At 34.2% G+C, this 72,089-nt stretch overlaps 1 protein-coding gene and 2 long non-coding RNA genes across 3 annotated transcripts; all 3 read right to left on the reverse strand.

Moving 5' to 3' along the window:
- Positions 1-21,999: 21,999 nt before the first annotated feature.
- On the reverse strand, positions 22,000-25,464 carry LOC113719629 (uncharacterized). Its single transcript, XR_003454942.2, has 3 exons — positions 25,218-25,464; positions 23,348-23,426; positions 22,000-22,201 (listed from the first exon to the last, which is right to left on the reverse strand). It is a non-coding gene; the product is annotated as an uncharacterized lncRNA (long non-coding RNA).
- A 2,891-nt stretch (positions 25,465-28,355) lies between these two features.
- On the reverse strand, positions 28,356-31,820 carry LOC113719588 (uncharacterized). The gene is made up of 3 exons (XR_003454927.2): positions 31,574-31,820; positions 29,704-29,782; positions 28,356-28,557 (listed from the first exon to the last, which is right to left on the reverse strand). It is a non-coding gene; the product is annotated as an uncharacterized lncRNA (long non-coding RNA).
- Positions 31,821-43,565: 11,745 nt separating this feature from the next.
- Positions 43,566-55,781, reverse strand: LOC113719600 (mitochondrial succinate-fumarate transporter 1). Its single transcript, XM_027244838.2, has 3 exons — positions 55,600-55,781; positions 46,257-46,765; positions 43,566-44,701 (listed from the first exon to the last, which is right to left on the reverse strand). The coding sequence occupies exons 2-3, from the start codon at positions 46,650-46,652 to the stop codon at positions 44,165-44,167; spliced, it is 933 nt and encodes a 310-aa protein (XP_027100639.1). The 5' UTR covers positions 46,653-46,765; positions 55,600-55,781; the 3' UTR covers positions 43,566-44,164.
- Positions 55,782-72,089: the final 16,308 nt, after the last annotated feature.

The following is a 72,089-nucleotide window of genomic DNA, read 5'->3' on the forward strand; positions in this document are numbered from 1 at the left end:
ATTTTCGAAGATAACTTTCTGTTACTCGAGGCCAGGATTCCATTCATTAACATCCTTTAACAGATTCCAGTCTTTTATCATTAAACCTACTAATTGAGCCTTTTGACTTAGGGCATCCGTCACTACGTTGGCCTTTTCAGGATGGTAATTGATGGCACATTCGTAATCTTCTAAAAACTCCATCTATCGACCCTACGTCAAGTTTAATTCTCTTTGAGAGAACAGATATTTAAGACTTTTATGGTCCATATACATCTCAAAAATCACCCCATACAAGTAATGGCGCCATTTTTTCAAAGCAAACAAAATAATTGCGAGTTCTAAATCATTGGTCAGATAATTTTGTTCATGGGGTTTTAACTTCCGAGATGTATAAGTAATTACGTTCCTATTTTGCATTAAAACACACCTCAAATCTTTTCTCAAAACATCTGTATATACCGTATAACTAACCTTCCCATTCGACAAAGCTAATACTAGCATTATCATGGTTAATCGCTTCTTAAACTCTTGAAAACTGATTTCACACCTAGTGTCCCAAATAAATTTACCCTATTTCTTCATCAAATTCATTAGAGGCTCTACAATTTTTTAGAAATCCTTTATAAATCGATGGTAATACCCCACTAGACCTAAGAAACTATGAATCTCAGTGGGATTTTTCGATTGTTTCCACTTGGCAATAACTTCTACTTTGGCGGGATCCATAGTGAGTCCATCTTTTGAAATTATATGACCTAGAAACGATACTTTCTCTAACCAAAACTCACACTAAATTTGGTGAACAATTGATACTCTCTTAGGATTTGCAATACTATTCTCAAATGTCGCTCATGTTCCTCCTTAATCTTTGAATAAATTAAGATATTATGACAAATTGGTCCAAGTAGGGTATAAACACCCGATGCATTAAATCCATGAATACTATCAGAGTATTAGTTAATCCATAAGACATCACTGCAAATTCATAATACCTATATCGAGTATTAAAAGTGGTCTTTGGCAAATCCTCTTTTTTAATTCTTAATTGATAATATCCTTATGTAAGATCCGATTTAGAGAATACCATAACCCCTTACAATTGAGCAAATAACTCGTCAATGTGGGACAAAGGATATTTGTTCTTAACGGTCACTGCATTTAAACCTCAATAGTCAATGTGCAATCACAAACTCTTGTTCTTCTTTTTAACAAACAGCACTGGAGCGCCACAAGGTGGTTTATTTTTCTGCATAAATTCTCGCTCTAACAGATCCTGCAACTAGAACTTCAATTCCTTAAATTTGACAGGTGCCATCCGATAAGGAGTTTTCAAAATAGGTGTAATTCCAGATACTAAATCAATCTTAAATTCTATCTCTCTTTAGGAAGACAATGACACTAGTTCATCAGAAAAAATATCGAGATACTCATTTATCATCGGCACATCCTCTAATTTAATTTTATCTCTCAGGGTGTTAACTAGAAAGGTTAAATATCCCTATGCCCCCTTACTCAATGATTTCCTAACCTAAATTTCCAAAATAAGGGCAGGCAGATAAGACTAAGGTACCTCTTACGTCTAGTTTTAAGGTCGCTTCACCTGGTATGCAAAACTCAATCACCTCTGTTCTGCAATCTAACAGAACATGACACCGAGCATCCATTCCTATAATGACATCACATCCCTTGATAGCTAGACTTATGAGATCTACTACCAATTTTCGCTTGCCAATCCAAATCTCATAATTTCTATACATTTTATTAGCAAGCAAATATTGATCACTCGTGGGTGTCCTTACTTCTAAGTCATATGGTAGCTTCTCGAATTTCATATCAATCCCACACATCAAATTAGGATTCACAAAAGAATGACTTACACTAGGGTCTATCAAAATTTTAGCCAGACGGTGGAAGACAGGAATCATACCTTCTACCATTTCAAACGAATTAGGCACTTGGTGTTGATCTAAAGCATATACCCTGACTAACACTTTCGGCCTATTCCCTTCTACATTTGTCTGCCTAGGGTTCAATCTATCCGATCGCGAGGCATCATCTTCGTCCAAGCGTGGACAGCTATGAATTCAATGCTCAGCACTCCCACAGTGCAAGCATTTCTGTGTCTTTTGCCAACACTCGTTCTCGGAGCTTCCCACAGTATCCACAGGTTATACGAGAAGCCGATGTTTGGCCTCCTTGTGAGGTGCTCACTTGTCATTCTCTCCAAACTGTAGCTCCTCTTGGAGAAACTTCACTACGTGTTGTCGAAAATCTCACACCACCGGCTCCTTGTACCACTTTAAGAGTAGGTAAGTTAACAGGGGTTTGACCCTATTTCTCTACCAACCGTGCTAGGAGATTGATCATTTGGTGTATAGCCGTCACTACTTGATCCCCTATTTCAGCTCTTGGTTTACATTGTTGCTCGGCCGCCGCTTCTCTTTCATCCCTCGATTTCGGTGGTTATCTAATCCCATGTTCATGACTAGTCCCACATCCTTGACTTCGTCTACCCTCCACACCCTTTTTAAAATAAACTACATATACATAAGCAAAAATAAATCGGCTATAGAGTTAAACAACAGGCATTTCCAAACCATGAAAGCAAAATAATAAAACATACTTAAAATAAAACACACTATATATAGAGATGCCATAACAAATTTAAATATCAGGTCATAAAATATTGTACATGTCAACCTAATAAAGTCAAGTACATATAGCAAAACCAAAGTACACAAAATAAAAACAAGTGCTATATATATCAGTCTTAACACGTTAATAACAAAAGTAAAATAAGAAAAGTGACGTGTTGTCCCAGATATCCTATAACACATCCTAACTGTCTTGGACAAAACCACAAAACCTAGATCTCTCACTTAGTTCATCACTGAACCAGCCGATCCCATCTCTCCTTCAGGCTCAGTTTAACCTTCCTCAGATTCAAGGTCAGATTCATTAGAGGCCACATTCCCTTGACCTTTCTCGGCTAAGTTCACTTGTACCACCTCATCAACGAGCACCTCACACTCAGTTAAGATGTTTTCTATTTGGTCCCTCACTTCTCTCACCATTCGAACGAGATGACCATTGACCTCCTGTACTTGCTCTCAAAAGGCATTAGATTGCTCTTGTTCCTCAAGAATAGAAGTCTCAAACTCTTGAATTTTATCCCTTTGCATCCTTAGCATTGCCCTCAAGTGCTCGATCTCCGTCTGAGCCCTACGATTGACATTAGCTAACCTTTTTCTCTCGTCCGCTATGGGGTGTACCCCTGGGTTTAGCGGTTAATCTGTCTGTAAGGCCCAAAGACAACCTAAGAGGGGGGTGAATTAGGTTGATTAAAATCTTAATCAAATTTATGCAATTTTTGCTTAATAAAAATTTACCTTCTTTTCTAGTAATGATCAATCAAATAGATTAGAAGAAGAGAGCAATATTGATTCGAAAAACAAGTATAGATAAGCAATGAGAATTTTATTAAACAAAAAAAGAATAAGATAGAATATCAAACCGATTGTCTACCAAGCTTTCCTCAAACTTGAAGACCAATCACTAGGTTGAGCAACTTCTCTTTGATGAAAGATGATCAACTAGATGTACAATGGAGGGAGCACTTCCTCCTTGCCCTAAGCCTCACTTAGTCAAGCTAAGAAGTTTTACAATCACTCAGATAACCCTCAACAAAGCTACACTAATGAAACTTTCAACCACAAGAGAAATGCTCACAAGAAATTCATACCACTTGGAGAACAAATCTAGCTTTGGAGACTATTTCTAGCTAAAATATCTCTTGAGATCTTGTAAACAAAGTGTGCAAAAGTCCCATCTGATTTAGAATCGTTTGTATTTAAAGGGAACCAAAAATGGGCTTCATTAATACTTCCAACGGATAGAAGGCAGATGAAGAGTCAGCTAGCCGTTGGAGCTGTCGGACGTCCGACGGCTTAGTCATCGTCCGATCCCATCGTCCGAAAACCAGTCAAGTTGTTGTTCGGACGTCCGATGGGATTTTATCGTCTGAGCTTCTGTGTCCGAACGTCGTCCAGCGAGTTATCAAATCTTCGTGGAATTTTTAGGACGTCCGATGAGATTGATGTGAGTCCGAAGCATGCGTCCGATCCTTCAGGACGTCCGATGCTTCCTTACGAGCGTCCGACAAAGTCTTGGCAGAGAGTCATCAACACTTTGTGGAATTTTTAGGACGTCCGACCCGATCGATGTGCGTCCGAAGAGTACGTCCGATCCATCCGGACGTCCGATGCTTCCTCACGAGCGTCCGATAGAATTTCCTTCTTGATGTTCTTCATCCTTTCGGACGTCCGACCGATTCCTTCGGACGTCCGACATGAGTGTCCTGTTTTTGCTTCTTCTTTTGGTTGATTTTCATTTCTTGACATATTCGTACCTGATTCTTTGATAGGCAAAAAGCACTTATATTTGAAGAGAGTTAGATAAACATTTCAAAGTCCTTTGTGATCATCAAAACCAAGAATAACATTCTCCCCCTTTTTGATGATGACAAAACAAAGGTTTGAAATGAGATTTGATGATTGCAATAAAAACTCCCCTTTTCTCAATAGACAAGAACTCCCCCTTACTTCGTGAAAAAATTTTGAAAAACTCCCCCTCACTTGGCTACCCAACCAAATTAAACAATTATCCAAAATATGACAATTAAGCAGCCACATTCAACATTTTACCAATTCAATCCATCAGCCAATCCAAATTTAATCAAATCATCAATCAATCAAGCAATCCAACATCATCAATCATCAATCAATCCAGTCCTCTCCCCCTTTTTGTCATCACAAAAGGGCAGTCAATCACATCCATCTTATCCACAACCACATTCATCAATGCAAACCAAAAAATTCATTACATCCATACAATCATCATTCAAAATACTTAAACATCTATCAAACAGTACCAAAAGAAACATAAACATAATCATAACCAAATGTTGAATTCATCTACATATCCATTGTTGAACACCACAAACACATGAAATAGACAAACAAAATGCAAATGTCCTAAATGGTGAACTATGTGGATCCAGGTGTTCTTCGAGAGAGCTGATATTGGGAGAGGTCCTCCTCTTCAGTTTCTTCATCAGCTTCAACAGCCTCTTCAACTGGTGCCTTGCCTTTATCTGATGTGGAAGGGCCATGAGGAGTCACAGGAGTTGATGAACCAGGGTCTGGAATTGATGAGCTTGGATCAGTGGGGTGTGGCTCTTTGTCATGAGAAACTTTCTCAACCACATGTGGGGGAAAAAGAAGGTTCTTTTTGTCTAGGAAGGCTGTTTGTTGCTCAGAGGACATGGTGAGCATTAGACCATGTTCTAGAAGAAGAACATGCTGTTTGAGTTCACGAAGGAGCTCAATCACTTCATCATTGGAGGAGGAAGCTGCTTTAGTGGCAGACTTCCTGGGATGAATGGGAGTGAGTGAAACAGATGAAGGATCATGTGCAGTCTTAGACCTCTGTTCACTAGATGATGCCCCCTTATAAGCCCACAGATTATCTTTAAAAACAAGATTTTTCCTTTCAAAATATCCTTTGGTAAAGGCATAAGAAGATGCTTCTTTGGAACAAACACCTAGAATTGGAACTTTGTAAAACTCAAAAATCTTTTGAAGAAACTTTCCATAAGATAATTTTCTGCGAGAATCAGTGGCATAGCGAAGTAAAAACTTGCACATGACAAAACCAAAATCAATACGAATTTTTTCTCGAAAACAGTAAAAGAGATACAACTCCATTTTGTTTGCATCAGTTCTATGGCCATCAGTGGGTACAAGCAGGTTTGAAATGATTGAAAAGGCAATTAGATTCACAGGAGCAAGATCATTCAGTTTAGCATCAGCAGGGGAGGAAAAACTTCTTTTAAAATAAGTTAACATTTTAGCCCCATCAAAATGATTATCAGCAGTAGGGTGCTCTTCATAGGAAAAGAAATTTACAATTTTATCCTTGCATCCAGGTTCAATAGTAGTTTTTAAAATATCATTCACAATTTCAGAATCAAAGACTAAGTCTACCCCATTAACCCTGGACATAATCTCAGTCTGATCAGTGCCTTTCCTAAGATTAGCAAAGAATTGATACAGCATTTCAGGGTAATAAACATTGGGCATAGAAACGAGATGTGACCATTTCTGGAAAGTAAATAGACTCAGAATGGATTCTAAACCTATGTGGCGAAATTCAGAAGTGTTTACAGTTCGTTGAGGGATGACACCTTTCTGGGATATCCAGGAGTGTTTGTCTTTTGCAGCATCATCAAAGAATGTAGGGAGTGTGGCTGATTTTGGAGGCGGTTGAGAAGAGGTTCCCTGTCCAGATTCAGGCTGAGAGGTGGGTTGTGGAGTAGGCCGTGACATTTGACCTTTTACGGCTCCTCTCTTGAAGCGTTTGGATGAACGTTTGACCGTAGGAAGATCCTCCTCCTCATCCCTGAGTGGATGCTTGCGTCCGGCAGTAACCTTTCCTCCTCTTAGATTCACCATTGTGCGAAATGTGTGGAATGAAGGATGCAAATGATGCACACAGTAGTAGGGAAGTGAATCGCACAGAAATTTTGGGACAAAAAGGCCTTGAACAAGATTTGACAGAGCGGTTATGAGAAAGTAGGGTTTTGAGGAAAATTTGGGAATTTACGAATTGTTAAGCGATTCGGTGAAATGATCAGGAGAAATGAATCGCAATCAACCAGGAAAAGTTTTGTTTGAGTCAATTTGGGAATGAGAGCTTCAGAATGGTATGAATTTGAGAGTGAGAAATGAGAGAGTTGTCGTCCGAGAGGAAATAGAAGAAAAAGAGTTTGAAGCAAATGAGGGAGAAAGTTATTTTAAAAAGTGAGCCGTTGCACTGTCGGACGGCCGAACGAAGTCGTGTGTCCGACAGCTTCGTCCGAACAGGTGTTTTCTGGAAAAAAATAGCTGAAGAACATTATCGGACGTCCGTTCATCTTCTTTCGGACGTCCGAAGACTTTGAGAAATTTTAAGATGATTTTTCGATTATTCCTAATTTTGATCTTAGATGAATGAACTGATCTAATGGCAAAGCTTTGGTAAAAATATCAGCAAATTGATCTTTAGAACAAACATAATTTACACAAATTTCACCTTTTTGAACAAGATCTCGAATAAAGTGGTGCTTTATATCTATATGCTTTGTCCTAGAATGTTGAATTGGATTTTTGGTCAAATTAATAGCACTAGTATTATCACAGAATATAGGCATGCAGTCATATAACAATCCAAAATCATTCAAGGTATGCTTCATCCATAAAAGTTGAGCACAACATGCACTAGCAGCAATATATTCCGCTTCGGTTGTAGACAGAGATATTGCATTTTGCTTTTTGCTAAACCAAGAAACTAAGCAATTACCAAGAAAGTGACAAGTTCCACTAGTACTTTTTCTGTCCACACGACAACCACCAAAATCCGCATCCGAATATCCATATAAAGCAAATTCACAAGATCTAGCATACCAAAGACCATAGTCCAATGTACCTTTCAAATACCTAAAAATTCTTTTAACAGCATTTAAATGTGATTCTTTTGGACAAGATTGAAATCTAGCACACAAGCAAACAGCAAACATAATATCAGGTCTGCTTGCGGTTAAATAGAGTAAGCTTCCGATCATACCTCTATAGTGCTTTTCATCCACATGATTACCTTCTTCATCTTTGTCAAGTTTTGTAGAAGTGCACATTGGAGTTCCAACTTGCTTTGAGTCCTCCATGCCAAACCTTTTCAGCAATTCCTTGGTATATTTTGCTTGATTTATAAAAATTCCCTCAAGGGCTTGATGTATTTGAAGACCAAGGAAGAAATTTAATTCTCCCATCATACTCATTTCAAATTCACTTTGCATAGTGGTGAAAAAATCCTTGCATAGATACTCATTAGTAGCACCAAAAATAATATCATCAACATATATTTGCACAATAAGAAGGTCATTTAACACTTGCTTAGTAAAAAGTGTGGTGTCCACAATACCTCTTTTGAAACCATTTTCAATCAAGAAACCACTTAATCTTTCATACCAAGCTCTTGGAGCCTGTTTTAAACCATATAATGCTTTAGATAGTTTAAACACATGACTTGGAAATTTTGTATTTTCAAAACCGGGGGGTTGATCCACATATACTTCTTGATCAATAAAACCATTTAAAAAGGCACTTTTCACATCCATTTGAAACAATTTGAAACCTTTGAAACAAGCAAAAGCAAGAAGCATTCTAATAGATTCTAATCTCGCTACGGGAGCAAATGTTTCATCAAAATCAATTCCTTCTTCTTGTGCATATCCTTTAGCAACTAATCTGGCTTTATTTCTTACAACAACACCTTTATCATCCAATTTATTTCTGAATATCCACTTTGTGCCAATGATAGGTTGATTTTGAGGTCTATCAACAAGTGTCCAAACCTTATTTCTCTCAAATTGATTAAGTTCCTTTTGCATAGCCAAGATCCAGTTATCATCCTTTAAAGCATCATTGATATTTTTGGGTTCAAAAAGAGAAACTAAAGCAAAATTGTCTATCAATTTTCTAGATGAAGAACGAGTCTTTACCTTTTCGGATGGATCACCAATTATAAGCTCTCTTGGATGATTTTGGCTAAATTTCCAAGCATTGGGAAGGTCTTTGACTGAATCATCATTCTCATCTTCATCACCCTTTTCTTGATCATTATGAGCTTCATCCATCATTTCCATTGCTGCTGGTTTAGATATTCCTTCATCACCAATTTTCAGCTTTTCCATTCCTTCACGAACACCTACATCATCATCCTCACACGAACTTTTGGAATTATCATCATTAGTTTCATCAAATGTTATGTGAATGGCTTCTTCTATCACAAGAGTCCTTCTATTAAAGACTCTATATCCTCTTTTGTTCTCACAATAACCCAAAAATATTCCTTCATCAGATTTTTTCTCAAACTTACCAAGATGTTCCTTTAAATTTAAAATAAAACATTTACAACCAAAGACTTTGAAATATCCAACCGTAGGTTTTTTATCAAAAATCAGTTCATAAGATGTCTTATTCAAAATGGGTCTCAAAAGGATTCTGTTCATCACATAACATGCAGTGTTTACCGCTTCAGCCCAAAGGTATTTTGGCAAGCTACATTCACTTAACATAGTTCTAGCAGCCTCTTGTAGTGTCCTATTTTTCCTTTCTACAACACCATTTTGTTGTGGAGTTCTTGCAATAGAAAACTCATGTGTTATGCCATTATGATCACAGAAATCTGGAAAACCACAATACTTGAATTCCGTTCCATTATCACTTCTAATCCTAACAATTTTTAAGCCAAGCAGATTTTGCACTTTAGCAAACAATGAAGTGAAATTCTTGAAGGCATCATCCTTATGAGCAAGAAATATCACCCAAGTATATCTAGAATAATCATCCACAATCACAAAGCAGTATTTCTTACCTCCCAAGCTAGTGATTTGAGTAGGACCAAATAAGTCAAGATGCAAGAGTTCTAAAGGTTTAGAAGTTGAAACACACTTCTTTGGTTTAAAAGAAACTTTTGTTTGCTTTCCAAATTGACATGCATCACAAATTTTATCCTTTTCAAAACATATTTTTGGCAAACCTCTAACCAGCTCCTTTTTCGAAATTTCCTTTAGTAAATCCATGTTAAAATGACAAAGTCTCCTATGCCACAACCAAGGATTTTCATTTGAAGCTTTAAGACATTTGAGGCTAGAAGAATCAATTTTATCAAGAACCACAATATATATGTCGTTAAACCTCTTACCTTTGAACACAACATTATATTTGGAATCAAGCACAGTGCATTCATGCTTTTTAAACAACACATTCAAGTCTTTGTCACACAATTGACTAACACTAAGCAAGTTATAACCTAAATTATCAACTAAGAGCACATTGTGAACAAAAGTTTCACCATCCTTACCAACATCACCTATTCCAATTGTCTTAGCTTTCACATCATCACCGAATGTCACCTTTCCACTTGATTTTGATTTTAGCTTTATGAACAAAGAGGGATCACCGGCCATATGCCTTGAGCAGCCGCTATCAATAAACCATTTGGACTTGTTTGAGCCTTTTTCCTGAAAAGAGAAAATGCTTGGTACCCTTTTTAATTTTTGGGTCCACAATAGTTAGCATTGTATCTCACTAACCACATGCATTTCATCCCTCTGTTCAGATTTCTTTTCACATAGCAATCTCCTTTCAAATGTCCTTTTTGACAACAAAAATCACACATAATGGAAGAGTCCTTAACATGTACTGGTTTGACATATCTCAATCCATTTCTTCTATATGTAGTGAAACCATGTACATTTTTGTTGCGTGCTAATGTTCTTTGATGAGCAGTAAGAAAGGTAGATGACATGTTCTTTTTGAGAAAATCTTGTTTTCTTGCTTTCAAAGTGTCATCCAAGTTGTCCATTCTTTTTTTCAAATCACCATGTCTTTCCTTCAGCATTCTACAAATATTTGTCTTTCTATCCGGCTCTTACAAGACAATCATTGTCAGTCTTTAGTTGCTTTTGTTGAAGAAGACTTGTATTTTCATGAATGAGAAAAGTAATTTTCTATTTTAGCTGCTTGTTTTTATCATAAGATTCCTTCAAGGCATTATGCAGTTTTTCAACAAAGGATTCAAGATCATCATCTTCTTCATCATCACTTTCAGATTGAGAGTGTATGGAAGTTACCTCATTATCTCCAATAGCCATGAAGGCCATTTGAGCTGATTCTTCCTCTTCTTCAACTTCCCCTTCAGAGTTGCATTCATTCCAAGTAATCTGGAAGTTGTTGAATCTTGGCTTTCGATCAGCTTTCCCATCTTTCATTTTCTTCATGGGGCATTCGTTTGCATAGTGTCCAGGCTGTCCACATTCATAGGATTTGTCCACTAGCTTCTTGTTGAATTCTTGTTTTCCTTTGTTCCTTGCATTTGATGAATAATTTTGAAATTGATTGCTAGGTCCTCCCCTTCTAAACTTCCTTTTATTCAGGATTCTCTTGAAGCCCCTTGTGATGAGAGCAAGATCATTATCATCACCATCCGAGTCTTCATCATCCAAGTGAGCTGGATCATCTTCACCTTGAGTAGTCTTTAGAGCAATGTTTCTCTTTGCTCTAGCATCCTCTTCCTCCTGCACTTTAGATTTCAACTTCAACTCATAAGAGGTTAGTGAGTTAATGAGAGATTCAATAGGCACTGAATTTAAATCCTTAGCCTCCTCTATTGCAGTCACTTTATTTTCCCATTCTTTGCCCAATGCATTGAGAATTTTCCTGTTCTTCTCTCCCAAGGTGTACTTTTTGCCCAACACCTCGAGATCTTTGATCAAGTCATTGAACCTGCAATACATTTTGTCAATATCCTCAAGAGGTTCAATTTTAAATGATTCATACTTTGTGACCAAGATAGCCTTTTTCTGTTCTCTCACATTGTCACCACCCTCATGGATTTCTCTTAGCTTATCCCACATTTCTTTAGCCGATTTACAGCCTTTTACTCTAATTGATTCATTTGAATCTAAGGCACTATACAGAACATTCATGGCTTTGGCATTCAGTGTGAGATTAGTCCTATCTTGAGCATTCATTTCAGTTCTTCTTTTTGGCCGAAGCAACCCTGTATCTGCATCAAGAAAGTTAGCTTCATGCGGTCCTTCACTCACAATAAACCATAACTCAATATCAATAGATTGTAAAAAGATAATCATCATTTCTTTCCAGCTAACATAATTGGAGCCACTGAACATGGGAGGCCTAGTAACAGATTGTCCCTCAACAAACATAGCATGACTGGTTGTCATCTTTACTCCAAGCCGTTTGAGCTTAATCTCTAGGAGACCAAGCTCTGATACCAATTGTAAGGCCCAAAGACAACCTAAGAGGGGGGTGAATTAGGTTGATTAAAATCTTAATCAAATTTATGCAATTTTTGCTTAATAAAAATTTACCTTCTTTTCTAGTAATGATCAATCAAATAGATTAGAAGAAGAGAGCAATATTGATTCGAAAAACAAGTATAGATAAGCAATGAGAATTTTATTAAACAAAAAAAGAATAAGATAGAATATCAAACCGATTGTCTACCAAGTTTTCCTCAAACTTGAAGACCAATCACTAGGTTGAGCAACTTCTCTTTGATGAAAGATGATCAACTAGATGTACAATGGAGGGAGCACTTCCTCCTTGCCCTAAGCCTCACTTAGTCAAGCTAAGAAGTTTTACAATCACTCAGATAACCCTCAACAAAGCTACACTAATGAAACTTTCAACCACAAGAGAAATGCTCACAAGAAATTCACACCACTTGGAGAACAAATCTAGCTTTAGAGACTATTTTCTGGCTAAAATATCTCTTGAGATCTTGTAAACAAAGTGTGCAAAAGTCCCATCTGATTCAGAATCGTTTGTATTTAAAGGGAACCAAAAATGGGCTTCATTAATACTTCCAACGGATAGAAGGCAGATGAAGAGTCAGCTAGCCGTTGGAGCTGTCGGACGTCCGACGGCTTAGTCATCGTCCGATCCCATCGTCCGAAAACCAGTCAAGTTGTTATTCGGACGTCCGATGGGATTTTATCGTCCGAGCTTCTGTGTCCGAACGTCGTCCAGAGAGTTATCAAATCTTCGTGGAATTTTTAGGACATCCGATGAGATTGATGTGCGTCCGAAGCATGCGTCCGATCCTTCAGGACGTCCGATGCTTCCTTACGAGCGTCCGACAGAGTCTTGGCAGAGAGTCATCAACACTTTGTGGAATTTTTAGGACGTCCGACCCGATCGATGTGCGTCCGAAGAGTACGTCCGATCTATCTGGACGTCCGATGCTTCCTCACGAGCGTCCGATAGAATTTCCTTCTTGATGTTCTTCATCCTTTCGGACGTCCGACCGATTCCTTCGGACGTCCGACATGAGTGTCCTGTTTTTGCTTCTTCTTTTGGTTGATTTTCATTTCTTGACATATTTGTACCTGATTCTTTGATAGGCAAAAAGCACTTATATTTGAAGAGTGTTAGATAAACATTTCAAAGTCCTTTGTGATCATCAAAACCAAGAATAATACTGTCTAATTCTCATTAGGACTCACTTACAATCCTTAGAAACACAAATCATAACTTCAAGAGCAAAAGGAGCAATAATAGTCAAACTTGACATATATACATTCGATTACTGCACATATTCATACAGACCCAAAATATAACAAAGCATTTAATCTCAAACTGAGATACTAACTCTGGAAGAACACTAGTACTACTACAAATGTGAAGGGGTCTAGACAAAATCTCTGCCTTCTCTCAATCAGACACCCTTACTCTAGCACCCCCTGTAAGGAAAACAAACTAATGGGGTGAGTCAAAAGTCAGTGAGGTTTCAAGAAACATGTAAGCAAAGTAGCAATCTAAAAGGAAATAAGAAAATAGTAACTAGGCAAATTAATAGCAGGCAACTAAGGAACAAGTAGCACTTTCAAGTGGAAGGATACAGTTTCTCTCACATTGGCCACTTATCTTGCAACCGGTGACACTCCATCAACCTCGAAATATAATATCTAGCTCCAGTAGAACACCACTTCATGCCAGTCTCTGTCCACGAATCATCCTTCTTACCAGGCCTGCACTCCAAAAAAGTAACAAGTAGGACAATACTCGAATATACCAGAGCCAGTAGTAAGATACATGACCCATGGTTTATCAATCACCTCGACCAAGTCTTTACTGGCTCAATTTGACCAACTAATCGATGAGGTTTGTTATCCCAAGTACAACATATAGCTGGTCGAAAACATGCCCAATCGATAATCAAGTCAAGCACACATATATCATTTTACATGTAAATAGTGTCAAATTTGGGACAAGTGTGATAAAGTATACACTCACCTTTCTAATAGCAAGTCAAGATCATTCAACCATTCATTCAAGACAAAAGAATATAAACAAGCAAGTATACACTACAATCAAGGAACAAGTCACAACATGCAGGTGAAACACTCACCACCAATGGTTCACTATTTATCAATGTCGAGTTCAGACCCAACTCCTTGGCCACTCTCTGTTAGGTTTGAAGACAACCTAAGAGGGGGGTGAATAAGATTGATTAAAAAAACTAATCAGGTTATGGGCATTTTTTCCTCAATATGAAATTTACCCTATTTTCTAAATGATCACACAATAAATTAATCAATAAAGGGGCAATATCACTTGAGAAAAGTATAAGAGATATGCAATTTAAAGATCACAACATGATAAATAAATAAAAAGAGAAGAATTGCAAACCAATTGACTACCAAGCTCCTTTTAAGCTCGAAGATCAATTTACAAAATAAGCTTCTTCAAATTGATGAAATACAACCAATCTTGTGTACAAAGGAAGGCTCACTTCCTCTTTGTCCCAAACTTCACTCGGTCAAGTTAAAAAGTTTTACAATCCCTCAGGATAACCCTCATAAAGCTACACTATTGAAGTATTCGCTCACAAATGAAAAGTTTACAAAGAATCTTACACTACAAAGAGTACAAATGTTCCTTGGAGAGTATTTTCTTACTAAAACTACTCTTGATCTTTTATATTTTCAGTGTGCAAAAAGTTGCTTTGAAGTTTCTAACTATGCACTATTTATGTGAGACTAAGAAAGTGCTTCATTAAGACTTCCAACCGATAGAAGGTAGCTGAAAAGTCAACTAGCCGTTGGGAGTATCGGAGGTCCGCTACTTTCGATACTTGCGTCCGAAAGTGGACAAACAGTTTGAAAAGTCATTTCAATTCTTTCGGACGTCCGGTGATGATGTTCTTCGTCCGATACGATCGTCTGGTATCTGCCCTGTCTATCGGACGTCTGGTATTGCCATTGTGAGCGTCCGACAGCTTTCGACTTCCTTTTTCTTCTTTCATTTGCTTTTTGAATCAAATTTCTTCAAACCTGAAAAGCTTTCTCATTGAAAAAATATTAGTATTATCCAATTGTTTTATAAACATCAAAAAAATCGGGATCAAGATCATCATTTTCCCCCTTTTTGATGATGACAAAACAATAGATGATTTGAAAAAATTTGAGCAAAAAACTCCCCTTTACACATAGCAACCATAACCAATTCAAAGTCATTCAGTACCAACATGAGTAAAGCCATGAACAAAGTAATTTCCATCATAATATCATCAAAAACTTCCTCTTATACATAGCATCTATAATGAATTCAAAATCATTCACTAATTTCTCTCCTTTTTTGTCATCAGAAAATCAGAAAGTAGCCAATATCAACAGAAAAATAATAGCAACGGATATTAATAAACATCAATGATATCAACATTCATATCAGTCAAAAGTCATTAATGGTAACATTCAAAAAGTCAAAGGAAACACAGTCCAGAACATCAAAAAATAAAAAACATTACAAAAGAAAACTGAAAATGCATCCTAATATGAAGTGGAAATGACCCTAGAGTGCCTAAATGTGATCTTGGACGATCTGGGCCTTCTCCTTGCAAGACAAAACGGAGAGGGATCCAATTTGTCTTTAGTCTCTTCATCATCTGCTTCACTTCTTTTAGTGACTGGAGCCTTGCCTTTTTCTGAAGTTGGGGGATCATTAGGAGTAGGTTGAAAGCTCGAGACATCTACTTCAACAGTGGGAGGAATGAACTCTATTCGTGGCTTTTTTTCATGTGTAAGTTCTTCCTCTTGTAGGACAGGAGGCATAAATAAATTTCTTTTATCCAAGAATGCAGCCTGTTGCTCAGGTGACATGGTCATCATTAGACTATCTTCAAGAAATGATTCTTGAGATCCTCAAGTAGCTTAATGACTTTGTTAGTGGATGAAGTGGGTTGAGAAGAGAATTTGCGAGAATGAATGGAAAAGTGTGAGTAAGATGAAGACGTTTGGAAGGTCTAGGAGTAACAGAGGTTTCATGACGACTTTTGTTTCGAAACTCCAAGATAGCTTCCTTATAACACCAGTGGCCATCAAAAAATCTAATATTTTTTCTCTCAAAATATGCTTCGGTGAAAATAGAAGAGGAAGTTTCTTTTGGAGATACTCTAGTGAAAGGAATTTTGAAATGAGCAAAAATTGGAGTTAAAAACTTTTCATAAGAAAGTTTCCTACGGCTATCAGTACTGAGTTTGAGCAAAAAATTACACATGACGAAACTAAAATCAATTCGAATTTTCTCAACAAAACAATAAAACAAGTAAAGTTTCATTTTATTTGCATCAGTCCTGTGACCATCAGTAGGAACTGTGAGAACCCTGAAAATAGATACATAAGCCAGTGCATATTTCATTTGCATTTTTTTTTATTCCTTAATAATTTCTAGCATTACCTTTACTTGTTTGCAATTAAGTACGTAAAAATAGGTTTATGAGAAAAATAATATAATTTTCCTAAGTTATGAAATTTCTTGGTTTTGTTAGACTAAATTAAAATCTTTAGGGTTAGATTAATTTTTTCGCCTTAACATAAAATGTTAGTATACTTAATTCCTTTATGCTAAATTAATGATACTTGAGTCGATAGCTTTACTATCTTAAAATAAATTATTTAATTTCCTATGATTAATTCCAATTAGTTGCTAATGTTAAATGTTAATAAGAATTTCCGCGTTAAGATGAAAACCAATGAATTTTAGATAAATATGATTCTAATATACTAAACATACTTAAGGCGTGAAAATTCGATAAATATATCCTTATCTTTCTTTGTTTTCACAATAAGTGCGTAAAAATAATTTTTATGTGCAAATTGACACCCTTGGATTTAATTATTATTTCACTTGACTTTATATTACTAAATCGATAAATTTCGAGTTAGACTAACTCCACTTCTTGAGAAATAATAATTGGAAATTCTAATAACTAATTTAATCGCTAAATAATATAAGAATTACTAGGAACCTTAATATTCAAGTTTAATTGATAATTATTCGATAAAAATGGTTTAGGTATATTAGGATATAATTAGGCGTTTAAATTACGCTTGGGGATAATTTTTAGAAGTAAGTTAGAATTGAGAAATTAAGTTGAGGTTAGGGAGCAAAGTGAAAAGACCAAAACGCCCTTACATTTCCATGCAAACCAAACGAAACTTCTGACCACAAGTCCAATCACCGCAGCTATTACCAATTCGATACGCAACCAATTCTTATACGCAAACCATTCTCACAAACCACGGCACCACAATACCATTCATTCTATTTCACAAACACAAACCGCAATTTCCAAATTCCTTCTCTGCACAACTCCACCGAACCCACTGCAATCCCTCTCCACAACCGCACCTCACCTCTTCCTTTACCTTAGACTGAGAGCAAGAGAGAGTGAGAGCTGTAGTCTCGGTTCCATCGACAAGAGTGAGCAGGAGGGAGCCGAGCTTCTTGTTTCTTTTCTTTCTGTCCGTAACTTAGAGAGGGAAGAGAGTGACTTGCGAACCATTCTGCCTTCCATCCGTGAGCTGGTGAAGAGCTTGAGACCAAATTTCCTTCATCCAGCCGCAAGCCAGAGCAAGGGAGAGAGAGAGATAGCGGTCTGCAAATTTCTGGGCTGTTGAAGGGAGGAAAATTATTTCTACCACCAGCCGTGTGTGTGAACTCCAGGTTGAGGTAATATCTAGACTTGAACTAGTTGATTATGGGTAGATGAGGCTGTTTAGAGGCATGCATGTGAGAGTTGTGTGTTTGGATAAAGGATTAAGTTACCAGAAATTGGTTTGAAACAAAAATTGGTTCTGCCGTGAGTTTTAGTGGGGATTTTGCAGCCTTAATTCGTAATTTTGGGATGATCAGAGGTTGTAATGGTGTTTAACCACCTGAAAACAAGATGATAAAGTCATGCATGAAGTTAAATAGCCTGGATTATGCTAGAAGATAAAAAAAAAAAATTTGAAACAGAATCTGCTACATGCAAGCTCATCCGAGAGTAGTTGCACAAATTTCTGGAGTTATGGATGAATTTTGTTGTTGTCGAACTGATTTCTGGTCTGGATATGATAGCTAATTAATTCAGCAGTTGTGCATGTGAGATTTAAGTGCAAAATACAAGATTTAGCCGTAGAAAAAAAAATTGGTTTGTGACTAAGCAAATGCTGGAAGAGTTTCTGATTTGGCCGAGAGCTTAGCTTAAAGTTTTGCAGCCTGATTTGGTTCAATGTTGTTGTTTAAGCTTATAACCATAATTAGATAGTTAATAACAAGTTAATTAGGCTCTGCATGCAGCTAAATAGTTAGTTTAAACCAGAAAAATAAAATCAAAGTGTAATCTACCCCATGCATGTTCATCCGAGCCAAGCAGGAAAATTTTTAGAAAATTTTGATGTTAATGGTTGTTGTTTGAACTCGATTTCTGAACTGGAAATGTTTATTTTCTAGCTAAGTAATTGCATTAGGGAGTTGAGAGTTTAAAAGCATGTTTAAACCCAGAAAACAAAATAAAAACAGAACATCTCTTCATGCATGTTCATCCGTGGCTTATGGGCAGATTTCTGGATTTTTGTTTTGGATGATTTTAGTTGCTGTATGAATCTGGTTTTGAAATGGAAATTTTTAATAGCTAGCTAAGTGTTTACATGCTGGACTTGAGTACCTAACACCATGTTTAAACCAAAGGAAAATTTGATCTAAAGTATACTAGTTGCTGGAAATTTTGGAAGCCGCAAGGTTGAGCCAGAAATTTCAGTTTGTCTTTTGAAAATTTTATTGGTTTCTGAAAATTTATTTTATTTTTCCCTTGGGATATAACGGTTTAGAAATACATAAGAGTTGTAAGCTTTAAGTTGTCTAAGTTGTTTAGCAATGAAATAATTGATAAATTGGAAGATGGAACCAGAAATGTTGGTATATACATCCTGGAATTTCTTATGTGATAGTCAAAGGTTGAGTTGGAATCTTAGCTTGGTTTGTAATTTTCCCTTGAATCATGATGGATGGAAATGCTTGGAATGTGTTGTTTTGGAGTTCTATAAGAAATGTATGAATGGTTGAATAAAAACATTTTGGTGTTAAAAGAGAAAAATGAGTTTTTCACAAGTGAAAAATGACATTTCAGATTTTCGGATGTCCCTGACCAGTTTCAGTAAAATGCTTATATCTTGGTGTAGAAAAATCCGTTTAAGGTGTCGTCAGTGGCATTTGAAACTAGAAACATAGGTCTTTGTTCTGTAGAAATTTCGTATTTTTCCTCCATGGGTACTGCTGTCTGTGAATCCTCAAAGTAGACTGTTTTGTATGAATGTCCTGTTTCTTCGTGAAACTGAATTTGGATTTGGATTGAGATTTTAGCTTACTTGTGGTTTAAATTCTTGATTGAATTGTGGTTGGAAGTAATTGGTGTTGTCAAGGGCTAATGATTGATGAAGCCCTTGGCCATTTGAATGATTTTATAAGTATTACTGGGTGATGAAATTTAATTGCTAGAATTTCTTGGAGGCCTTGCTTTTATTTTTATTTGTTTAAGCTGAGCTTGCTGAAACCAAGTGCTAATGATTGATGAAGCCTTGGTCATTCATTTTATTTTTATCAGAAATGCAATTGTTGAAATCTAGGGCTAATGATTGACGAAACCCTAGTGATTTGCTATATGATTTTGCCATATTTGATCCATAATATGATTTCGAAACGGAATCGAAACTGTGGAAGTCGTTTCGATCTTGCGAACTCGAGTAACTGTGATCAAACTAATCCAAAAATATTCTTCAGATAGTATTAGATTGTAAAGCTCAATATCTAGTGTTTTGCCTAAAATTTTCCAACCCGATGATTTCCTTTAGCTCAAACTAGCCTTGATAGCTAGTAAATAAATTCTCTAGCTTTTGAAAACCCTAAGTTTTATTTTAATTTCTTTTCTTTCATTAAGTTTTGCACTTGGATAGTTGTCGGTTGGAAAAGTTCCGAAATAAGAATTTTAATAATTTTAATTAAAAGCCTGGGAAACTTGCTCGGCAAGAAACCTTATTTTAGGTAAAATAGTTTTTAGTGATAATTTTTGCAAGAACCATAGCTTTAAAGAAATTTTCAAATATATCTTTCTAGCTTTGATATTAAGAGGTTTGTCGACTTATTTCAAGAAAAAAATTCTAGTTACCCTTTTATAAGGAAAAGTATCTCAAGGAAAACTATAAGAAACATTTCTTCTACTTTTGTCAAGTTTTAACCTAAGGGACTCTTAATTCTTCTAAGGAAAAGTAGACTAGTAGTATATTAGATATACCTCGATGTCTATAAGCTTAAAAACTGAGTAGAAACTTATAGTTTCAAAATTTTGGTTTTTAGGATATTGCGAGGACGTGGAAATTCGATTCCCAACTTGATATCTGAACTCCACTCTTGGTGAGTGTCCCTGCTTGTTCTATGCCTACTTGATTAAAGTGCTTTCTTGACTTGATATGTGATAATTGGATAATGATTTTCTGATCCATCGAAGTGAGCAGTGTGTACTTTATCGCACTAGCCTTTCGAGTGGTGACTTGCTTGAAATATTTTCATGAAATATTCTGCTTGCATTTGCTAAGCACTGAGTAGGGGAATGTACCACACCTTAAGAGTGGGAGGGCCTCTTATCCTATCTCATGTGCTAAGTACTGAGTAGGGGAATGTACCACACCTGAGGGTGGAAGGGCCTCTTATCCTATCTCAAGTACTAAATCACTAGGCAGGGGAATGTACCACACCTTAAGGGTGGGAGGGCCTCTTATCCTGACCTAGTAACCACAAAATGTAGTTGTGTCGTTGGGTGAATCCTTCGACTTCTGAATCCAACTACGGAAATGTCGCTGGGTGAATCCCTCGACCAATTTCCTGAGGGTATACTAAAGTATGCTGCTCCTAATTATCTACGGGTATATCTCGAGTACACTGCGTCCTTAGTCGGTGAGCGAGCCCGGGACAGGGGTAAGAACGGTGACGGGTTAGGATTAAAATGAGTGGATCTACATGGACTATAAGTAGTGAGAGTTGACGGAGGGTCAACTACGATGAATGGTGATCAAGCGAGGAAAATGGCTCCTGAGAGCCCCTGTATCCTACCTTGTGCTGTTATACGCTTTCCTAACTGTTCAATTTGGTAAAGTTATTACTCGCTGTTTGATTTACGTGACTGCATGTTTTGGGGCACCACTGAGCTTTAGCTCACCCCACGTTTATTGTTTTCCTTAACAGGTTCTGGAAATTGGAAGCTTGGATACTTACTTATGTTTTCCTTTTGGAGTGTATTCGAATACTATGACTTATTTGTGGGCTGTAAGGCGTTAATTGGGATAATGTACTTTTTATTTTGGATTGCCACTTGAAGCTGGAAAATGTGTAAAACCTAACTCGATTACTTGGCTTGTAAGTTTGTATTATGGATTTATGAGTTTATCTATCCGGATTGGTACGACTTTATACCTTGGTATGTAGTCCGTGGAACGTCTAAGAGCCTTGATTGGCTATTTTAAATCACTGCTATCTCTGAAGTTAATGTGGTTTTAGTGACGGTCTTCTTCGGAGGATTTGTTTTGTAATAGATTAGGTTATTATTCGAAAGGATTTGGGTTAGTATGTTTGCGTGAGTCCTGGCGAGAGTTGGGCAGACGGCCCGCCAACCCTTTGGTTCGCCTTAGGGGGAAGTGGGGTCGCCACAGGAACCAACAGATTGAAAATGATTGTAAAAATGATCAGATTTTGAGGACTAAGATCCTCCAACTTGATCTCAGCAGGTGTGTTAAAGCGAGTATGAAAGTAAGTTATCAGTTCTTCAGTGAAAATGATGATAAGTAGTTGAAAATTTTTCATATGAGCAAAAATTTACAATTTTACTACGACAGCTTTTTTCAATTTTTGTTTTCAAAACAAGATTGACAATATCAGGAGTAAGAAGAATGTCCACTCCATTAACACGAGAAATGAGTTCAGTATGAGAACTATGTGATGCCCCCACTTCTCCCTAAGGCGAACCAAAGGGTATCCGCGGAACGCCTGCCCAGCTCTCGCCAGGACTCACTACAATCCATCATTCAAAAGCTCGAAATACTTTAAGTAACTTCAATACATAATTAAAGTACTTCAAATATCTCACACTTACAATTATGTAGCTTTCAAGCTTAAATACAACCCAACGGAAAAGGGTACAGTAGCCATCCGTTATAATATAACTTAAAGTTTTCAAAAGAAAACAATCTAGTACTACTCACGAGCACCCTTGGTCTCGAACCCTGTAAAAGAAATCCACAACGTGGTATGAGCTACACAACCCAGTGAGATTCCAAGACACTCTAACAGTTCAAATAAATCAAGTAAGTTGGGCATATCATATGCATGGTTCAAGGTTACACAATGGCATGTTATCATGAGGTGATAATCATTGTACGGGTAATTTGAGACATTTATCATGGTATGAGACATTAGCATGTATAGTTCACGAGTGATTGGAGCTTATTACAGGCATAGCTCAGGATTTCATGTTGGCATTTTAGCACGAAACAATCATCATGATACAAGGTAAACATATACTGTAGGATACGGTGTTCCAGTGGAACTCTGTCGGTCATCTGCACCTTATGACTTCCGGATCCCCTCAGTTTGACTGGCCATCACCTTATCCATCCAGTGGTAATACTCGAGTATACCGAAACGGTGTCCCAAGGTTCCAACCTACCCGACCGAGCCCAGTCCTGGCTCGAGTAGGTTAGTAACGATGAGCAGGGCCCAATTCAGCTTAGAGCTTACAACATGCACAAGTAATCAAGTAATTCGGCAAAAGGTAAAATTCATCATTTGAGTAGGTCGAGTGAGGTAAAGTACACACTCGCCTAACAATGATGGACAACTTCATATAACATGCGATTCATGATAATCAAGTGATCAAGTAAGTTGGTGATTACGTAAGCAGATAATCAAGTAAGCAAGTAGCCGAATAGATTAGAAAACGGTAAGTAAACATAGTTAACGGTAAACGGTAAACGGTGGTAATTACGGTTAATTGGTAGACATATGTCATTTTAATAGGCCACCATTGGCCGTTTTCACTTTTTCCACATAAGAGTCGAGGAGATTCACTCCAACCGACTTATGCTGTCATAGCATAATTAATCATTTAAACACATCATGTAGATATGCTCTCCAAGCATTTCATATCTAATATTTCAAGTAATCACATAAATATGCTCTTTAAGCATTTCATATCGAATAGTTCAAATATACATATTTCAGGTATTTCATGTCGAGTAATTCAAGTATACCTTATTCAGATATGCATGAGTGTGGTAAATACTTAACATATAGCACTTAACACTTAATAATCATGGGTTATGCATGTCATAGACTTATTCCAATTACGTATTCCTATATGGAACACTCACCTATAGCAACAAGAGAGTAATACTCAAACAAATGTCTAGGCGTCCACTTCGAGTTCCTCTTGAAGGTCCCCTTGAGCGCCTGGGCAAATAACCATTAACTATTATACACTATCACTTAGAACCCCTACTTATCAAAGAAGGTTATACAATCTAAGGGGAATTCATTAATTGGGCCTTAATTATTAATAATCGAGGCTCAAGAGTAAAGTTTTAAAGTCCAAAGAGAGAGACTAATATTTTCCATGAAATCGAGTTCAAAATGTTCAATCGGTATCGAGAAAAGAAGGCAAGTTTCCAAAATCTCATTTTCTAAGAAATTGACAAATTTCAGCTTTGGGTGTCAATTTTAGAAAAATCGTATCTTGCACTATGTAGGTCCAAAATTGGAAAGCTTGATACCGTTGGAAACTTCTTCAAAAGCGATAAAAGTTCCTAGAAGATACTTTTCCATGATTCCAAACAGAAGGTATTCAAAAATTGACTCAAAGTTGCTGCTTGGGACCATTTAGACAGTTTCGGGGTTGGTTTTTGACCAACTTTGAAAATCCAGCAAAATTCATACAATACGAACTAACCTCCAAAATTTAGAACTCAATTAGAGCTACAATCAAAGTTTAAAACAAAACAAACGGTACAAGAATTGAAGTTTTGAGCCCCAAGATATAGCAGCTCAAAGTTGGCTAAAAATTCCTCCTCGATCAAGAATTTCCAGATTTAAACATGAACTTTGGGACTTTATTTGAACATCTAAACAGACTCGAAATGGCACCAAATTTGGTATGATTATACTACCATATAAGGGCTATTCCTCTGTCAAATTTCATAGAAAAATATGCACGGAAAGTCACTTAACGAAATCACTCAAGTTTCCAAATTTTTAAGGCAAAGCTGCCTCGTGTATGAAAATTTCCTTTTCTAAACTTTTGACCAAGGGAAGATACCTAAAACATGTCTCGTTTATGATAATCAGGTCTAGCAAGAATTCAAAATACATTTGATAGGTGATTTACATCAGGAATTTCGAAATAACAAGTCCCAAGTCATTGTTAGTTACAAATCTGTCCAAGTGGAAAATTCTATCACTGTAGCTGTTTCAAACTTTGGCCACAACTCACTCAATTCAACTTGGAATTCGGCGTGGTTGATGGCGTTGGAAAGCTCTCTCATAAAGATGAATTTTCTCAGAAGAAACCAGTTTCAAATTCCATTCACAAACAGCTCGTTTTTGAGCATCAAGAAGCAATTTCTGTCCTGTCTCCTGGAGAGCAACGAAACAGGACAGTGATTTTCAATCGAATGGTGTGGCTCACTCAAGTGGAACCAGAATGTAAAATTGATACCAATGGAAAGATGGGAATGTCTAGTTTCCAGTGCCGCAAACGGTACTTGATTTCGACATCGGAGTAAAGAGTTATAGCCGATACAAGATGACTGCCTGGGCAATACGGGATTCATTTTCCAGTTTTGCTAACTTTGGAAATCAACTCATTTAACCAACCAAATCATGTTATTTTTCAATGAAATTTTGTACACACTCACAATAACATGTAAACAATATAATCAAGTCATTAGAACCTCAAAATTGTGCACAAAAATGGTCGGACAAGACAGGGGTAAAACGGTCACTTTTGCTCCAAGCACCTCCTATGATTTTCTACCAACAATACAACATTAATCCACTAATTTAAGCACTAAACCACCATTAAATCCATCATCAAGCATGAGATCAGTCCTCAAGACAAAGGTGGGAGTTCATAGAGCCCACCCATTTCATTTTACACCATAAACAAGCTACCCAAATGCAAATACTACCTTATACATGTAAGATGATCTTCATAAAGCAAGATTTAAGTGTTGGATTAACACCTACTTGATTAGAGGATGAAGGCAGAAATTTCGGCCCCTTAGATGCTCAAGAAAACCATGGATAGCAGCTCCTTTTCTTAGCTCAATGGGATCTCTAAATGTTTAGTTAAGTGTAGTTCGAATTTGGAGTGAATTGGAAGAGGTTTGATGAAGATTTGATGAAGGAAAAATGAAGAACTTGGTCTTGTTTTTCCTTGGAGTTGCACGGCTGGAATGAAGAAGGAAAAGAAGAGTTGCACGGCTGTTTGAGGTGATAAAGTGGAGGGTTTTGATCTGGTGTGATGCACCCATGTGAAACTAAAATGTGTGGCTCTCATTGATTCAAAGGTTAACTCTTTTTCCCGCGCGTTTCGTGTTCGATTCCTCTCGAATTTGTTTCACTGGTGCACTAAACCTCTAATGCACTTATATTCATATAAATATTATTCACTCTCAATCGTCCCAAAATAAGGGTCTAAAGTTCCTAAATTTAAATCGCGCGTATAAAAACGCGTATCTCCAATTTAAGCGCGATAACGCGAAACTTCCGAGAAATTCTTATAACGATAGTACTAATAACTATCACTTGAGTATTTAAACATTAAAATACCTAATTTAGGTCCATTGTACATGTCTCCAATATTCCAAACTTATTGTACTCTCAAGCGGATAAAAACTCCAAGCACTATTCACTATTTTTACTAAACGCGCTCCAGGAAATTAATTCGTGAAATGAGTTACTTTAAAAATATAACGAAGTTATATTACCATGTATTTAGGTCTAATAAGACTAGAAAATATTCCTCGAGGCAAATATCCAATTAAATAATTTATTAAGCCACAAATTAGGCTTAAAAAAATAATAGTTTTTACGAGTCCTCACAACCTCCCCTCCTTAAAAGAATTTCGTTCTCGAAATTCATACCTTCTGTAATCTCAGACAACTCTGAACCGTGTGGTGTGTTCATGTCATGCGTTCTTTCAGATGCCACTGATCGGTTTCTCCTTCCATTGACTTGTCGAGGGACAGTTCCATTTCCTTGTTGAGCAGTAGTTTCTCGTGGATACCTCATTGGACAATCATGAACTTTATGGTTGGTACTCCCACACCCCATACACTTTCGTCCCTTTAGCCAACAGTTTTCTTCAGTGTGATTCATCCTTCCACAATATCCACAGGTCGGACGAGGTGTCGTGACCTGACTTGCTTGCGAGGTTTTCTTCGATCGTGTCTGTCCTACTGAAGTCCCTCGTGACATAGTTCCTTTTGGTTCCTTTATCATGAGTGGTGCAGGAAGTAACAGTCCTACTCCATCCACTTCTTTTCTAACTTTGGGTGGTGGTTCAATTTCTCTGGGTCTATTATCGGATGCATCTCTTTTCTTCGCTTGAAAGGCTCTCAGTTGAGATTTTGTGCTCTCTACCCTTTGCGCCTTCTCGAGAGCGTCATTAAATGTGTCAACCTGTATTGCGGCAAGGGCATCTTGGATCTCTAAATCTAATCCTTGGATAAACCGTCTTATTCTCTTCCGTTCAGTAGTCACCAATTCTGGGGCATATGTAGATAACTTCGTAAAGCGTGTTTCATACTCAGCTACGCTCAAAGTTCCTTGACGAAGCTTTATAAAATCATCTTCTCTCTTTTCTTGGACAAGTGGAGGAAGAAATTTCTCATTAAATTCACGTACAAAGTTTACCCAAGTCCTTAGGGTTTGATCCCTTTCCCACTTGTTTCTTATAACATTCCACCATGCTCGGGCTGCTCCTTCAAGTTGAAATACAGCAAAGGTAACTTGTCTCTCCTTTGTGTAATCCAAGGCATCGAATATATTTCTTATATTTTCTAACCAATTCTCAGCCACCTCTGGATCAGGTCCTCCAGCAAACTTGGGCGGAGAGAATTTCTGAAACCGCTCTAAAGCTCGATCCTCCCCTATCTCTTGGTTTTCACGTTGGTTTCCTTGTCCAACACCTTGACCTTGTTGAGCTACCAAGAGCTCCAGGATATCCGTCATGCGAGTTAAAACTTGTCTCATCTGGTCATTTCCTCTCCCAGCACTTAGCTCAACGTTTTGATCAATATCGGACCCATTAGCTACTCTTTCATTTCGGGGTTGTCTAGGTTGACGTCCCTTTCGTTGTCCTCTAGTTTCCATGTTCACAACTAATCTATACGCACATGCATAACCCTCACACTTAGTTAAATTGAACTATACTCATATACCAATAGCAACATTTAAAAATGATGAAGTCACTTACACAAATAACATTATCACTATGCAAGTAAACACAAACTAGAGTTCATTAAATCATAACACAAATTATGGTCAAGTAAAGTTCATGCCAAGTCAAAGTCAATAACAAAAATAAACAAATGATTATCACCAGTACATTCATCTCCAAGGCGCAAACTCTTAGGTTCTACTCCCATCGTCTCACTATGAAAGATCACAAGTAGGGATCCACTAGATTAATTGAAACTAGATGATTCTCGTTCCCTAACATGCTTGATTTCAATCCCAACACAAGGATCTTTTGCGTTACAATATTTTCCATCTTCCACTCTTAATTATTGTACCATCTTAACCAAACAATTATTGGTTTCCTGTAACCATTCACATGAAATATCGATTCATTCTTATTCCCCAAAAATGGAGATATAAAGTCCTTATGGTTGCCCTCAACTCTCAAGTACTCGGGTACAAGAATCCGAAATAAGGTAATTCACAGCTCGAGCCGGCCGGTCCCAAGAGTAAATCACCACATTCGAGATTCCTACCCAACATACATATCAAATTCCCTCCAATCATCAAGATAAAGGTTTTACAACCTATAACATTCATGATTCACAGCTTACATTTTTAGAAGGGCACTTAAACCTTTACTCAATCACATAGTAAGGACCATAACACCACTTGGTCCTATCTTGCTCCTTTGTAGAGACCACGTGAATTGGCTCTAAATTTCATCGCTACAAGCAATCATTTAACTTTCAGACCAGTCCCACAGTCCGGCATCCTAAACATTTAACCCTAGGATACACTACAAAGATTTGAAGCCTAAGCTCTGATACCAACTGTGACGCCCCCACTTCTCCCTAAGGCGAACCAAAGGGTATCCGCGGAACGCCTGCCCAGCTCTCGCCAGGACTCACTACAATCCATCATTCAAAAGCTCGAAATACTTTAAGTAACTTCAATACATAATTAAAGTACTTCAAATATCTCACACTTACAATTATGTAGCTTTCAAGCTTAAATACAACCCAACGGAAAAGGGTACAGTAGCCATCCGTTATAATATAACTTAAAGTTTTCAAAAGAAAACAATCTAGTACTACTCACGAGCACCCTTGGTCTCGAACCCTGTAAAAGAAATCCACAACGTGGTATGAGCTACACAGCCCAGTGAGATTCCAAGACACTCTAACAGTTCAAATAAATCAAGTAAGTTGGGCATATCATATGCATGGTTCAAGGTTACACAATGGCATGTTATCATGAGGTGATAATCATTGTACGGGTAATTTGAGACATTTATCATGGTATGAGACATTAGCATGTATAGTTCACGAGTGATTGGAGCTTATTACAGGCATAGCTCAGGATTTCATGTTGGCATTTTAGCACGAAACAATCATCATGATACAAGGTAAACATATACTGTAGGATACGGTGTTCCAGTGGAACTCTGTCGGTCATCTGCACCTTATGACTTCCGGATCCCCTCAGTTTGACTGGCCATCACCTTATCCATCCAGTGGTAATACTCGAGTATACCGAAACGGTGTCCCAAGGTTCCAACCTACCCGACCGAGCCCAGTCCTGGCTCGAGTAGGTTAGTAACGATGAGCAGGGCCCAATTCAGCTTAGAGCTTACAACATGCACAAGTAATCAAGTAATTCGGCAAAAGGTAAAATTCATCATTTGAGTAGGTCGAGTGAGGTAAAGTACACACTCGCCTAACAATGATGGACAACTTCATATAACATGCGATTCATGATAATCAAGTGATCAAGTAAGTTGGTGATTACGTAAGCAGATAATCAAGTAAGCAAGTAGCCGAATAGATTAGAAAACGGTAAGTAAACATGGTTAACGGTAAACGGTAAACGGTGGTAATTACGGTTAATTGGTAGACATATGTCATTTTAATAGGCCACCATTGGCCGTTTTCACTTTTTCCACATAAGAGTCGAGGAGATTCACTCCAACCGACTTATGCTGTCATAGCATAATTAATCATTTAAACACATCATGTAGATATGCTCTCCAAGCATTTCATATCTAATATTTCAAGTAATCACATAAATATGCTCTTTAAGCATTTCATATCGAATAGTTCAAATATACATATTTCAGGTATTTCATGTCGAGTAATTCAAGTATACCTTATTCAGATATGCATGAGTGTGGTAAATACTTAACATATAGCACTTAACACTTAATAATCATGGGTTATGCATGTCATAGACTTATTCCAATTACGTATTCCTATATGGAACACTCACCTATAGCAACAAGAGAGTAATACTCAAACAAATGTCTAGGCGTCCACTTCGAGTTCCTCTTGAAGGTCCCCTTGAGCGCCTGGGCAAATAACCATTAACTATTATACACTATCACTTAGAACCCCTACTTATCAAAGAAGGTTATACAATCTAAGGGGAATTCATTAATTGGGCCTTAATTATTAATAATCGAGGCTCAAGAGTAAAGTTTTAAAGTCCAAAGAGAGAGACTAATATTTTCCATGAAATCGAGTTCAAAATGTTCAATCGGTATCGAGAAAAGAAGGCAAGTTTCCAAAATCTCATTTTCTAAGAAATTGACAAATTTCAGCTTTGGGTGTCAATTTTAGAAAAATCGTATCTTGCACTATGTAGGTCCAAAATTGGAAAGCTTGATACCGTTGGAAACTTCTTCAAAAGCGATAAAAGTTCCTAGAAGATACTTTTCCATGATTCCAAACAGAAGGTATTCAAAAATTGACTCAAAGTTGCTGCTTGGGACCATTTAGACAGTTTCGGGGTTGGTTTTTGACCAACTTTGAAAATCCAGCAAAATTCATACAATACGAACTAACCTCCAAAATTTAGAACTCAATTAGAGCTACAATCAAAGTTTAAATCAAAACAAACGGTACAAGAATTGAAGTTTTGAGCCCCAAGATATAGCAGCTCAAAGTTGGCTAAAAATTCCTCCTCGATCAAGAATTTCCAGATTTAAACATGAACTTTGGGACTTTATTTGAACATCTAAACAGACTCGAAATGGCACCAAATTTGGTATGATTATACTACCATATAAGGGCTATTCCTCTGTCAAATTTCATAGAAAAATATGCACGGAAAGTCACTTAACGAAATCACTCAAGTTTCCAAATTTTTAAGGCAAAGCTGCCTCGTGTATGAAAATTTCCTTTTCTAAACTTTTGACCAAGGGAAGATACCTAAAACATGTCTCGTTTATGATAATCAGGTCTAGCAAGAATTCAAAATACATTTGATAGGTGATTTACATCAGGAATTTCGAAATAACAAGTCCCAAGTCATTGTTAGTTACAAATCTGTCCAAGTGGAAAATTCTATCACTGTAGCTGTTTCAAACTTTGGCCACAACTCACTCAATTCAACTTGGAATTGGGCGTGGTTGATGGCGTTGGAAATCTCTCTCATAAAGATGAATTTTCTCAGAAGAAACCAGTTTCAAATTCCATTCACAAACAGCTCGTTTTTGAGCATCAAGAAGCAATTTCTGTCCTGTCTCCTGGAGAGCAACGAAACAGGACAGTGATTTTCAATCGAATGGTGTGGCTCACTCAAGTGGAACCAGAATGTAAAATTGGTACCAATGGAAAGATGGGAATGTCTAGTTTCCAGTGCCGCAAACGGTACTTGATTTCGACATCGGAGTAAAGAGTTATAGCCGATACAAGATGACTGCCTGGGCAATACGGGATTCATTTTCCAGTTTTGCTAACTTTGGAAATCAACTCATTTAACCAACCAAATCATGTTATTTTTCAATGAAATTTTGTACACACTCACAATAACATGTAAACAATATAATTAAGTCATTAGAACCTCAAAATTGTGCACAAAAATGGTCGGACAAGACAGGGGTAAAACGGTCACTTTTGCTCCAAGCACCTCCTATGATTTTCTACCAACAATACAACATTAATCCACTAATTTAAGCACTAAACCACCATTAAATCCATCATCAAGCATGAGATCAGTCCTCAAGACAAAGGTGGGAGTTCATAGAGCCCACCCATTTCATTTTACACCATAAACAAGCTACCCAAATGCAAATACTACCTTATACATGTAAGATGATCTTCATAAAGCAAGATTTAAGTGTTGGATTAACACCTACTTGATTAGAGGATGAAGGCAGAAATTTCGGCCCCTTAGATGCTCAAGAAAACCATGGATAGCAGCTCCTTTTCTTAGCTCAATGGGATCTCTAAATGTTTAGTTAAGTGTAGTTCGAATTTGGAGTGAATTGGAAGAGGTTTGATGAAGATTTGATGAAGGAAAAATGAAGAACTTGGTCTTGTTTTTCCTTGGAGTTGCACGGCTGGAATGAAGAAGGAAAAGAAGAGTTGCACGGCTGTTTGAGGTGATAAAGTGGAGGGTTTTGATCTGGTGTGATGCACCCATGTGAAACTAAAATGTGTGGCTCTCATTGATTCAAAGGTTAACTCTTTTTCCCGCGCGTTTCGTGTTCGATTCCTCTCGAATTTGTTTCACTGGTGCACTAAACCTCTAATGCACTTATATTCATATAAATATTATTCACTCTCAATCGTCCCAAAATAAGGGTCTAAAGTTCCTAAATTTAAATCGCGCGTATAAAAACGCGTATCTCCAATTTAAGCGCGATAACGCGAAACTTCCGAGAAATTCTTATAACGATAGTACTAATAACTATCACTTGAGTATTTAAACATTAAAATACCTAATTTAGGTCCATTGTACATGTCTCCAATATTCCAAACTTATTGTACTCTCAAGCGGATAAAAACTCCAAGCACTATTCACTATTTTTACTAAACGCGCTCCAGGAAATTAATTCGTGAAATGAGTTACTTTAAAAATATAACGAAGTTATATTACCATGTATTTAGGTCTAATAAGACTAGAAAATATTCCTCGAGGCAAATATCCAATTAAATAATTTATTAAGCCACAAATTAGGCTTAAAAAAATAATAGTTTTTACGAGTCCTCACAAACTACCCTTCCTAAAATTGGCAAAAAATTGATGTAACATCTCATAGTAGTAGGTGTTGGACAGAGACAGAATATGAGACCATTTTTGGAAATCAAAAAGCTTAAGAACAGGGTCTAAGTCAAGTTTACGGAATTCAGAGGGAGTGATGGTTCTTTGAGTGATGAAACCTTTTTGTGAAATCCATTCAAATTTATTTCTGGCATCATCATCGATGAATCTGGGCAATGTAGTAAATTGTGGCTCGGTTTGATCAGTCTGTTTCCTTTTATCACTGGAAATGCATTTTTCAGACCGACCAGCAAATTTTCTTGTTGATGGCACCTTAACTTCTTATTCTCTGAGTGAGGTTGTGCATCTGGTACTGGAAGACCCCCCCTCTCAATTGCACCATAGTGAAATGCCGAGTGATTTTCTTGTAAAATGTGATGAGAATGTGGATGAAATGGACTAATTGTACTATCTTAAATGAAGATGAATGCTCGAATCTGCCAACGTGGGTGAGTTTTTAAAAAGCTAGGTTTTCTGATGAAATTTGGGATCGGTTGAATGTTTGGCAGTTAGAAAAAAGTTTAGATGCTAATCTGTTTGCAAAGAGACCGTCAGATTGTTTGTGGAATCAATTTTTAGAAATTTGTCTTGAGAGGAAACAAATTTGAATTTTTGAAATTGGAGGGAAAAGAAGGGGTGCGTCCGAGAGAGAATGTATCTGAACCAAATGAAGAGAAAATCCATTTATAATCGCTCTTTTTGAGTGTCGGACTGCCGAACGAAGAAAGTTGTCCGACACTACCGTCCGATGCAAAATTTTGTTGAAAAATAGCTTAGAACACTATCGGACGCCCGTTCATCAACTATCGAACATCCGATAAAGATTGACTGAAAAAATTTTAGATAGTCTTTTTCAAAATGCCCAATTTTGTCCTTAAAAATATAAACTGAGCCAAAGGTAAAGCTTTTATAAGAATATCAGCAATTTGATCTTTCAAACAAACATATTTTACACAAATTTCATCATTTTGGACAAGATCACAAATGAAATGATACTTTATATCTATGTGCTTTGTCCTAAAGTGTTGAAAGGGATTCTTTGTTAAATTTATGGCACTCGTGTTATCACAATACATAAGCACACAATCATACACTAGTCCAAAGTCATTCAGGATATGTTTCATCCATAACAATTGAACACAACATGCACCGGCGGCTACATATTCCGCTTCCACCATAGATAAAGAGATAGCATTTTATTTTTTGCTAAACCATGATACCAAGCAGTTATCAAGAAAATGACATGTTCCACTAGTACTTTTTCTATCTATCCTACACCCACCGAAATCAGCATCCGAAAAATTACATAAGGCAAATTCATGACATTTAGGATATCAAAAATCATAATTCAAGATTCCCTTTAAATCTCTAAAAAACTCTTTTAACAGCAATTAAATGAGATTCTTTAGGGCAAAATTGGAAACGAGCACACAAGCAAACGACAAACATAATATCGGGTCTACCTGCGGTTAAATAAAGTAAGCTTCCAATCATACCTCTATATTTCTTCTCATCAATTTTCATACCTTCTTCGCCTTTGTCAAGTTTAGTGGATGTACACATATGCGTTCCAACTTGTTTCGAATCCTCCATTCCTAATCTTTTGAGAAGTTTCTTTGTATACTTTGCTTGATTAATGAATGTACACTCTTGAGTTTGAAGCACTCGGAGTCCAAGGAAGAAATTTAACTCTTCCATCATACTCATCTCAAACTCATTTTACATAATAGTGAAAAAATCCTTGCATAAACACTCATTAGTAGCACCAAAAATAATATCATCCCCATATATTTGCACAATTAGAAGATCATTGGAGGTTTGTGTTAGTGAAAAGAGTGGTATCCATAATACCCCTTTTAAAACCATTCTCAACCAAAAAATCATTTAAACATTCATACCAAACTCTTAGAGCTTGCTTTAACCCATACAATACTTTTGAAAGTTTAAATACATGATTTAGATATGTCTCATTTTCAAAATCGAGAGGTTGGTCAACATAAACTTCTTGATCAATAAATCCATTTAAGAAAGCACTTTTAACATTCATTTGAAATAATTTAAAGTTTTTGAAACATGCAAATACGAGAAGCATTCTAATTTATTCTAATCTAGTTATAGGAGCAAATGTTTCATCAAAATTTATTCCCTCTTCTTGAGTATATCCCTTAGCCACTAATCTAGCTTTATTTCTAACAACTTCACCTTTATCATTCAATTTATTTCTAAAGACCCATTCTGTTCCAATAATAGGATGACTTTGAGGTCTTTTAACTAGTGTCCAAACTTTGTTTCTTTCAAATTGATTTAGTTGCTCTTGCATGGTCAAAATTCAATTTTCATCTTTCAAAGCATCATTAACATTCTTAGGCACAAAATGAGAGACTAAAATAAAATTATCTATTAATTGTTTAGATGAGGATCGAGTTCTTACCTTTTCGGATGGATCACCAATAATGAGTTCTTTGGGATGATTTTGAACAAACTTCCAAGTTTTGGAAGATCTTCAGGTATACTAACACCCTTGTCATTTTCTTCTAACGCTTGATTTTCTTGAAAATTATCTTCCTTTGAATTCTCTTCTAATGAAGTATTTTCTTCATCTTGAACCGTGAGCTTCCTAAATCTTTCTTGAATACCTACATCATCATCTTCACAACAACTCTTGAAAATATTATCATTAGTTTCATCAAATGTGATATGTATGGTTTCTTTTATAGCAAGAGTTCTTCTATTATAGGCCCTATATCCTCTTTTGTTTTCACAATAATCCAAGAAAATACCTTCATCGATTTTCTTATCAAATTTTTCAAGATACTCCTTGATATTTAAAGTAAAGCATTTGTAACAAAAAATTTTGAAATATTCAACAATTGACTTTTTGCCAAAAAGTAACTCATAAGAAATTTTATTCAAAATTGGTGTGAAAAGAATTCTATTCCTTACATAGCATGCCGTATTTACGGTCTTGGCCCAAAAATATGTTGACACGTTGCATTCGCTTAGCATGGTTCTTGCGGCTTCTAGAAGAGTATTGTTCTTTCTTTCAACAATACCATTTTGTTGAGGGGTTCTTGCAATTGAAAACTCATGTGTAATTTCATTGTGATCACAAAATTTTAAAAAGTCACAAAATTTAAATTTTGAACCAATGTCATTTCTAATTTTAACAATATTCAAACGAAACAGATTTTGAACTTTTGCAAAAGGAAAATAAATTTTTTGTGAACAAGAAAAATCATCTAAATGTATCTAGAGTAATCGTCAACAATTAATAGGCAATATCTCTTACCACCCAAACTAGCAATTTGTGTAGGACTAAACAAATCAATATGTAAAATCTCCAATGGTCTTGAAGTAGAAACACAATTTTTGAGTTTAAAAGAGACTTTGGTTTGTTTTTCAAATTGACAAGCATCACAAATTTTGTTTTTTTCAAACTTAATTTTTGGCAAACCTCTAACAAGATTCTTTTTGGAAATTTCTTTTAATAAATCCATATTGAAATAACAAAACCTTCAATGCCATAATCAAGAATTTTCGTTTGAGATTTTAAGACATTAAAAGTTAGAGGAATTAATATTTTCAACAATCACAACATAGATGTCATTGAATTTTTTTCCTTTGAAAATGATGTTGAACTTTGAATCAAGAACTAAACACTCATGTTTCTTGAACAAAACAAATAATTTTCTATCACATAATTGACTAACACGTAACAAGCTACAAATCAAATTATCAACCAAAAGAACATTATGAACAAAAATCTCACCATTCTTATCAACATCTCCTACTCCAATTGTTTTAACTTTCATATTATCTCCAAATGTCACTTTGTTACTTGATTTTGGTTTAAACTTAATGAATTGTGATGGATCATTGGTCATGTGTGTTGAACATCCACTATTTATGAATCACTTTGATTCCTTAATGATATTCACAAAATTCACCTACACAAGAGTTCAAGAAATAATATTTGATACCCTTTAATTTTTGAGTTCTTGACAATTAGCATCACGTCTAACTATCCATATACATTTTATACCTCTTCTCATGTTCTTCCTCACATACCAATCACTTTTCATGTGACTTTTTTGACAACAAAAACTATACATAACCAAAGAGTTATTTACATGAAAAAAGTTTAATAAATCTTACTTCTTTTCTCTTATGAATAGTAAATTTATTTACACTAGAATTTAACTTCTTTTCATGAGTGCCAAGTGAGGTTTTGATCCATTTTCTTGAAAATAGTTCTATTTTTTTATGTTGGAGAAATTCATTTAGATTATCCATTCTTTTTTTCAAATCACTTTGTTCCTCTTTGAACATTTCACAAAGCTTTGTTTTTCTATCAAACTCATTTTGTAGATCAATCTCACCTTTTTTCAAGTAATCATTTTCAATTTTCAACTTTTTATTTTTTTGAAAAAGACGTGCATTGTTCTGAAGAAGAAAACTAACTTTGTGTTTTAATTCCTTATTTCTAACATAAGATTCTTGCAAACTATGATGCAATTTTTCAATGAAGAATTCAAAATCATCATCAGTTTGATCATCACTTTCAAGTTGAGGGTTACAAGTTATTACCTCATTATCTCCAATGGCTATAAAAGCCATTTGAGCAGATTCGTTTCCCTCTTCAATTTCACCATCGGAGTTGCACTCATTCCATGTGATTTGGAAGTTGTTGAATCTTGATTTTTTTTCAGCTTTCCCTTCTTTCTTCTTTTTCATTGGACACTCACTCATGTAGTGTCCAAGTTGGCCGCATTCATAGCATTTTTCACTTTACTTTTTGTTGGCCTCTTGCTTCCCTTTGTTTCTTACATTGTTGAATTGATTGGAATTCGAATTGCTAGGTTCTCCTTTTCTGAATCTCCTTTTGTTGAGGATTCTCATGAATTTTTTTGTGATGAGAACTAGGTCATTGTCATTGTCATCAACATCCATATCTTCATCATCCAATGAAATTGAGTCATCTTTATCTTGAAATGCTTTTAGAGTAATGATCCTTTTTACTTTTGCATCTTTTTCTTCTTGTACCTTGGTCTTAAGGTTCAACCCATAAGATGTTAGAGAGTTTACAAGAGATTCAATAGGCATTGAATTCAAATCTTTCGACTCTTCAATAGCAGTCACTTTCCTCTCCCAATCTTTAGACAAAGCATTCAAGATTTTTCTGTTTTTCTCTCCTAAGGAGTATTGCTTTTCCAGAACCTCTAAATCTTTAATAAGATCATTAAATCTACAATACATTTTATCAATATCTTCATGAGATTCCATCTTAAACGACTCATGTTTAGTAAGCAAGATAGATTTCTTTTGTTCTCTAACATTCTCACTATCTTTATGAATTTCTCTCATTTTGTCCCAAATCTCTTTAGCCGACTTACAGCTTTTGACCTTAATAGATTCATTTGAGTTTAAAGCACTATATAACACATTCATAACTTTTGCATTTAAGGTGAGACGAGCTCTATCCTCTGCAGTCAATTCATTTCTTGTTTTTTGTCTAGATTTATGAGTATTTTCATCTTCTATTGAGGCATCATATGGACTTTCATTAACAATAAATCACAGTTCAATGTCAGTCGATTGCAAGAAAATAACCATTCTCTCTTTTCAAATCACATAATTTGACCCATTAAACATTAAAGATCTAGTTACAGATTGTCCTTCAAAAAATATGACATTATTGGTTGTCATCTTCGCTCCTTAACCGCTTGAGTTTAATCTCTAGAGGCCAAATTCTGATACCAATTGTTAGGCCCGAAAAAAACCTAAGAGGGGGTGAATTAAGTTGATTAAAAAAAACTAATCAGGTTATGGGCACTTTTTGTTCAATACGAAATTTACTCTCTTTTTTAAGTGATCACACAATGAATCAATTAATAAAGGAGTAATATCATTTGAGAGAAGTAGAAGAGATATGCAATTTAAGGAACACAAGATGATAAATAAATAAAAATAGAAGAATTGCAAACCAATTGACTACCAAGCTCCTCTTAAACTCAAAGATCAATTCACAAAACAAATTTCTTCAAATAGATAAAATACAACCAATCTTGTGTACAAAGGAAAGTTCACTTCCTCCTTGCCCCAAGTTTCACTCGGTTAAATTAGGAAGTTTTACAATCCCTCAGGATAACCCTCACAAAACTACACTATTGAAGTATTTTCTCACAAATGAAAAGCTTACAAAGAATCTTACACCACAAAGAGTATAAATGTTCCTTGGAGAGTATTTTCTCACTAAAACTACTCTTGATCTTTTGTATTCTCAGTGTGCAAAAAGTTGTTTTGAAATTTCTAACCATGCACTATTTATGTGAGACCAAGAAAGTGCTTCATTAAGATTTTCAACGGATAGAAGGTAGCTGAAAAGTCAACTAGCCGTTGGGAGTATCGGACGTTCGATACTTCCGATGCTTGCATTCGAAAGCAGATAGAGAGTTTGAAAAGTCATTTCAATTCTTTCGGGAGTCTGATGATGATGTTCTTCGTTCGATATGATCGTCCGGTATCTGCCCTATCTATCGGACGTCCGGTATTGCCATTGTAAGCGTCCGATAGCTTTCGACTTCCTTTTTCTTCTTTCAATTGTTTTTTGAATCAAATTTCTTCAGATCTGAAAAGCTTTCTCATTGAAAAAATATTAGTATTATCCAATTGTTTTGTAAGCATCAAAAAATTCGAGATCAAGATCATCACTCTCGAAATCTGTGATTAAATATTGTATAGTAAACTACAATCAAATAGGATTTCAAAATACACAACCTTTGTTTGTAAATATCATATGAAAAATCATGCAAATAGAACTCATGAAACTCAGCAAAAACATATGTGAGGTATGCGCACGACTTTTATAAGAAAAACGATCAAAACTTTCAAGTTTAAAATCAGACAGATGCAACTAGAGAACATGCTTGAAGTAACCATTACTTCCCTTCTTGTAAAACGCTTGGTTTTGGCAAAAATACAGCTTGTATGTCACAATCAAGGTGGATTCAAGCAACTTCAAACAAAGTAAGTCCAAACCATCCTAAATTCACATCCCAATCCTCATTCTAGCTTACATGACCAACTAGAGAGAAAATCCAGCAGCATATCCCTTAATTTCTTCAAGTTAACCCTCCAAATTCCAATCCCAGTTTCATGACTAATCGACATCAATCAAGGCAACATGTTATAAGGTATAAGTGGCACATGTTTTAGGCCAGAAAAGCTATCAAAATTTGGCATATACATAGCTCACACACCACTACATCAAAGCTGGAAATTTGAACCCTAAAACTAGAAATTACAAACGAAAGCTGGAAAATCCTATATTGAAACTAAAAGTTCATATCAAAGCTGCAAGTTCTCATGCCAAAGCTAAAAAGGACATAACAAAGCTAGAAATGGCATCCTAAGGCTAGAAATAACATAGCAAAGTTGGATATTAACCACTAAAGTTGGAAATTACAACCTACCCTAGTAAAACCATGAAATCTTCCACAAAATAGCCTCATGCTTGGATTAAATTGCAAGATAAGAGGAAGAAGAGAAATTCTTAGTATAATACCTCAAACCCTAGCAAACAAGAGCTTTCCTTGTCAAATCACTTCACCACATGCTTATTTCCTCCATTGTTGCAACGTTTCACGGATTAGATTTGGATTTCTTGTTGATTTTCTCACTAAATCAAGCAAAGATCGAGATGAAATTTGATGTGATTTTCCTCTCCTTTTTCTCTTTCTTGGTTGGCCAAATGAGCAAGAAAATGAAAGGTTTTTAGGTGAAAAATGAAAGATAAACACAAAGAAAAGTCTTGGTCAGGAATGCATAGAGGTGCGACACTTGGCGGCACATAATTTCTTTCCTATCTCTTTGTCTCTCTTGTGTTTCTAATCACTAATCTATCTTGTTTCCTCTAATACACTCATAACACTTCTAATCACATATAATCCCTCTTGCCTAACACTCATTTTTGTCTACCAAATTTATTACACACACCCCACTAGTTGGTCATACTATCATAATGTACTACGAAACTTAACATACATCAAATTATAGAAGGAAAAAGATAAAATCTTAACTTAATCATTAAAGTATCTAAGAAACCAAGGCAAGTGAATTAAACCAAAAGAAAATATAAATTAGCTTATTCAAAAATAAGGAAAAATATAAGAAAAATATAAAATAAATTTTGAATCCTCACAATGGCAATATTTGATTGGATAAAAACAAGCCGTAGAGATAATTTATAAATCAATGGTAATTTTTTTAAATTAAAATTTCACTGCCTACAATTAACACAGTTAAGATTTCAAACAAGAGCCTATAAAAAAAATATAAATACTTGATACACATGCATATCAAAGCCATTAGAATAAGTTCAAAGAAATGAGCCACTTTTTTAATCTTTTTTCATAAATTGTGAATCAGAGACATATTTTTAATGTTTTCCTTGTTGAAATACACACTTAAAGACCAATGATAAAAACAGGTATGCAAACATAGGGTTTATTTTGTCTAATTTTTTTCTACAAGTTTTTTAACTACTTTAATGACAGTAATTTTAAAAAATTCCTAAAAACTTTTTAAATACACACATCAAATACCCAAACACAAACAACAAAATTTCCCTTTTTTCTTCTTCTTCCTCCGCACACGTCCATCTACCACCACTTTCATTGGCGTCGGCAATCCTTTTTTATTTTCTTTCTTTCCTGCCCCCCACCACCTCTCTCTCTCCTCCTTCCTCTTTCCTCCTCTTCCCTCCCTCCATCTTCCTCCTATGCCCTTCCCCCGCAACCCCCTTCTTCTCTCCCGGAACCCTGCCCCACTAGTTGCACGACCAATAGGGAGAGAGAGAGAGAGAGAGAGAGAGGGAGGGAGGGAGGGGGGAAGGAAAAAGGAAAAAACAAAGTGGGAGAGGTTCTGGGTGTGATAGTGGTGAGGGAGGAAGATGAAAGGACAAAAGAAAAGAAAAACGAAAAGAAAATTTGTTTTACCAATTTTCAAATATACAAAAAATTTTCTATTGATTCTACAATAAGTTACATTAAAGTTTTTTATAAATACCAAAAAAACACACCTTCCAAAGAGACCCATAAGTATCATAGATGTATACTATTGCTGCCTTCTCAATAAGCACAAAAAGTAACATTAAAGTGTAATAATACCTTCAGTAACAGGAACTATAGGCTTATAAATTATTAATGATGGCCGAGAATTAATCTGATTTTATTTGCTTTGGTAAGCCTCTGTTCTCATTGCTAACAACATCAAATCTTTTTTCTCAGAAGATATGCATATCTCTCTCTTTCTTTTTCATTATGACTAATCTTTGTTGTATCCTAATCATCAACCTTCTTAACAACCGCCATACTGTATTTTCCATACCATATTAGTAATATAAATTGTATCTACCATATTAGTAATATAAACTGTATCTATAGAAACATACACAATCAATAGATGACGAAACATTGATACTGCATTTTGTTTCACCAACAACTAACACAACTATATATAGCAAATTAAAAAATAACCACACTATACTCAAAAAAAGAAATTGAAGCAGTAAAAATCTGCTGAACCAAAAAAACTATCAAGTGGTTGTCTGGAAATCAAATAGAAAGATAGAAACTCAAGTTTAACAGAATACAAGAATAAGGTAAACCTAACAAAAAAATGGACAACAAAAAAACAAATTTCTCCTACCAGACTAAAATGGTAAGAGCAATTGGTGAGTTCAAAATTCTTACAGAAAGAAAAGAAATGAAAAGCTTAAACTATCTCAATGAATCATGCACTTTTGGGATAAAATATAAAATTGTCGCCCAAAGTAATGCTTCCAAAAAATAAGCAAGAAAGCACTGCTGTAGTTCTGGTCTTCAACAGCTCCAAAAAATTTGAAAAAATACAGCTGGACAATTATATACTTGGCATAGCAGCTTATAATGACCGTTAATTCCTCACAGGCAAAAAAAAAAAAAAAATTCAACAAATGAAGAGATTAATCTATGAGGGTACTATTGGATTTATATTTCTACAACACACTTTTAGAAATACCTAGTCCAGGAGACTTCAAAGTTTAGTACGTACCTAAATAGAAGAACTGCCATAATCAATCGTATTTTTGGTGCAATACTATAAAACAAAAAGGAACTAATATAGATGAAAACCAACCAAATAGGCAAAAGGCTGGAAAACGTTTAATGGGCCAAAGCATAAGCACAAGAAAAAATGAAACCAGCCGCAGCCACAATAGTTATAAATAATTGTAAAAGATAAACCCATAAATCCAACCAACAACTGCCCCATGAAGTGTTGTACCACAAGGTTCAACAATGATTTGTGTGGTGTACCAAATTACTAAATGCTTGGATTAGCTGTTTTTGAAGGTATTTTTAAAAAATTTTGCTGTAGCAGAGTTTTTAGATTATATTATGGGATATTTTCAGAAAATATTTTGAGATATTTAAGAGTAGAAGAGTTTCTAGAATATATTTTGAAATATTTTTTAAAATTTTAAAAAATTTTAAACTAATTTTTAGATTACCTTTTAGAGTAATTTTTAAAAATTTTTATTAAAAAAATTTAGTTTTTGAAAAATACTCCCATCCAAAGCAAGAAATCTAGAAGGTAGTTGCATTTTGAAATTCAACTACTTAACAAGTTTTTTTTTTTTTTAAGCATCAGAATTGATCCAAGAATTTTTTTTATAGCATCAAAATTGGCCCAGGAACTTTTTTTTTTGCTTGGCCCTAATCCTATTTGCTTGGCCCAAATAGCTTAGTAGATACCCTAAATGAATATAAAGTTTAAGATGTTCGTTTTACCCCAGAGTAACTCGTACAAGCAAAAACTCGGAGAAAAGAAAACAATTTGCTGCTTCAACATGGCTAACTAAAATACCGATTCAAAAATTGACCATCAATTATTGCATTTTGATTTATAAGTTTCTAATTATTTGCCTCATATTGATTTCTACACTACGACCGCAATCTCACCTTTCAGACTGCGCAGCCATAGCTTAACATACGAGGCAAACAAACGTATCGAATTTACAAGCGAAGTACCTTTCGTACATACAATGGAGAAAACTTGAAGCAATTTAAACAAGACAGTTCAACATCTCTAGAACAGCATCAACAAGATGCTCTCCATCACCAAGGTTATCGGGCTCCCTTATAACAGGAAAACCTCCTCCAGTTCTCAATAAGTACATCTTCACTTAACCAAAACTTCATCTGGTGTCATATCTGTTATCACAACCTAGAAAAATATTTTGGCGATTTTCCACAGAAGCATTTATGTGGCAATACAATAGGAATTCTTCAGTAAGAACTGCAGTACGTTCTACAGATAAAGAACCCCCGACTCTGAGAAAAATAATTAGACATGCATCTTTATAGACTGCTAAACTTGGCCACACTTACAGAAAATTGAAGAGGCATATGACAATATGGCACCTTACTGTCTTTCAACCTTCTAAATTTGTTGAATTTCAAGCAATGAATAAACTAGATCGCACCAGCTATTGTAGTTGAAAACCGCCATGCATGACACCAAAACACTGGCTCATTCCCTCTTTTAGTTAGAAAGAGCCAGAGCAAAAAATGACCAAAGTAACCTAAAGGACTTGTGAACTCTTATCCCTGGGACTGAACTGATGTCTAAGAAACAAGGGTATCTACAAGGGTGCATTATGCATATATGTCCTCTCATAAAAACCAATCACCTGGTCAGCTACAGCCCACATAATGGCTTGGCCAGGTGGGATCCTCATTAGCCTGGGTAACAGACCCTTCCACAGGGCAAGCAACCCTTCCTCTGCATATATCGTTGAGATAGCATGAAACATGCCCTTGTACTTCAATTCACCCCCAGAACGGCTCTGAGCCATCAGTCTTGTCTTCACAACATCAAAGGGACCAGTACACACTGGGCCAGCTGTTCCTGCAAGAAATCCAGATATCATAGACTGCCAAGGTTGAAGGACTTTTCCATCACCTTCATGTTTCTTCCACAGAATCACGTCAAAAGCATTTTTGGCTGTGAACATGGCGGCCTGGTTCGTCCCATTGCGCATTACAGTAGGGGTAGCTCCTGCCCAAAGACCCCGAAGGCCTTCTTCACGAATGACAGTCCTAGCACAGTGTATTGGTCCCTTATACTTCATAAGTTCAGGTTTCAAACCTCTCTGTTGTTGTAATCTGATCTTCACCACCTGAAGAGACACAATTTGCCAGCACTATAAATAACTTCCATTATGTAAATGTAAATATTTGTTTAGGCAAAGTTGGAAAAAAAATAGAAAAGAAAGAAAGGATATATTTGTAGGCAATAACTTAGGAACATCACCATGCCGCCATAAAAAATTGTGGGCAAAGCATCACAAAGAGGCATGCAACTTAGCATTCACCAGCAAAATAACTTGATAAGAACAGAATGAAATCTTAAAAATAAAAAACTAAAAAAAAGAGAGAAAAAAGTGTTTTGACTAAAACCATCGAACTTTCACCATGAGTAAGCAATAAATGGACAAACAGAGAAAAAGAAACTGGTACAACTCTGATGAAGGGTATAGCCAATACCTGGAAACCTGGAACCATGACCAGATGGTTAAAACTTAATTAAGCTAGGGGAAATGGACATTCTGAATGTCTGATGCATGAGACAACGAACTCCCAAGTTTTGATAACAGAAAAATTTTCACAATGCTGCATATAGAGGTCTGAAATCTATTTAAGCTAAGCAAGATGAACCAATCTTAATCATGAAGCTGCCTTATAGTCCTCTAGGGTGGTCTAAACTAAATAAGCACAAATACTTGCCAGTGTTAGTCATCCAGGTTTCCAACCACATACAGCATACTTTGTTCAGGTGATTTTCAACAGATCTGAAATATTATGTGAAAATCATTGCAAATTTTTTAGCAGCACCAGATTCTGAGGCTTGTGACTTCCCACCACACACATGGATTAAATAGTAGGCACCTAGAGAAAAGTGACACTTAGAACTATATATTCCAGTCATATTCAGGCACATTATATAACAGAGAGAGAGAGAGAGAGAGCACCTATATAGTCATCACTTCAAACCATTCAAATGGGGTACCTCTAGTTAGGCTCTGCCTCTTGAGTTTATCTCATATTCTTAATGATTGTCACCTCTAATTCCAAAATTTCTAATGGATACGAAAGTGATTTTGTTTCCTTCTCCAAAGCACTTTAACCTTCAATTTCATTGATGACAAACTGATTTCCTTTTCTTTTCTAGGTGTTTCAATGGTCCTGTTGTATCAGATTCATCACAACTAGGAAACCTTAACCCTAGCACCTACTCATATATTTCCAGGCCTTGTTGTTTAATAACCTGTTAATAAATGAGCCCAGCAATCTATGTTTAGTAAAACTGTATGCTTGCATCTGTAACATTTGTTTGGTTAGAAAGTTGTATGTTTTACTTGTCAGCCCAGATAAAATTATCTATTTATCTTGGCAACTATCAAACTTAGTAACAATAGGATGTCCCAGTAATGTTAAGTTAAAGACACATGGACATAGAAGTTCTTCATAGCTGAATAATATAATACATCCAATGATTGTTTCACCATATAATCTGAAGTGCCAAACAAAAATTCAAGATTGCATTTGCTCTCATTTGCATCACTTCAAACATAAACCGGTACACACAGTATTATACATCAACCTAAATGATCTACTAATGGTAAATTCACATAAAACTGAGCCATGGTCAATTTTAAACCCAATAAATCTAACCTCAAAAGGTGTAACAATAATGAGGGCTTCAAGCACACCAGCTCCAAACCCTGAGAGAAGCCTCCCTTGAGGGCTAAGCTTCCCAGTTTCAGAATCCTTGAAGGCAGACTGCAGGACTGCATTGGACCCCATCCGAAGTGCATACTTGAGGGTTAAATGAGTAGCAAAAGGAGTCAACCCCTTCCACAAAGCCCGAACGCCTTCATTTTGTACTATAGTGGAGCCACAGTGGATTATCCCCTTGTAATTACCAGACCTGTCCAGCTGAAGCCGGGTTTTTATAACGTCAATGGGCTGTAAGCAAGATGCCTCCACAATCCCCCCTAATGACCCTGAAATCGCTTTCATGTACAGAGGGATTGTTTTGTGATTTTGATGTTGACTTTTCTCTGCCATTGATTCTTGAGGCAGTGCAACCGCTTATGGATTGATGCAAAAATGTGAATCCTCTTTCCCCTCGCAGCAAACCAGCCAAGCCAATGCACAGGTCAAAGTGGTCCGATTCGAACCTACAAAACCAACGAAGGCAGCATGATGTATTATAAAATAGAACAAAACCCCTTTTGCTTACCCTCCATTTCACTTGAGTCTAAAATGCATAGGAATCCAAATTTTCCAGTCAGACCTCATAACAAGCAGGTGAAATGCATCAAATACTACGCTAGTACTGCACAGTTTCAAATAAAATAAGAATCTCAGGATTAATTACAAGAACTATCACAATCTATAACCAAGATTGCCCAAAAAAAAAATCCAAGATGAAGAATCATTTTATATAATATTAAACATTCAGACTTGGCAAAGAAACCGATTGAACATAGGAATGAATGATATTAATTAAATATTTAAGTTCCAAATCTGAAACAAAACAAAATCCCAAGAAAAATATGGAAATGAAGTCAGAAGAGAAACAGGAAAATTGCCCTCTTTTACCATGCCACCCCTTGATGGGTTGGTCATGCATTGGTCCACCCCCCTCTTCCTCCTCTCAAGTCTTGGTTTTCTCTTGGCATTTTAACAATTTCTGTCAAAGCCAAGTCTGACTTTAAAACCAGACAAGTAAAATGATGCACAACTAATACACAACTAGTTGGTAATCATGTTATAAAACATAAAACTAATTTTACCATACAAATAAACTCATGTAACTTTTTCTTTAATTTGATGTTTTTCTTTTCATAGTTTTTGTAAAATTAACATCTGTACTTTTTTCTTATTTTTGTAAATTATGCTCTCAAGTATCAGTTGCTATTCAAACAGTTAACCATGATGAGTGGGCATGTCAAATATCAATCATTAATTAAAATCACACACTTGTATCAATGTAAAAAGAAGTGCTACATGTGAGGACTCGCAAATTTCTTATATTTTTTCTCAAAAATGCCTTTTTATTTGGAAATTATTATTTATTAAAGCCCTACCACCCAATCTTTCCACAATAAGTGCAAATAAACCTAGAAAGTAGGGTTTCACTTTTGGTTTCAAGATTGGAGCAAAATTAGGGTTTTCGCGATTTTTCGCCGGATGAATTTTCGGTACAGAGTAAGGATTAAATTTGGTGATTAAAAGTACCTTTTAAGTGAGAAATAATATGTGATTAGGAGCAATGATATAAAGTTAGTGAATGGAAAGTAAAAACCCTAGTACGTGCGATTTAAGGAAAAACGGCGCGAACCGACGGGTACCGCGCACTACCGATTGAACGCACCACTTGACCACCACTTTCTTACCATACAAGCTTATTGATATTTGAGCAAAATATCTTCTCAATTTCCAGCTAGCTTGACCGAAATTTGTGGCTAGAAATGCAAGAAAGAAAGAGAAAAAAATGAAAGGTGGTGGTGGCGACAAGTGTCGCCACCTAAGGGTTTCTTGACCAAGAGAGATGTTCTTCCTTTTTAGCCCAATTTTTGCTCATTTCTCTTCATTATTTCTGCCCATAGCCGAACTAAGAGAGAGAGAAAAGAAGAGCAAGAGAAACAAATTTCCTTCTTGATTTGCTTCAACCAAGTGAGAAAATCCAATTCTAAACCGATTAAAGTGTAGGTTGTGAGTTGGGAAGTTTGTGGAACTAAGAAATTTCAAAGGGGGTGAAGTATCACTCTTCCAAGCCTTGTCTTTGAGGTATAAAAATCTGACCATGATCCTTGTTCCTTTAAATTTTGGTTTAAGATGTTATTTAGATCATGTTTTAGCTTGATTACAAGATATGTCAGTTGTTGTGATGAATTTTGGATGATTTAAGCAAGTTAGGGTTTGATTAATTTCTGCCTAAACTTGATGTATGATTGATATATGTTGTATCCACGGTTATATAGGGGGTTTTGGTAGCAAGTGTAGCAAGAAATTAAGAAAACTATCATTGAAACTAAAAGATTTCAGATTTCTGGAAATTTTCACTCTATTCTGCCCGTTTTTGTTGCACCATGTTAGAGGCCGAATTGGGTTTGGCATAAAACATGAAAGTTGTAGAGAATGGTATTTTATAGGTGCCTACAAAATTTCAGCTCAATCGGAGCAACGTAGCCTGTGAAAAGACCAAAATACCCTCACTGTTTTAAGGTTTTTCCCAGTAGTCCGTTTGGTCAGTTTATCCAGTTTATCACGTTTATTCACTAGGATCCGTACTGATTTAGCTTTTTGCCAAAACATGAAAATTTTAGTATTCTGTCTTAGCTTTTAAATGCCGCCAAGAACACCTTAATCGGACCTTAGTAACCTGAGTTATGACCATTCCAGTGCAGTACGGTTGATTAGCCGACTAGTTGGATTTTGGTTCTGTCAATTGCAGAATTTGACTAGGTTACATTGGAAACTGGACTGAGTGATCTTCATGAACATTGTAGCCCTGTGTCTTAGCTTCAAAATGGTATAAGTTGCACCTCAATTGGATAAGCGTAGCCTCGGATGTGTTATTTCCGCAACCGCACGTCAAATCTGTCTTTTGCTAGGTTACATTTCCGCACTTGTTATCACTTTGATTTCTGTTCTTATGTTGTTATGAGCCTATGGAACGGCTATTTACCAGAATCTATGATATGTATGACTTTGGGACTGGCTGATGAAAAATAATGAAGCCAAAATGGCTGAAAAATTAGGTAAACACAAAGGGCGTGCTGCCCAAATTTTTGCTCGAGTGCTAGGTTTCTATTTGAACTTGTATACTTTTGATTGGCCAATACCATGACCGGCTTTCCATTTTAAAACATGATTTTTCATCATTGGGTTCAAACAACCCTCTTCTTACTTGAAAGTCATCTTTACACGTTTTACTCCTAATTAGTCGGGTTTCTTTATTTCCCTTAAATGTTTTGCTCGATAAACTGTAATATGTTCTCTTGTTCAACCTTAGGTTTCATTGGTGACTAAGGGTAATATCCGGAAGGATATTTTGCACGTTATTTTGCATAACTAGGTGAGTGTTCCTTGTTTGCTATATTTCCTTGACTTATTGGCTTGTTATTAATGATTGATAATGTGTTAAGTGCTTTCAATGATTGTTAAAACGAGTTTTCTAGGCGAGTGTGTACTTTATCGCACTCGACCTAAATAAATGTGAAATTTTCAATGATTAATGATTAAATACTAGTTGCGCATGAATGTAAGCCGTTTGGCTGAATTGGGTCCTGCCTTTCGTTACCGATCGACTCGAGCCAGAAGCGGACTCGGTCGGGCGATATGGTGACCCTGGGTGAATTTGGTATACTCGAGTATTACCTTGTAGTCCGGCTACGTCCGGATGGGTGGAGTCCGGTCAACGTCCGGATGGGTGGAGTCCGGTCAATGTCCGGAAAGGGATGAATGAACGAACGAAGGCACGAGGGTTTTATTTCTCAAAAAGGAAATTTCAAATAATTGGAGGAATAAGGAGAAATGTCAGGGGAACGAACGAAAGAACGAATAACTCCATGTGAGCCCGTATCCTTTTAATGAATGTTACTATTGCTTTCCATTGTAAATGTTTCTTGAATTATTGATACTCCATGTTTAATGTATTGAATTGATTGTTTGATTATCTGTTCGGAACCTCACTGAGCTTTTAGCTCACCCCTTTAGCTTTGTTTTCCTTAACAGGGGACGACGAGCAGGATGAGAGCATAGACTAGCCTAGTCTAGGTCTTTTGTTTCTTTTGTAATGGTTCTCGCCCTAGTGCTTGGCACGGGCTGGTTGTATAGTGAAGTGAGAACCTTTGTATATTTGATGGCTGTACTTCCTTTTGGGATGGCAATGTATATAAGTTCCGCTTTAAGTTTGGATCGCTGCCCTATTTATTCTTGTGATTTATTCCGATTTTAAATTGAGGGTTGTAGTGAACGACTGAGTCCCGGCGAGAGCTGGGCAGGCGACCCGCCGAACCCTGGGGTACGCCCTAGGGGGAGGTGGGGTCGTCACACTACATTTATTTGTGTGCACACCTTTTCAATTGACTGTGCACTTTTTATTTGTTGATGTGCACATATATGTTACCATGTGTATTACTTGTCAACCATAGGATCTCACAACTTATTAGTCAGGCATAAGATCCCATAACAAGTATTTGCTTCCATTTAGTGTTGATTGTGATTACAACTTCTCTATCCTCATCCCACAAAAAAAATAAATTAAATTAACATCTTAAACTTTTACAGCAAGTTTATTTACTATATTTACCAGTAAAATGTGTCTACATCAACTAAATTGTCAGTAAAACTTTGATTACTATTCATTTCCGTCCAAATCATTCTTTTATTGTTCTTTGGTCTTTTAGCATATGAACTTAAAACTACTAATTGTATTTAGTAATAAACTAAGTGTGAACAAAAATCAAGTTGTTTAAACCATAAATATAAAAATCAAATGTGCACAAAATCTCGTCGCATAAGTGAACAATACTAGTGTTAGACATAAATAATATTAACTAGGTAACATGAAAATATAAACAAGTTTATTGTACATATAAAATTAAGGATCCATATAATGGGAGCAAGAAAGTTCACTTCATTTTCGTTCCTATTCGGGTTGGCTTTTATTCCAGAAAAAGCAAAACAGGGAGCCAATCCTACCATCAAAATCAACCACGCCATTGTCTAAACAACAGAATTTTATACTATAACAATTATTATTTTATTTAAAAAAATAATATTTTTTCTTACATGTATTGTTCCCATGCAAACAATTCACATGCATTATTACAAATTTTGATCAACACATGTATAATTTATCTAACAAACAGAGTAGGATCCACCCAATTTAAAGCTTATTGAAGATTCTACAGTTATCCAATATAAATGAAGCTCTAAAATTACTTCAGAAACCGAATTGTTACCATATTGCCATTTTACCCCATTTTACATATTGATCAAACAAAAAAATAATTTATGATTCATCTGACTTTCTTAGTATAGTGATCTAATCATCAGGCTAAAATTAATGGTAGATCATATTGTTGAAATTTGACAAGATAAAGGTAAGCGAACAAACAAATACAGGAAAACAAATGAAGAGGATCCTAATCACAAACAACCGATTCTTAATATTATTTAAGAATTATATATAGAACAGTAATTCCTCAACAAAAGCACCCGACCAATATTAAGAGAAGCATTTTCATGTTAACCATTTTCATGTTTTTAGGAATCACACAACCCTAGCTGTTAACCATTTTCATGCTCATATCTGTAATTGTTAAGAGTAACATTTGTTGTTCTTGTAGTATTTGTCTTATAAGATTTTTTGGTTCAGTGGTGACTTTATGTTTTACAAGGGGAAAGGACAAGGGGGAGGTTTTGACAGTCAATCAGGATTCTCAAGATTACACAACTAATGTTTCTGCTAAACACGTTGGCTCTCATAAGTTTCACGTTTAATTGAATATGGAGATATAACGGATAGGTATGATGATAGAGGTGTTACAATGTGAATTTTCCTACTTGAAATTGTTTAATAGGTAAATTTGATTTTGGACTTGTTCCAAATTTAAGAATGGTGTAATCGGAACCTCTTGGCATCTTCAAAACATGGACTGCCCCCCTCTTCTTTAATTTTTTTCCCCTTTTCTGCATAGTATTTTTCTTAGTCTCAAAAATGATGCTTAACTAACACAAGGCTTTCTTTCATGTTCTGTTTTTAAATTTTTTCTTATTCATTTCTTAAAACAAATAGTTGATAACATTAGCGATTTAGCAAAATATGGCAGCACCCACTTTGCAGCAATAAACTATTTATTTTCTATTTTCTAATCCATTTTATTTGCTTTCGTCTATTCATTAAAAATTATCTACAAATCTGAAATCAAAGACTAGTTCAGAAATAGGGCGGACTGATCCAAAAGTTACTTAGTTGTTAAATAAAACTAGAAGAACATTGTAGATTCAATCATTCATCGACAAATTATACTAATTAAAGTGCTAATTCAAAAGTACAAGTCAATACTGCACAAAAATGTTAGCAGACGTACTTCATGCACAAATTATATCGTTTTATAACTACAGAGGTGTCAATCTAGTTTCTTCATTCGAAAAATTGACTCATCAACATGAAAAAGAGAACTATATTACACACAAATTGTTTTCTAAATTTGCAATGGTCCTTATATTCCAAAAATTTTAATATTGAAAAATAAAATATTCAAAAGCTATAAATCATTAAAAATATTGAAAATCTAAACTTTTTTCATGAATATAATTGTACTTAAGCGATTTAACAAATTACCAAAGGTTGGATGTCTGCAATGGAAATTGAATCAACTTATGTGTTTTGAATACTTTTGAGCCTATGTCGCACTTAGCTAGTGGTGGAGATAACTAAGGTTGAGACACCAAAAGCAAGATGAATGTATGAAGATTGTATACATATGTAATCTATATCTGTTTCATACTCTTTGATTCTAAATTCATACTTTATATGTATTTAAAAGCACATAAGGTGAGAATTAGCTTCTGACCGTACTCTAAATGCTCATTGCAGGTACAAAACTTGATTTAAATTCAAACTTTTTGGTTCAAAACTAATATGCATAATTCTATACGTTTATGAAGCTGTTTTATAGACAACAGGTCAGAAATTCTCTTTCCTTCTATAATTATATAAGAGAGTTTTTTAACATAAATGGGTAATTAAACCTTTAGAGGCCAAGGACATTAATATCTTATTGGTGACTAATGTGTCAATTTTATACCTATGCTGGGTGTATATTTTTCATCCCCTGCATATATGTGCATAACAGATGTTTACATGTACACATGATAAGGGGACATGGATGTTATTTCATTTGAATACTACTGAATATTGAATTTGGAAATGGTCAACCAATTAACTAGTCATATGTTCTGTTAGAATGATGCTTATTAGATGCCATATAAGTCAAAGAACTATAGAACTAACATAAGGAACTCAAACCCCAAATTCAGTTTAATACTCATTAACAAAACCTTGTCTTTAGAATTGTAACAAAAGTCTTGGATATGAAGTATGAACAACACTTTTGTCTTAATGACCAAAAGAAAAATACTTTTCATTTGGAAACAGAAGTTAAAATTATTGGTTTTTCAAATTAAACCCGAAATTATAAAATACAACTAATCATCGATCAAACTCGTAATGCTCAAAAATCACAGAACAAATAAGCTTGCTGGGTCGCATTAATCACAGAGTCATTTGAACCATTTTGACAGACAACCAAATCCATGTACATTTAAGTTAAAATTCCAATTACTAGTTATTCCAATGTCCTAAATATTTTCATCTATTACCCAACCACAGCTTAACTAAGTTTTAATTAGTAGAAAAGTAAATTGAAGATTGCAAATGTTTTGGACCAATCTCAGGAAAGCTTAAAGCAGTGCAGAAACTTCGAACTGCAGAGAAAAATTCAAGGACCGATAAATGGTGACAATGCTTTTCTTCCATCTTTATTTCTTTCAACTTTCTTTTGCGCACGCGCATGTGTTTGTGTGTGTGTTTTTTTTTTGTCCTTATTACTTTTCCATCTTTATTAAGCTTTGCTTAGAATCTAGAAAAGTGAGGAAATGTTAGTCAATTTGTGTGTCTAATCTGTAGGAAAGTTCAAATTGGAACTAATAATACACAAAAGTTGCAATAACCACAAATAACTCACTTTCCCGCATAGCTTTCCCTCTATTCAAACAGGCCTTCACTGGAGCAAGAATCATAAAATGAGCCACGTTGAGGATGATGGGGAGCCAAAAGTAAACCGCAATTACAAAAGGATAAATCCAAAGAGAGTGCTAAAGCAAATGAAAATTCATCACCATCAAAAGCTCAGCAAGATTCAGAAGTCATTCCTTACTATAAACTCTATTCATGTGCAGACACCATTGATATCATTTTCATTACAATAGAAATAATTGTCTGCAATGCTGAGGGTCTAGTTCTGGCATTCAGGACTCGTCTATGGTGTCAGCCCATTAATAGATGTTATTCATGAAAAGCCTAACAGATGAAAAGGTTTAATGAAGAAACAAAAAACCGAGAAGTTATTGGTAATATGCCATTAGACATGCGAGACTATCAATGCAGCCAAAGGTCACAGGTCAGTTTTAGGCCTATTAAGATTTGCCAACTTTTGTTTTCCATGAGAATTTTTAGCTTCTTTTCCTCCTCATGGATGCTCATATCTTCAAAAATCCAATTTATAAATTTTTAAACAAGGTCTCGGCTCTTTCTTCTTCCTCAAAAGGGTTGAAAATTCAAATCTTGAGCTAAAACCAGACACACTTAGGCACATTATCTGTTTTAATTGATGGGAAATTATAGCAAACAGAAGATCTTAAGTCAATAATATGTTTTCCTATCTTCTATTTTATGACGCTTAATGTAGCATGGCTGCAGCATAATGAAGCTTTTACAGTTATCATCAAAGATTCTTTTCAATGTGGCTTCATGTTCATGGTATAATTTTCTCTGCTACTTAAGTCACTTTGAGGATGTAAATTTTTCACAGAACATAACATTGTTGTTTTATCGAAGATCTTTCAAAGTGGGCAATTTCCTAAGAATAATGACATTCTTTTTCAGTCACACCTTTTAACAAGTAGGTTATATGCATGAGCAAATCCTACATTAGTAACTCACCATTTCAAACAAAGCAAACAATCCCGGATTTACATAATTAATCACTGGAACTTCAACAATCCATAACCAAGAATTGAACCAAAAAGAAAATCCAAGAGAAAGAAAAAGAATCACTTCAGATCATACTAAACATTGAAACTGAGTAAAGATGTTGATAGGACGTAGGACTGATGACATTGACGGAAAATTAAAACACAAAATCTGAAACAAAAGAAAAATTCAAGAGAAATCTTGTGCAGCAGGCAGAAGAGAAAAGAGAAAAGTGTGCACCTGCAGTTCAGCTGATGGCGATGAACACTGCAAAACGAAGGTTCTGGGGATTTATATATTTCGTCCGTCGGTGGGTCGGCGGCCCGTCGCTCACCAACCCTTCCCTTTTCCTCTCCAGATTCAAAGGCTGCGTCTTGGCATCGTCACATGTTCTGTCAAAGCCAGCTCAGACTTTACAGCCACACGATTAATAGAAATGCTCTTTGGATTCATCAGTTTTTCAAAAATTAATTTTTTAAATATTATAAAAAATTTTGAAAAACACTATAAAAATAGTTTAAATTTTTTAATATTTAAAAATATCTTAAAATATATTCTAAAAATTCTTATATTCTTCTATTCTTAAATATCACAAAATATTTTCTAAAAAATTTTAAAATATACTCTAAAAACTATGATACAGTAAAATTTTTCAAAAATACTCCTAAAAATAACTAATTCAAATGGAATATATTTAAATATTTGACTAATGGATGCTAAATGGTCAAAAATATTTTAGATATTAATTTAAGAAATAAAAAAAAGGAAGAGAAGTCAATTTGGAAATGATCAAAGTGCAAGGAAGAGAAATAGATGATTTTTGGAGGAGGCAAGTTAATTTGGAAATTGTCTAAATTCAACAAGCACAAATATGATTGGTGCATCAACATGCTAAAATAGGTTTATATTTAGGATCCGTTTTTAGTTGCGATAACTCATTCAAAAGTACTTGTCTAATAGAGATTTTAATAAAAATACTTATTAACTATTTAAGTGTTTTTAAATATATTGTTTGGAGACATAGTTCAATAAGTGATTATTGTATTAGACAATATATAATTTGAAAATTTTTAAATGTATTTATCTCTTTATTTAGTTTATAATTAGGATAAAATGATTAAATTTAATGTTTTAGTTTTAAAATTACAAAATATACTTTAAAAACACCAAATTTGAGCTTTTGATATTAGTGCATTTCACGTAAAAAAAACTCTACTCCCAATATTATGAGATAATGTTTACCACAACGGTTTAAAAGTATTTTTAACATCTAAAAGTGTATTTTTATCAAAAGCACAGCAATCCCAAACGGAGCTTTAAGTGTATTAGCGTTTGCCCACTAAATACCAAATAGGAAAAGTTTGCCCATTGAGTATGGGATAGGAAAATCCAAGTATAAAAGTTTCTATAGCTAACAATGAAGTCCGAATTTCTTTTTTTCACTTTTCATAGTTTTGTTTAACATTTATATTTGAACTTTTTATTTTTGTGAAAAATCAATTTTTATAAAAAAAATTACACATAAGTGCTAACCTTTTTTTGCCTTTTTTGTTGTCAAAACACGCAAAACAGCAGTAGATATATTGCTTAACACAAATCTTTCATGTAAGCAAAAAATTCTCACTTTGAGAGCACTCACTCTACTATAGAAGATAAATCTCCCTTGTGGGTGCACGGAACCTTTTCAAAATTTTCAAAATTTCTAAAGGGAAAATCGTTCAAAACGTTTCTCACATTTTTTAAAATGATTTTTCATCCATCATTTTTAAGAATGTGTTTTTACATCCCTTACAAATTCATATTGATTAAATTTACTCCCTATCTAGATTTACGACTAGTTTTTTATCGGAATCCACCACATGCCTAGCACGTGATCATTTTTTAAGGGTAAAATCAACAAATCAAAATTTACATAATCCAATCCATAGTCCCTTACATTTCAAAAAATGAATTATTTTGTCCCTCGCATTTTACAAAATGAATTGTTTCGTCCCCTACATTTTACAAAATAAATTTTTTCATCCCTCATATTTTACCAAATAAATTTTTTCATCCCTCATTGATTATGTATACGAATAAATTTTTTAAAAAATTAATATTTATTTATTTATTTGATTTCACTTGAACAATATGAATAGCATGTAATATATCTCTATTTGATTTTGTCTGAACGTACTGCTCAGCTGAAATTAAAATAGATATTTATAGGGGATTAAAAAAATTATTAGTTTTTTACTCATGTTCATTCCTTTTATTTAAAATTGAAAACAAAGAAAACATTTAATTCTAAACATTATCAAGCATTTATATTGAATTAAATTTGGACAGAAAAATAAACAAAGGAAAAGTATGACAAAAAAAGTAAGTGATTGGCACTTTCAAATTTTAAGATAATCATAAGGCAAGAAATTCAACTGTTGGTTTTAAAGGTAGCGAATGAAAGTTTCAGATTTAAACTATAATTTGTTAGCATAATTATAGAATTCAAATTAACACCGATTAATTAAATGGTCTTATTACATAACTTAATAAATGAATTATTACCAAAATGGAACAGACTACAAATATTGAATAGATTCACATGGTGAAATCAAATATATATATATGGGTTTAAAATAAAATTGTTAGATTTAAACCTATGTATATATCTATTGAATAGCATATGTACAACTACAATTAGTCTGTTTAGGTGAAATCAAATAGAGATATATTACATGCTATTTGTACTGTTTAGGTGAAATCAAATAGATATATACATGGATATAAAAAAAAAAACTATTCGTACACATAGTCAATAAAAAGTGAAAAAATTCATTTTGTAAAATGTGAGGGATGAAAAAATTTATTTTGTGAAATGTGAGGGACCAAACAATTCATTTTGTGAAATGTAAGGGACTATAGATGGATTACGTAAATTTTGATTTGACAATTTTGCCTCTAAAAAATGATCACATACAAGGCACGTGATGAATTCCGGTAAAAAACTAGCCGAAAATTTAGGTAGGAATCAAATTTGACCAATGTAAATTTGTCTGGGACATAAAATTATACTTTTAAAAGTGAGAGACAAAAAAATCATTTTACAAAATATGAGGAACGTTTTGAATGATTCTTCCATTTCTAAACCTCCAAAAGTTTCAAATTCCAAAGTTTCATCATGGTTAGGTCTAGGAAACTCTGAGAAAATATTTTATCATTTGAGCTTAACCCACTTATTGATATGCTTTCATGGCATAATTCTTTCAATTATTGGATTGAGACTTTAAGAAGTGAAGTACCATGGGCAGGGCAACTTAGTTTGTGTTTTTCCTTTCCCTTTTAGTCTAGTTTTTTTCGTTTTTGTCTAGTCTTCCATTTGATATTCCATAGCTTTAGTTCAGTTTCTAACCTTCCGGGAAATCCGTTTTATAACAATTTAAATCAGATGGCCGATGACTAGGGAAGGGGCATTGTAAATAGTCTCTAGTGATTTTTTTCTCTGTCCTGTTTTTCACCACGCAGTTCTACCTAGATAATATCCTAAGGAATATCATTTAGACGATGGAGAACTTGGAAAAGATAATGCAAAAAATCTCGCTATTCAACAAAGAATATAGTGGAGTGAGCCTTGAAGTGGGAGAGGTCACTAAAGGGGTAGAAGAATGTAACCAAAGCTTGACAGGGAAAATTTGGGGATAAAAGATAGCAAATGTGGCTAGAATAAAAAGTTTTGCAACCAATATGTGGCATCAACCAAAGAACCTGAGGGTCACAGAAATCAAAGCAAATATGTTCTAATTTTTTTTTTTACTAGTAAGTCAGAAATGGCAAGGGCAATAAGTGGAAAGCCATGCATGATATATGATAGGCAACCGTTGGTTCTACAAAAATGGAGGGAAAGTTTGAATGATGACGAAAAAGCTTTTAGCAAAACCTAATATGGGATCTAGAATTTGCCGCTACATTGGATTACAAAGGAGGCAGGGAGGAAAATTGGAAGCATCTTCCCAGGAGTAAAAGAGATAATCATCCCGGGCCCCGGGAGGGGGGGACGGGGGAGGGAGTAAAGAGGGGAGACATGTTAGAATCCTTGCTGAAATTGACTTAAACATGGCTTTACTATGGTGAACCACAATTAAATCTAATGGCAAAATGAGATGGGTGGATTTTAAATATGAGAAAGGCCCTGATTTCTACTTTTGTTGTGGAAAACTTGGTCATAATTAGAAAAATTGCAACATTAAAGGAACAAAGATGAACTGCATGACACAATTTGGAAATTATATGAGGACAAGTTTCCCTAGAAGTCTGAATAGGAAAAATTAGAATGGGAAAGAATATAACCATGAAGAGAAGCAAACGAATAAAAACCAAGATAATAGAGGAGAGAAAAGATTCAAGCAAAACTTATTCCTAACTTACATAGAAGGATTTCATAGGACTAATGATGGGGGAAATGGGACTTAAAGACTATGAAGGAACAAATGAACAGGGAATCATAAAGATAATTAAAGGTGATTAGATAACTAAAGAAGATGAGGATAATAGCAATAGGAAAGGGGCCACAACCAGTGCAAGTGAGATTAAGAATAAGACCGAAGGGAGAAAAAAATAGTATAATTGAACACGCTATAGATACAAATAAGAATGAGGACACTAGTGTCAAAAGAGTTAATAAACTATAGAATCTAGATCATGATTTAATGTGGATAGAGGGGAACCAGGGATTGGAAACTGTCATGGGAACTGATGGAACTCCAAGAAACAAGGTAAATAATGTGATAGGTGTGGAGATAGGAAAAAGTAGGAAGGAAAGGCATATAAGTAATACAAAAAATAGGAGATGGGTCAAAAAATAATAATAGTTGTAAAAGGCTAGTGTAGGAAGTAGGAAGAAGGAGACCATTGCAGGATATCACTAACCTGTGAGAGAGGGGGAAACCTAGTAAGAGAAAAGTCAATCTAATTGATGAACAAGATGATAGAATGAGAGAGGAGAAAAGGTATCTAAAAAAGTACAAAACTGCTGATTTGTGTGATACTATTATGGAGTTGATTTAGGTGGTGGAACTCCATCTATTGAAAAATTTGGAGCACAGTTAAAATATATGGGTCCATTACAAACATTTGTTTGAATCATAGAGAGTAAAGATGTTTTATATCGTTTGAGTCTTGTGTCTCTTAATGCTAAATATATTGGAGCATCTACGCCTAAATGGAATAAAGGTTTTACAGCAATTTGGATTAAACCTATATGAATATATCGATATCCTTTACTTAAATATTTTTGAATTGTACTATGATTTAATAATGGAATTGATTGATATTCTTCTTGAATAGATATTGTTTCGAAATACTATCCGAATTCAAGTCCTGAGAAGAGTTGAAAGAAATGCAGAATTTATCCAACATTACAAACAACAAAATAAGCAATTATCTGACCAACTTAAAGATATTGTTTATTAATATTGCAGGAATATGGATTCAAAAGCAGGGAATTCCAGGCCAAAGACTCCTCAAGATTATGGTGTTGAGAGTGGGATAAATCCACAGAAAAATCCACTGAAAATACCTATTTCACCAAGCCATTTACTCAACATATTACTCTAACCAGATTTCAAGAAATACCTTTATACTCTACACTCAGTCAAATTACCCAAAGAATCTTTCCTCCAAAATGCTTTTGGCAACCAAATGATCCCTCAAAAAATTTGGATTATTATGAATTAATTCTTACAGATACTCAATCTGTAGAAATATTTCCAATTCCAGATAGAAAAAATCCAAATATAGTCAGCCATTCAAAATGTATAATAAAGAAAGTTTGTTCTCCCAATGAATGGACTTCTCTTTATTCCAAAAAATCCTTTTCAGTTAGATTCATTCCAGATGGATTTACATATCAAGACTACAAAATGGCATGGTATCGTGCTTTCCTTTTTAGATCATTCAATCATTCATGGTTTTTCACATTCAAAGAAAGTAGTAGCAGAGAATTTCCAATTTGGTTCAATCATTGGTGGAAATGGTTTGGACCACAACCAGAAATTCTACCTCCAAACGTGCTCATGGGATTTCAGACATATCTAAAAAGAGCAAAGGGGGAAGAATATACAAGGCCAATTTTATTTCATATGGAGTTCAAAGTTCCATGGATCTTTTGCTGGAGTTTCAAGATCCATCAAGAATTAGAAAAGCCACTTCCAATGTCATTGGTCAGAGAATTCAAAATTAAATGGTGGACAGGATTCAATCAAGAATTTGGAGATCAAGTGAACGTCATCAGATTCCTAACTACAGGAGACAAACTCAAATGGACAAAACAGCTACCTACTCCATGGTGGAGAAGTTGTTGTAGTAGGTATTGGATTAGTTGGAGTAGGTAGAAAAGCCACTTCCAAAGCTTCCGTTGTTTGCAAATTTTTGTAAGTCCAAATACTTATGATTATTACTTGTTTTATTTGCCTGGGTAGAAGTGGTATCAGAGCCACATTAAGACTGCATATTTAGACTTTGGATTTATTACTTTATTTGAATTACGTTTCTATTTCAATTTGGCTAATTTATGCATTTATGTTTACCTATTTTATTAAACTTTTACTAAAATCGTTGGTAAGACTTGATGCCTTGTAAGACCGTTGGTAAGTCCAGGATAGGATGTTCCATGCATAGTGCTCGGTTGTTCCAGGTTAAGTAAAAATTTAATTAAATATAAAACATGGCTGCATTTCTTAGACAATTTAAAATAGGATCTAATTCAAAGCAAGCTAATATAGTACAAAGTCATGAATATCATATGCCCATAAATAATTCAGATTGGACAATTCCAGAAGAAAAAAAGAACATATTTATAGAATAGGCCCTTTAGATTTCAAAACCGCTTTATCAGTTAAAACTCATGAAGAAACAATATCTATTCAAGAAGAATATCAATCAATTCCATTATTAAATCATAGTACAATTCAAAATATTTAAGTAAAGGATATCGATATATTCATATAGGTTTAATCCAAATTGCTGTAAAACCTTTATTCCATTTAGGAGTAGATGCTCCAATATATTTAGCATTAAGAGACACAAGACTCAAACGATATAAAACATCTTTACTCTCTATGATTCAAACAAATGTTTGTAATGGACCCATATATTTTAACTGTGCTCCAAATTTTTCAATAGATCTAACTGACCCACATATTCTGAATTCAGTCATATTAGATATTCATTTACAAGGAAATGAATTTGAAAAACACACAAAGAATTTTGCAATAATATATAGAATATATTATAGACCTTTATCATCACATTTAAATCCCAAATTTATAATGACTCCAACACTTAAGGAAGAAACAACTTTATTACAAGTAGATGCAGATAGACCAACAACTTATACACCAAAAAGATTAAAATGGAATGAAATAACAATACCAAGTGAATTTGAAATAAAAAATCCACAAATAGCAAGAAATATAGAACAAACTACTGCAGAAGATATTATAGAAAAACCTAATGGAAATACTTTAATAAGATTCGCTTCATTAAGAGAAAGACCTGGTTCAAGTTACTCATGGTTACCAGCTAGACATTCAAATTATGAATCCACTGAAATAAATTTTCCCATAGAAAATACTTCAACCTTTAAATATAAAACCCCAGTTCCAGAAGTAATAAATCAAAATCAAAATCAAACAGAATATTCTCCAACACATTCACAAATGAGAGGAGAAATAAATGTTATAAGTAAACCTTATATAATAAATCATAAATATCTACAAGAAGATTTTGAAGATGAAGAAAATACAGACAAAAGAATTTGGTTCTTTCAACTAGAATCTGAATACAAGAATAAATTAATTATAGAATGGAAAAATGAATTAGATAAACAAAAATTTGATTTTCCTTTCTTTACATGGTTAACATTTTATATGTCAAAATTAGGAATAAATGATATATATAATACAACTCAAATAAATGTTCAAACTAATTTATATAAAAAATGGAAGTTAAAAGACGACCAAATTATAACGTCAATACATCCTCCATTACAAGAAGTAAAAATAAATATAGGACAAGGAGATATAATAGCCTCACCTTTTAAAAAGGGTAGGGAAGCTGAATCAAGTACAAATAATACACTAAATTTAGAAGATATTAAAAAAGTATACCAACAGAATAATTATACAAATCAAATTCTTCATACAATTTCCCAACATATAGAAATATTAAATACAAAAATAGATACATTAAAGAAACCAGATTTAAAGTTTCCAAATGATATTTCAGCACCACATTTTCAACCTAGAAGTTTGACAAAAGAAAAGGAACAAGATTTAGTACAAAATATTAATAATCAAAAGATAAATGCTACAGACAATATATTAAATAAAATATCTCACGCATTACAAAACTTAAGAGAAGTAAAACCTTCAACACCTAAAACAAATACTTTAAATCAAATTATAGAAAACAATTTAACTGAGGAATTCAAAAATTCAAGTGAAGAATCAATAAATTCAGATCTAGAAGAAAATATAATATTACCTATAGAAACTCAATTTGAAGAAGAAGGAGATAATCAATTAAATAGAATAAGAAGAAGAAGGATAAATGATAATACCAATAAAAATTGGAGAATGGTAAGTACAAAAAATTATTATCCAAGACCTAGTCCTCCGGATATTCAATACGAAGAAAGATCAAAATTTCGTACCACTAAATATGATGGAGATTCAATTTATGAATGGAATATAGATGGAAAAGCTGAATATGAAGTATTAAATAATTTGCAAGAAATGGGAATGGCTAGACTTGCTTATAAAATTAAAAATATTCAAGAAAGAAATATTGCAACATTATTAGTTTCAGGATTCACTGGACAATTAAAAAATTGGTGGGATAATGCTCTAACATTACAGGATAAATTATCAATATTAGAACATACCCAAGAAATTGAAGATGATCAAGGAAATATTCAAATACAATCAGATGCTGCAGAATTCCTAATAGTAACAATAGTAATGTATTTCATAGGAAATCCAAAAGAAGAATTGAATTCTAATAAAACATTTTTAACAAATTTAAGATGTCCTACATTATCAGACTTTAGATGGTATAAAGATATGTTTTTAACAAATGTATTAAGAAGACCAGATTGTAATGCTTCATTCTGGAAAGAAAGATTCATAACAGGATTACCAAGTTTATTCTCACAAAGAATAATAGATAGTTTACAAAAAGAAATGGGAACAGATGTAATCTCATTTGAGAATATTACTTTTGGACAATTATTTGCATTTGTTAAAAAAGAAGGATTAATGTTATGTTCAGAATTAAGATTACAAATAAAATATGGTTCTAAAACCAAGGAAGTAGGATCATTTTGTGATGCATTTGGAATTAAAAGAATTAAATCACCCTCAGCATACAAAAAGAAAGTTAAAAAATATAATAAAAATTTAAAATATAAAAGACCTAAAGAAGATAAACCAGAAAGAAAGAGAAAGTTTATTAAAAGAAAAATTGTTTGTTATAAATGTGGAAAAATAGGTCATAAAGCAAACAAATGTAAATTGAAAGAAAAAATTACAGAAATATGTGCAGACGAAGAAGAAATTAAAAATAAATTAATAAATTTATTGATAAATGAAAAAGATCCAAGTACTGAAGAAGATTATTATGATGATATATCTAGTTCAGAAAGTGAAGAAAATTGTAATTGTATTAATACTCCAAAGTATATAAATGTAATAACTAAAAAAGAAGATAAAGAATTTTTATTAGATATGATAGAAAAGATAGAAGATCCAATAGCTAAAAAGGAATATTTAGAAAGATTAAAAAGTTTAATCATTCAAGAAGATAAAATGCCAAAAATAATAGAACCTTTTAGTATCTCGAAATTAATAGATAAATATCCAAATATAAACATAATGAAAAAAGAAACTACCAAAGATCTTCAAACAGAAATTAATAATCTAAAAATACAAGTAAAACAGTTACAAAAAGAGATTATAGAATTAAAAACAAAAGATTTAGAAATAGAAGCAAAATTAACATTATTAGAAGACCAGCCTTCAACTTCTAATTCAAAAACAGAAGAAATAAATATATCAGAAAAACCTACAAATGAACTTCAATATATAAATATTATAGAAAGAATGACATTCCAAAAATGGTTTGCTTTAGTAACTATTACAGTTGAAGATTTTAAAGAAACATATGTAGCTCTAATAGATAGTGGAGCGGATACAAGTTGTATTAAAGAAGGAATAATTCCTACTAAATTTTGTGAAAAAACAAAAGAAACATTAATGGCAGCAAATGGAGAAAATTTACAAGTAACACATAAATTTACAAAAGGATCAATATGTAATAATGAATATTGCATTAGACATAATTTTATAATTGTAAAAAATATAAATCGTGATGTAATATTAGGAACACCCTTTTTAATTCAAATATATCCATTTTTTGTAAGTCATGAAGGAATTTCAATAAATATAATGGGAAAAACGATTATATTTAGATTTTTAACCCCAGTAAAACAAAGAGAAATACATATATTACAAACCTCTTCTATTTATAAAACAATAAATAGTATTACTAAAGTACAACAACAAATAAATTATATAAAAGAAGAGAAATCTTATTTAAAAATTGAGGAACAATTAAAAGAAGAAAAGGTACAAAAAAGAATTTTAGAAATAGAAAAACTATTACAACACGAAATATGTGCTGATATTCCTAATGCTTTTTGGGATAGAAAACAACATATGGTAGAATTACCCTATGAAACAGGATTCAATGAAAAAAATATTCCAACAAAGGCTAGACCTATACAAATGAATTTTGAATTACTAGAATTTTGTAAAAAAGAAATAAAAGCATTAATGGATAAAAAATTAATAACCCCTTCTAAATCACCATGGAGTTGTGCTGCATTTTATGTCATGAATCAAGCAGAAAAAGAACGAGGAGTTCCAAGATTAGTAATAAATTATAAACCATTAAATAAAGTATTACAATGGATTAGATATCCTATTCCCAATAAAAAAGATTTGCTTAATAGATTATTTAAAGCAAAGATATTTTCAAAATTTGATTTAAAATCAGGATATTGGCAGATATTAATAAATCCAAAAGATAGATACAAAACAGCATTCACAACACCTTTTGGACATTATGAGTGGAATGTAATGCCATTTGGATTAAAAAATGCACCATCAGAATTTCAAAATATAATGAATGACATTTTCAATCCTTATAGTTCATTTAGTATAGTTTATATTGATGATGTATTAATATTTTCTGAATCATTAGAACAGCATTTTAAACATTTGAATATATTCTTAAAAATAGTTAAGAAAAATGGATTAGTAGTTTCTGCACCAAAAATGAAATTATTCCAAACAAAAATAAGATTTTTAGGACATGACATATACCAAGGAACAATAAAACCAATCAATAGAGCTCTAGAATTCATTACTAAATTTCCAGATGAAATAAAAGATAAAAATCAATTACAAAGATTTTTAGGATGCTTAAATTATGTAGCAGATTTCTTTCCCAAATTAAGACAAGAATGCTCTATATTATTTAATAGATTAAAGAAAAATCCAAAGCCATGGACAGAAGAACATACTCAAAAAATAAAATATTTAAAAGAGAAAATTAAATCCTTGCCGTGTTTATGTTTACCACATCCTAAAGCATTCATGATAGTTGAAACAGATGCATCAGAATTAGGATATGGGGGAATATTAAAACAAAAATTAGAAGAGTCAAAAGAAGAGTTAGTTAGATTTCATTCAGGAACCTGGTCTGATCCTCAAAAGAATTATTCAACTATTAAAAAAGAAATTTTATCAATAGTTTTATGTATATCAAAATTTCAAGATGATTTATATAACAAGAAATTTTTAATAAGAATAGACTGTAAATCTGCAAAAGAGATTTTACAAAAAGATGTTCAAAATATAGTTTCAAAACAAATATTTGCTAGATGGCAAGCTATTTTATCTGTTTTTGACTTTGATATAGAATTCATTAAAGGAGAAAATAATTCATTACCAGATTTTCTTACTAGAGAATTTTTACAAGGACATGGATCGTGAATTGATGGCTCAAAGAACAGATCGAGAATATACCAATTATTTGAGAGCTCTGATATTGGATTCATATAAATATCTACAAGAAGATTTTGAAGATGAAGAAAATACAGACAAAAGAATTTGGTTCTTTCAACTAGAATCTGAATACAAGAATAAATTAATTATAGAATGGAAAAATGAATTAGATAAACAAAAATTTGATTTTCCTTTCTTTACATGGTTAACATTTTATATGTCAAAATTAGGAATAAATGATATATATAATACAACTCAAATAAATGTTCAAACTAATTTATATAAAAAATGGAAGCTAAAAGACGACCAAATTATAACGTCAATACATCCTCCATTACAAGAAGTAAAAATAAATATAGGACAAGGAGATATAATAGCCTCACCTTTTAAAAATGGTAGGGAAGCTGAATCAAGTACAAATAATACACTAAATTTAGAAGATATTAAAAAAGTATACCAACAGAATAATTATACAAATCAAATTCTTCATACAATTTCCCAACATATAGAAATATTAAATACAAAAATAGATACATTAAAGAAACCAGATTTAAAGTTTCCAAATGATATTTCAGCACCACATTTTCAACCTAGAAGTTTGACAAAAGAAAAGGAACAAGATTTAGTACAAAATATTAATAATCAAAAGATAAATGCTACAGACAATATATTAAATAAAATATCTCACGCATTACAAAACTTAACAGAAGTAAAACCTTCAACACCTAAAATAAATACTTTAGATCAAATTATAGAAAACAATTTAACTGAGGAATTCGAAAATTCAAGTGAAGAATCAATAAATTCAGATCTAGAAGAAAATATAATATTACCTATAGAAACTCAATTTGAAGAAGAAGGAGATAATCAATTAAATAGAATAAGAAGAAGAAGGATAAATGATAATACCAATAAAAATTGGAGAATGGTAAGTACAAAAAATTATTATCCAAGACCTAGTCCTCCGGATATTCAATACGAAGAAAGATCAAAATTTCGTACCACTAAATATGATGGAGATTCAATTTATGAATGGAATATAGATGGAAAAGCTGAATATGAAGTATTAAATATTTTGCAAGAAATGGGAATGGCTAGACTTGCTTATAAAATTAAAAATATTCAAGAAAGAAATATTGCAACATTATTAGTTTCAGGATTCCAAGAAGATTTTGAAAATTTTGGAATAAAAATATTCCAGGATTCCAAGAATTTGCCGCTACATTGGATTACAAAGGAGGCAGGGAGGAAAATTGGAAGCATCTTCCCAGGAGTAAAAGAGATAATCATCCCGGGCCCCGGGAGGGGGGGACGGGGGAGGGAGTAAAGAGGGGAGACATGTTAGAATCCTTGCTGAAATTGACTTAAACATGGCTTTACTATGGTGAACCACAATTAAATCTAATGGCAAAATGAGATGGGTGGATTTTAAATATGAGAAAGGCCCTGATTTCTACTTTTGTTGTGGAAAACTTGGTCATAATTAGAAAAATTGCAACATTAAAGGAACAAAGATGAACTGCATGACACAATTTGGAAATTATATGAGGACAAGTTTCCCTAGAAGTCTGAATAGGAAAAATTAGAATGGGAAAGAATATAACCATGAAGAGAAGCAAACGAATAAAAACCAAGATAATAGAGGAGAGAAAAGATTCAAGCAAAACTTATTCCTAACTTACATAGAAGGATTTCATAGGACTAATGATGGGGGAAATGGGACTTAAAGACTATGAAGGAACAAATGAACAGGGAATCATAAAGATAATTAAAGGTGATTAGATAACTAAAGAAGATGAGGATAATAGCAATAGGAAAGGGGCCACAACCAGTGCAAGTGAGATTAAGAATAAGACCGAAGGGAGAAAAAAATAGTATAATTGAACACGCTATAGATACAAATAAGAATGAGGACACTAGTGTCAAAAGAGTTAATAAACTATAGAATCTAGATCATGATTTAATGTGGATAGAGGGGAACCAGGGATTGGAAACTGTCATGGGAACTGATGGAACTCCAAGAAACAAGGTAAATAATGTGATAGGTGTGGAGATAGGAAAAAGTAGGAAGGAAAGGCATATAAGTAATACAAAAAATAGGAGATGGGTCAAAAAATAATAATAGTTGTAAAAGGCTAGTGTAGGAAGTAGGAAGAAGGAGACCATTGCAGGATATCACTAACCTGTGAGAGAGGGGGAAACCTAGTAAGAGAAAAGTCAATCTAATTGATGAACAAGATGATAGAATGAGAGAGGAGAAAAGGTATCTAAAAAAGTACAAAACTGCTGATTTGTGTGATACTATTATGGAGTTGATTTAGGTGGTGGAACTCCATCTATTGAAAAATTTGGAGCACAGTTAAAATATATGGGTCCATTACAAACATTTGTTTGAATCATAGAGAGTAAAGATGTTTTATATCGTTTGAGTCTTGTGTCTCTTAATGCTAAATATATTGGAGCATCTACGCCTAAATGGAATAAAGGTTTTACAGCAATTTGGATTAAACCTATATGAATATATCGATATCCTTTACTTAAATATTTTTGAATTGTACTATGATTTAATAATGGAATTGATTGATATTCTTCTTGAATAGATATTGTTTCGAAATACTATCCGAATTCAAGTCCTGAGAAGAGTTGAAAGAAATGCAGAATTTATCCAACATTACAAACAACAAAATAAGCAATTATCTGACCAACTTAAAGATATTGTTTATTAATATTGCAGGAATATGGATTCAAAAGCAGGGAATTCCAGGCCAAAGACTCCTCAAGATTATGGTGTTGAGAGTGGGATAAATCCACAGAAAAATCCACTGAAAATACCTATTTCACCAAGCCATTTACTCAACATATTACTCTAACCAGATTTCAAGAAATACCTTTATACTCTACACTCAGTCAAATTACCCAAAGAATCTTTCCTCCAAAATGCTTTTGGCAACCAAATGATCCCTCAAAAAATTTGGATTATTATGAATTAATTCTTACAGATACTCAATCTGTAGAAATATTTCCAATTCCAGATAGAAAAAATCCAAATATAGTCAGCCATTCAAAATGTATAATAAAGAAAGTTTGTTCTCCCAATGAATGGACTTCTCTTTATTCCAAAAAATCCTTTTCAGTTAGATTCATTCCAGATGGATTTACATATCAAGACTACAAAATGGCATGGTATCGTGCTTTCCTTTTTAGATCATTCAATCATTCATGGTTTTTCACATTCAAAGAAAGTAGTAGCAGAGAATTTCCAATTTGGTTCAATCATTGGTGGAAATGGTTTGGACCACAACCAGAAATTCTACCTCCAAACGTGCTCATGGGATTTCAGACATATCTAAAAAGAGCAAAGGGGGAAGAATATACAAGGCCAATTTTATTTCATATGGAGTTCAAAGTTCCATGGATCTTTTGCTGGAGTTTCAAGATCCATCAAGAATTAGAAAAGCCACTTCCAATGTCATTGGTCAGAGAATTCAAAATTAAATGGTGGACAGGATTCAATCAAGAATTTGGAGATCAAGTGAACGTCATCAGATTCCTAACTACAGGAGACAAACTCAAATGGACAAAACAGCTACCTACTCCATGGTGGAGAAGTTGTTGTAGTAGGTATTGGATTAGTTGGAGTAGGTAGAAAAGCCACTTCCAAAGCTTCCGTTGTTTGCAAATTTTTGTAAGTCCAAATACTTATGATTATTACTTGTTTTATTTGCCTGGGTAGAAGTGGTATCAGAGCCACATTAAGACTGCATATTTAGACTTTGGATTTATTACTTTATTTGAATTACGTTTCTATTTCAATTTGGCTAATTTATGCATTTATGTTTACCTATTTTATTAAACTTTTACTAAAATCGTTGGTAAGACTTGATGCCTTGTAAGACCGTTGGTAAGTCCAGGATAGGATGTTCCATGCATAGTGCTCGGTTGTTCCAGGTTAAGTAAAAATTTAATTAAATATAAAACATGGCTGCATTTCTTAGACAATTTAAAATAGGATCTAATTCAAAGCAAGCTAATATAGTACAAAGTCATGAATATCATATGCCCATAAATAATTCAGATTGGACAATTCCAGAAGAAAAAAAGAACATATTTATAGAATAGGCCCTTTAGATTTCAAAACCGCTTTATCAGTTAAAACTCATGAAGAAACAATATCTATTCAAGAAGAATATCAATCAATTCCATTATTAAATCATAGTACAATTCAAAATATTTAAGTAAAGGATATCGATATATTCATATAGGTTTAATCCAAATTGCTGTAAAACCTTTATTCCATTTAGGAGTAGATGCTCCAATATATTTAGCATTAAGAGACACAAGACTCAAACGATATAAAACATCTTTACTCTCTATGATTCAAACAAATGTTTGTAATGGACCCATATATTTTAACTGTGCTCCAAATTTTTCAATAGATCTAACTGACCCACATATTCTGAATTCAGTCATATTAGATATTCATTTACAAGGAAATGAATTTGAAAAACACACAAAGAATTTTGCAATAATATATAGAATATATTATAGACCTTTATCATCACATTTAAATCCCAAATTTATAATGACTCCAACACTTAAGGAAGAAACAACTTTATTACAAGTAGATGC

Source organism: Coffea arabica, chromosome 11e (assembly GCF_036785885.1).
Source record: "Coffea arabica cultivar ET-39 chromosome 11e, Coffea Arabica ET-39 HiFi, whole genome shotgun sequence".
In the NCBI taxonomy this organism is placed as follows: Eukaryota; Viridiplantae; Streptophyta; class Magnoliopsida; order Gentianales; family Rubiaceae; genus Coffea; species Coffea arabica.

Coding starts and splice junctions, on each gene's coding strand:
- LOC113719600 (XM_027244838.2), bottom strand. CDS start 46,652: ATGGCAGAGAAAAGTCAACATCAAAATCACAAAACAATCCCTCTGTAC. Junction 44,702..46,256: donor TTATTGTTACACCTTTTGAG/GTTAGATTTATT, acceptor GTGTCTCTTCAG/GTGGTGAAGATCAGATTACA.